The following is a 60,948-nucleotide window of genomic DNA, read 5'->3' as shown; positions in this document are numbered from 1 at the left end:
ATAAATAATGCAACCTCCCTCGGTATGACAAAAATCTAGGATGGTTGGTTGATATATCAAATAGAATCCGCTCTAAGCGTGATTAATCCATAATAATATTAAGTACATATAAAAGAAGTTGTTTGGATTTTAAATACCTTCCATCCATTATTTCCCTCGTTTTCTAATCTATTCCTTCTTTTTCATATTTTATTGAAAGATTTCAAAAATGAAATTACGTAGGATCCTTTATTCCCCGTCTTTGATACCATTTCAGTATAAATAATTATGTGTTTTTATATACATTTGTAATTTGTTAAAAGAAAAATAAGCCAGAATGAATTGGTGTCCTTCACATTGATTTAAAAAGCCAAAAGTGATCGTCATAATATTTTGTATACTTGAATGAATATAACTCTATGAAATCAGAAAGATAAATTATATATAACATTCTTGAGTATCTTAACTCAGACCACAGATTTGCTTACAAGCCTATAATTGAAATGAATCGAGAAAGTGGAGTGATTTTGACGAAAACGGACAAAAAATAATTTCGTGTGTTGATTAAATATTACTTCATTTAAGGCAAAACGCCTCAGGAGACTAAAAAGAAGCTTGATAAACATTATGGGACTCTGCACCTTTGATTAGAACAGTTTCTAAGTGGTTTCAAAGTTTTCGGAGTGGTCATATGGGCACAAGTGACGTTGAACGTTCTGGACGCCCCGTTGAGGTTTTTACTCCAGGAATCATTGATAAAATCCATGATATGGTGATGAATAAAAGAAGAGTGAAGGTGCTTGAGATTGCTAGTACCGTGGGTATCTCGAGTGGGAACCAAATTTCCATTAATTTTGCGACCACAACTACTGAAGTGTGGGCTGGTTCATTGTCGTGATGGAAAATGACTCCTTTGTTGGCCAATCGTGGGCGTTTTTCTTACAGCTCGGTTTTCTAACGGTACAATAACGATGAATAATATCCACCTGGAATATTTTGACCCTTTTCCAGATAGTCTATGAGGATTATTCCTTGCAAATCCAAAAGACAGTCTCCATAATCTTTTCGGCCGATTCCTCGATTCAAACGAATGCTGAACAAAAAGAAATAGTTCAATCTGGCTGAAAGTTGGTTTTTGTTCTTCCAAGAGATGCTACTATATGAATATAACCTCCATATATGCTAGAAATGCCAGATCTTAGACTTATCAAAGATTTTTCAAACGACTCTCGTACACTCATCCCAAATTTTTTTGAAAAAAATGCCCTTAAAGAAGCAAAAATTGATCTTCATAATGAAAAAATGAGAAATAGATTATTTTTCTTTAAAAAAAACCAAACATATCTTGGCCAATATTTGCATTTTAAATCAAATGAAGGTTCGAAATTAAAATAAAGTTTTGAAATTATAGATAAAACTATTGAATATCAATCCACAAATGTGAAAAATAAGCTTATAATTGACTTAAATATTTGGCTGAATGTATATTTTCTTGATTTTTGTTTAAGACTGTTTTTATGTTAACAAACAAATATATTTATTATATACAAAAAAAATAACCCCCAAAAAATGATTTCCCGACTTTTTAAATCGCAAAAAATTATCATAATAACAATTGTCGACTTTAAACTACTGTATATAATTTTATATCCTACTCATGTAATTACTGGATTTGAGCTCACACTTTAATCCTCTTAAAAGGAGTTCCACCTTCTCATTATTGCAGAATTAACAACAACTGAGTTACTAAACCAACCCATACAAAACATGGCTCATCATTCATAAAAACAAAAAAATAAATAGTATAATCACTTACATATTCTGTATGTTAGCATAAATACAATCTTGAATAAAAATCAAGAAAAGTAGAAAATCCCAATCTTTTTGTTCTTAATATTTATATGTATACGGCCCAATATTTCGTATTGGAGTCAATTATAGCCTATAGTTTTTGGGAGGAATTAAGATATTTAATAATTTAAAACCTTTATTTGATTTAAGAGACTTATATTGGGCCTGATCAATCAATTTTTTCTTCTTTTACTGTGACGATCCATTTTGCCTACGTTTAGTCCAACTTGTGGCACACACAAAGGGTTACTAAGAATATTTTATATATATAGATTGACAATAATTTGTGGTTCAAGATTACAAATGTAATCTATACTTAATTTTGAGAAAAATCGTTCTAGATTGCTCTTATGTTGACAGGCCACAAATATGAATAAAAAGAGCAGGAAAGGAAGAAACATCAAAATTCTAGAAATTGTTCAAGAAGTAAAGAAGAAAATAAGAAAGAAAACACAAGTTGATTCGTGATCATGAGGAGAAGGAAATTCATGCCCTAAATAAGCTATTGACGCGTGCCTCTAGGCTGAAACGGTGATTTTTTCCCTACTAAAATAATTATGTTAACTCTACCTCGACCGTTCCCACGAAAGTGGAGAGATAACGTCTTTTAAAAAACCAAAGAAAACGTGTGTATGTGTACTTTATGTCTTATAAATATTATAAAATTATTCTTAAAAATGCAAAAAAAAACAAGTCTTTTTGGACAGAGGGAAATTAAATTTGTGGTCTGACTCAAATTGTGGTTGTAGCAATGTGACATAGGGTGATGAGGTGCTGTCCCAGCTACAGATGTAATCTTCTTTTGATTCCATAATATATTATGAACAATAAAAAAGAGGAGAAAACCAAAGGAAGGGAACAATGGCAAAGAGCAAAAACTTCCAACGTTTTTATGTGTAAAAACTGTGAGAAAAAAAGAGAAATTATAATCCGCCAATAAGCAAAATGACCCCCGACTTTTATATATATGTATCTCCAAGATATTTACTTCCTTCCTTCCAAGAGTAACAGTGAAGCACTATGACTATTAATTCACAATATGAGAACGACGCTAGATTTCCTCCCACAGCCTTTTTTTTTTTTTTTTTTTTGTACATATTACATAGATACCTTTATAATGTGTATTTGGCTATTGCGAGAAAAAGAGACCAGCTCTACTTTTTTAATTCAAAATATATATTTATTAGTGTTGGGGTTCGGTTTAAAAATCCTAGACCGATCTGATACCTTTTTGATTTTTGGTGGTGCCAACTTATTTGGCCCTTTTAAGAAGTTCATTTTGGGCCGGTGTAAAAGAAATTTACGGTTTTACTTTAGTAACACAAAAAATTTGTGATTGTTTGGGCAGCTGTCAATGTTTCTGGTGATTTTCTCCTAATCATTGTTCTGAACGTACGAGGGTTGTTTGAAAAGCCCGTGCAAAGTCTGAAAAGGGCACTACTGGCGCGTTTAGAGGTTATGTTTGGTTAGTAGCATCTCTTGAAAGAACAAACACCAACTTTCAGGCAGATCGGTCTGTACCTTTCTGTTTGGCATTCGTTTGAATCGGAGAATCGGCCGGAAAAATTACAATGACTATCTTTTGGATTCACAAGGAATAATCCTTATCGACTATCTGGAAAAGGGTAAAAATTATTCATCGTTATTAGACCGTTTGAAAATTGACCTGTAAGAAAAACGTCCACGATTGGCCGAACGAAAATCATTTTCCATCACGACAATGCACCAGCTCACACCTTAGCAGCTGTGGTAGCAAAAATAGTAGAAATAGGGTTCCAACTCGAGATACCCACAGCACTAGAAATCTCACACCCCTTCACTCTTCTGTGATCCATCAACATATCATGGATTTTATCAATGCTGCTTTCTGGAGTTGTAACCTCAACGTATATTGGTTTAATTCGAATTAGCTCTTAGTTAGGCAGTTTATTTTCGGATAAAAAGTTGCAAGATACAACAATTAAAACGATCACTTGGACTTGATCGACCCCAAAAACCCAGAATTGATCTCATTTTAAATTTGCTCCAATCCGAATATAAATGTAGATGACGTAGCTGATGATGTGCTGCGTCAAGAAATTGTGAACATCAACCTACAATCACGTCCTATAAAGATAAATAAATGTTTATAAATCATATTATTTGTGCAAGTCATAAATTAGCTTGAGACCCAAAAAACCAGACTTGAATTATTTGCTTCAGACCGAACCGAAAAACAAAATCCGTCTCGGACCGAGTCTCAACAGTAGTATGTATATAGGGAAATCAATACAACTATTAATAGTGTATCTAAAAAATTTTTTATGTAGCAACTATGCTTAGACATGGTAGGTGGCATCCCTGATCGGAAGAGGGACCAGAGGGAGTGAGAACAGTTAATAAATGAAGATCTATAATAACTAAGTGTGCTAAGTCACGTAAAGGCCCGAGTACCACATAATTATTTGAAGATGAAATATATTTTTTTGCGAATTTCGTACTACCCCATATTTTAATTTTCCATCTGTTTATGAAAATGCCAGAGAAGAGTCTCTGGCTTGTTTGAAAGAGGCGGAGATGATGAAGTACACTTATATATACATCTATGTACGATAATCTCGTCATCATTGGTTGAAGATTTCTCTTCTAAAAAAAGTAGTCAGTCATAACTCCGTCTTGAGTTGTTTTTCTCTATATTAACGACTCACACTTGTTGTACTTTTATTAAATACTCCGTGTGGGATTATTGTGAACTGACTGCCTTCCATCAATAACAATATTAATGATGATTAATACTAATTATAATTAATTATATTTGAGACGATCCCTAATGATCCTCTCTATAAGTAGTTATCTGCACCTACTTCCAATGTTTTTTGATCATGTTCCGAATCAATGATTCTTCTTTCCTCACGACTCACTGGTCAGAGCCATCATTAGAGCCCGCAATTTTGATATATTTTATTTGTAAGGAATATGATTATTACTCCACACTAATTACTCTACTAGGCATTGACTTTGTTTCTACGCAATAGCTGCATGTATGTTAGACTGTTCCATTTTAAGGTTGATTTTTGGATCGAAATTGGCTATTTTTACACCTCATATACGACTGTGTCAAAGATTATTCAATGAGTAAGAACTTGTACTTTTTATGTCCGTGGCCGTCAACAGCAAGCTAGAATGATATTTCTCAAAATTGAGTCTGGATTCAAAGGAATGACAAACAGAAAGTTATCGATCGATCTCGCTGAAAGTTAGTGTGCATTTTATTTATCTTATTAAATAAACATAACCTCCATACGCACCAGTAGTGTCCTCTCTAGGACTTTTTACGGACTTTTCAAACGACCCTCGTATGTATTCTTCCATGAATATTCGTCAATTCCTATATACAAATATATCTTATTAAGCCCTTGGATGTATCGGAAATTGCACATAGAGTAGAATAAATTAACTGTGTTAAAAGGCCATATAAGGCTTAATTTAAGTCTCTTAAATCAAATAAAGGATCTAATATTTCAATAAACCTTCACTCATTACACAAATTTGAATATAGAATCTATATTTTACTTAAAAATGCCCTTAAAATATTGGGCTATATTTGTATATACTAAGTGAAAACATAGATTGGGATTTTTTTTTACATATCTTGATTTTTGTTGAAGATTGTTTAATGTTGACGCACTAACTCTTTTAATATTGATTGAAGAATACAAAATATGGAGCACCTTGGTTTTTAGTAATTTAAAGGGTGTAAGAAACTGCTCAATGATGAGCATTTCCCCCGGTTTTTATTGTGCCTACAAGAAAAGGTCTTTCTTGTAGGCAGAAGAAATATTAAACCGAAAACGGGACAGTCTAATTTATATACATAGGCTGCTAATCATATTTATGGCCTCAAAGAAACCATGCGTTGTAAGTATTAGTTGTATTCAGTTGATAGCTTGGTATTTACATGTATCAACTTTATAATAAAGTTTGGTTATTTAATGTGATTTGAAATATTGCAAAGGGGACCATTCATTTTGTACAAATGAATTCAAGCCGAAAAAATAAATTTATCTTTGAGCGCAGAATCCAAAACGGATTTCAGTTTTTCTCTCAGTCATCCAAATTCTGAAAAATCTAGGATTATAATAATTAGGGATTACTAACGTTTAGATTCATATTTTACCCTTAAACCCATCCCAAATCAAAAGTAGGATTAATAAAATTTATGTAAAAGTGTTTTTATTGATTCTGTATCTTGTTTTGAACTCGATATATTTCCATTTTTTGGCTGAAAAAGGATAAAAAACGACACACATCTTTACACCCTTATGACGTATTCATAATACATAGTGATGAGGAATATCATAGCTTATAACATAGAAAAATATTCAATGTATAATTTAAAAAAAAAAATCCATTTAAAAAATACACATTTCCAAGGATTTTGGTTCCTTTTGGTTTTTTTAAGTGATTCCATTTTTAAATATTAAAATTCTCTACTCATGGTGAATGAAGTGCTTCATTGTTTTGATCCTGGTATCTCATTCCCAAGGAAGGAGTCCTCTCTAGTCCCTAATAAGGTCTGGTAGTTTTCTCTCAGATTAATTCTCCTCCCATTGTCCCTCGTGGAATTTAGAATCCGAATTCGAATATCTCTTGAGATTTAAGCAAGTAAGAAGAAGAATTAGCATTGAAATCGGAAATTTAATTTTGGAGTTTTTTTGCAAAAAACTTCAAAAAAAAAAAAAAAATCGTGCATACGCCCCTGATATGTATGCAGTATACGCATCAAGTTGTAAATCGTGAAAAAACCCAACCCCTCCCCATAATAGAAGGATGGACTTTTATTGCTTCCTGCAACAAAAATTTCCAACGACTCAAAAATCAATTATCCTCAATGCAATTACCTTAATAAAATAAACATCATTAAAATCTTGTAAATTTCTACATTATTCACCTTAAATTAAATATTAGTTTAATTGAATTCTGTCTCCAACTCAATCTCCTGTGAAAAACAATATTTTTAAACACCATGTTCTAAAATAATATTCATAGCAATAATTAGGTTTGGATTTGTGTCTGAAACCCTGTCTGAGACCATACATATTTCTAATGAACTCAACTAATTCCTTCTCAATGAAAAATTCGACCTGATGAATTGTGGATGACGTAAATTGTTTTAAAAATTGTGAACATTAACCTACAATAACGTCATATTATAATTAATGTGTTGTTTAAATCGTTTATCTTTTGAACGTTGATTGGTGGAATTATAATAGGTATTTTTAAGATGTGAATAATTCCAAAGAATTATTGAATAATAATTCAATTATATCGGGAAAAAATGGCAAGCTACCAACTGATTTTTGGCTATTTTTATCTTTTCAGAAGAAAGATTGCGTGATACAATACAGGTAATTCTGTCTGAATAGGAGACCGACAGATCGCTCACTAGAAAAAATCTTTTAAGATTACCACTCCTGCCATTTTAGAATGATAAAAGAATCAAGCAATAAACAAAAGCCTTTAATTGCAACTGCAAGTTCTTGGCCGATGATGGCGCCTCTTATGGTTACATCATGCATTGCAAATACATAGTTATAATTGTATAAGTGTAAAATATCTACTTTTATATTTTATACAGGGACACCTTGATATGCGTATGTATATATAAATAGTCAACTCAAAATCTCAATTTACTAGATTGACGTAAACTTTTAAAATTAATGAGTTAAGGCGTAGTAGAGTGATCCATTTATATGTGATTTTTTTTTTCTTTGATCGAGTTCTTCCTTTGAGATCTTTGCAAAACCTTGCATTTCTTCCTTTTCCTCTAAAATTATTAGCAAAAAAACAAAACAAAATCAAAACGACCACACCCAGACGACATTTGAAAAGGAGAACAAGAAATGAAAAAAACAAAATTGCAACCTTAAAAAGAATCTCTTTGCATCACCAAAAATGGAAATGAAAAGGTAAAAAGGTAGAAGAATTCTTGATTCCCAATGAATCAGATTTTTGATTTATTTACTATATTTTTTCTCATATTTATATATAACAAATCTATTTGTAAGGATAGAAATACATAGGGATGTAAAAATGATCTAAATCTTCGTGAGTGTAAATCAAAAAGATAAGTATATGTTGGACACTTTGTTACAAATCCTTATAATATCAAAGTCTACTTTGCTTCCTCATACGTTATAATGGCCGAAGTAGGTTAAATCAGTAAATTGTCACATCACTAATAATAAATATTCTACATAAATGTAATTCGATAGAGTAATGGATGTTAGAGGGGGGCAAAGTCACGGAACCTCCATCTTCCCGCTTTCTTCATCTTTTTATTTTTTAAATATTTTTTTCCTCTTCTTCTTCTTCATCTGCTGCGAGACGTGAGCAACGTCGCAAACCAAAAAGTATTAGCCGCACTTCGTCAATTAAGTTACGGGTTTTTTCTCGTCGCGCTGGCCGGCCTGAAATCATCATAGATCACACAGGTAGCTATTAAAGGCCAGCTTCTTCTTCTAAGAAGAAGAAGGGAGAGAGAGAAAAAAAGAAACTAATTTTATGGAAGACTTTATCATCTTTAGTCTAATCAAGACGCTCAAGGTATCATAATATCCATCCATTGTCAACCATTCTCTCTCTTTTGTGAAAAATAACCGGAGAGTTAAAATTAGTTTGCAGTGCTGCCTGTGATCATTCATAAACAAACATCATCCGTTTGGAGGGCAATTCAATGAGTGATCTCCATTCATCTACCAGAGAAGGATCTGAGGATTAGGAGTCCCAATCATACAATATCTACACGTATATAGATTCAACAGGTAAGAAAAATAAACTTTTCGTAGGTGTACATCCCATGAAGAAATTAAAAATGAATTAATTTCCCCCACCCCCAACACTGAATCATTTTATGCAAAATGATCTTAATATATCAAAGACTTTTATAAGAGACGAAAACCAGTAACATACAATCCATACCACCAGTACACTGATCTCGCATCATGTGTGGCCAAGTCAAGTTGGCTTTTTTGTTGTTTTTGTTATCGTTCTTAATGCAATAATCATATTTGGGCAATACTTTTCTTAACAACTTCCGGTAGTAACTTGAACCACAAAGTTAAGACGTTTCTTATAATATAATCGTAATAATAACTTATCTAAAGAATTCTTTCGGATGCGATCCTCATGCAAAGAGCCCATTTTTAAGACTTCCGTTCTATGTCATTATCATTATTATTAAGAAAGGATGCGAACGTTAGACCTCAGATTCTCAAGGGTTGAAAAGGTCAGACGTTATTAAGTGAGACAGAGAGAAAAAGTATTACAACAAGTAGATACATTTTTGTTGCGGCTGTTGATTGTGAGATTTGCTTGCTCAATTTTCTGTCGACACTCACTCACTTACATCCTTTCAAAGGTTGACAGCCTTGCTCATGTTCCTCACTCTACCTCTCTCTTGCTTGATATTGTGTTAAATATTCCCTGAATTCGATTTATTTTTTATATTAATTTTTTTCAGTCAATAGATTATATTTTATTGAAATTAGATACTTTAAAAGGTTTATTATTTTCATTCTCTCTGTGTGTAATATTATTATTTTTTCTGTTAAATAAAAGACACGACAAGAAATGATTCAGTATTTACTTACATCTGTTTTATACAAAAATAATAATAATAAAAAGTACCTGCGTGTGACTTGTCAATTCCATGAATGTCTTTCTTTGAATAAATAAAAATTATATTTTCTCTGCTTGAATGTATGAAATGGGTAAAAGATACATTTCTCCTACAACATCCTAATGATTTCTTCAATCTTCTCCTTGTAGATATGCAAATTGTATCCTCTAACAACGGTATGGATGCAGCTTTAAGGCCGAATCTAATGAGTAAGTCTTTCATCTCTTTATCAATATCAATCTTCGGACTCAATCTTAAAATCTCTCTCTCATTTTAAAGGTTCCTATCTAGGCTTTTCTCTTCCCCACTCAACACATCGACTCCTCACCCCAAGTGAGGGCTCCAATTCCCCTCCACCTTCTCAAATTAGCTCCTCTTCTTCTACAAAGATTCTTACCAAAGATAGCCCACAAGACCTCAATTGTCCTCTCTGTTCCATTGTGCTTCACTCCCAAAAAGACTTTACGGCACATATCCGTGGGCACAATGAAGTGAAGCCCCTTCCTGACCCAAATGACCCAACTGGACAAGCAAAAGTCTACTACTGTTGCCTCTGCAAAAAGATGCTATCTTCCTTTAGTTCCCTGGATCGACATATGCTCGTTCATTCTGGAGAAAGGCCCTTTTCATGTCAAAAGTGTGGACAAACATTCACAACGAATGGAAACATGCATCGTCACAAAAGAACGCATGGGAATAGAGATTCTCACGATAGTGATGGAAGCACCGGTGCACGTTCTACTGTTGGAAGGCCTCCTAAAAATGGTCCTGGACGGAAAAAGAAAAATCCAACTCATCTGATTGACGAAACATTTCCAAAGACAAGAGCTCCTCTACTTCCAGGAGTCCCCGTACCTTCAGAAAATAATCCTGTTGCTCTACCCCTTCCAAGCAGCGAGGAACTCTTTAAAAACGAATTCCCATGTCTCCTTCCTCCATCCATTCAATCTCCATCCCCTATACAAAGCCAGCATCAACAACAACAGCCTCAACAACAGCATTTACCGTGTTCTCTTCCTGGGTTCTCTTGTCCCATTTGCAAGCTAACGCTCCTGACTGAGTTTACTCTGGAAACTCACATCAACTTAAGCCACCCCGGCATGGAAGTACCTTGTGATGAATGTACAGTTTCCTTCAGTACCTATTATTTATTAAAGCTTCATAAGGACCTCTCACATCACAAGTCCTACTTCTCCCTTGCAACTCAACTACAAAAAGCTGCTGTTGCCGCCGCCGCTGCTTCAGCCTCTCAACAAACAATTCATCATGCCCTATCTCTTTCCTCACCTCCTTCATCAGATAAGAAATCCGACTCTGACGTCTCTCCTATCAAGATGTCGTCCTCCTCATCCCCATTTGAAAAGTTCTCTTCTTCGAAGGACTCTGACTCTGCAAGTAATCAAGACTTCTCTGAACAAATGCTGGATGAAAATGATCCTCTGATACGTGATATGAAGATGAAAGGAGAGTTTCCTTGCCGACTCTGCACTGCTGTTTATCCAAATCTGAGAGCTCTGAAAGGACACAATAAGGAACATCTCCTTAAACCACCCTACGTTTGTAATGTTGGAAGATGCATTTATAGCTCCAATGATAAGAGTACACTTGCAAGGCACATGAGAGGCCACACGGGAGAAAAACCCTTTGAGTGCAAGATCTGTCACTTTGGATTCACCACGAAGGCTAATTGCGAAAGGCATGTGAAGAACAAACACTCAAAGTTGAATAGGGAACAAATTCGAGAGTCCATGATTCTGCATGAGTCCGATGATCCCAATTTTCAAAGTCATCTGGATCTCCTAAGCGATAAACAACAAGGAATGGAAGAGGACTCTGATGAAAATGAAAAGGTTTTGAAGGGTCTGAGCAAGCCACCCCCAGTATTCTTTGCGCCCTATCATTCCTCGCTCTTTAGATCTGCCAATGTAACAGATGAAGAAAAATCATCTCCTGAGAAGAACTCTGATGATGAGAGTGAGTCTCACATGGAAAAGAGGCCCTTCAAAACGGAAGGCATTCCCCTTGACTTGAGCAGACCAACTAAGAAAGTCAAACTAAATGATCATCATGGGTTCATTCCTTTCAAAAACAAGTCTGAGGATGACTTTCCTTTCTCTTCCTCAAATGGACCTTTATGTGAGACCATTCCATCCAATGTAACTAGTACACCCCTCCCTTCACTCAGCAACAACGAGAGCAATTCAAATGCGCCAACACTTCCTTTACCCCCTCCCCAATTCCCTCTCATCTTTCCTCATCTCATGAACTCCAGTTTTGACTTTCCAACGTTTTTCTTCGCACAACAAGAGATCCTTCGTCGACAGGCTGCATATGCTGCCTCAGCCAATACCACTACCCCTCTCGGACCAAATCCAGGACTTCTCTTCAAACATCTACTAAACCTTCAAAACAATTCAACTCCTCTTCTATCCCCTCCCTCGCAAACAGACAACAAGTCCGAAAACGACTACAAACTCGTTATCAAGGATGGTGTTCTCATGAAAAAACAAAAACAAAAGCGTTATCGTAAGGAGCGGCCCTATGCCTGTGATCGCTGTGATGCAAAGTTCACTCTTCGCTCCAATATGGAGCGCCACATCAAGAATCAGCATGTAAAGGGAAGTAATGGACTAGAGGAGAATAGCTCTGTCCTCTTTGATGAAGAAGACATGGATGAGGAGATGGAAGAAGAAGAAGAGCCCATCAACGTCATTGATGATGAGCTTGGAGATGAAGGATCTCCTTCTCCTGCAGTTCCCCTCAACACTGATAACAATAATAGTACAAATATTTTATCTTGTCCCTATTGCGGCGATAAATTCACTTGGATCTCAGCACTTAAGGAGCATTTGCTCACTACGTGCAATAAAGGAGGACCTTTCAAATGCGGAGACTGTCCCTCCTGGTTCAACAGTCGGACGAATCGAGACAAACATTTCCAAAACCGTCATGGCAGCAATAATAATAATAACAACAAAGGAGAATCCTCTATGGACCTTGGGGAAGAGGAGGGTCTTCTTATCTCGAACGACTCCGCGACTCCCTTCAAATGTCACCTCTGTGAAGATGGTTCCTTTCCAGACCGAGGAGAAGCCCTCATTCACCTCCAAATAGCTCACACCAAAGAATACAAAGACCTTCTCGAAAAAGGTGTCTTTGAGTCGGCCCTCAACGAGACATCAGAGAACAATATGGAGATCGGCAGCGGTGGCGGCGTAACAAGCGATGATAATGCCTCTGAGCTCTCACTCCGAGGAAAGTTCCCAGACTATGGAAATCGTAAAATAATATGTTTGTTCTGCATTAGAAAATTTTGGTCTGCAGAAGATCTACGACGTCATGTTCGAACTCATACAGGAGAGAGACCCTACTCTTGCGACATCTGTCAAAAAAGATTCAGTTTAAAACATTCAATGCTACGCCATCGCAAGAAACACGACTCTGGTGTATCCTCATCGTCATCCAGTGATTCTGACTCGGATCATGGAAACCGCTCCCCTTCCTCAGTTTCTCCAAAGTCTATTAATCCTTACAGCAGTAGTTAGAGAAAGACACTTTCAAGGCACTACTACGCGCCGTCTCTTCCTCCTTCCCTCTGTATATATATATATATACCTATTTATACATATGTATCTTTTTAACAAATTTTATTTAGTTTTAATAATGGATCCCTTTATAGTGTATATTCTACGGTGATGTATTATAACTTATTTATCTTTATTACTATTATTATCCTTTGTTTCTATCACTATTTTTTTTTTTTTTTTTACATGAATAATATCATTTAAGATGCACGTTCTATTTGTATACCACTATATTATTTTATTTTCAATTTGTCCTAGTCTTGTTTTTATTCGCGAATAAAGATAATTTTCAAACATTATATATTTGGGGTTTTATTTTTTGGTTGGACAAAAAGAGGTGATTGATTCTCAACTCCCTAGTTTCCATCTCTCCTTCGTTTAAAGGATAAAAAGTTTCATCTCCTACTGTGAGAAGTTAATCGGGTTTTCTTTTCTTTAGGTTGTTGAGGGCTAGCTGTTGTCTCGTCGTCATTAAAATTATTATTTATTATTGTGTCCAGAAGAATGTGTCGTCGTTCTTCACATCATCCAGCTCTCCTATAATTACCCTACCTCCATAACATAACATTCAACAATAAGAAAGAGAGAGAATCTATATTTAAAAATAAAAAATAACACATACATATAATTCCCCTTTTTATAATCTCCTTTGAGAGTCAAACGAATCTTTTTTTTTTTTATCTATATCTTTTCTACATCATCACCATTTTGTTTTTTGTGGTTCTTCTTTTTTTTCATCACTCACTCGCTCATTCAAGAAAATGATGATTAGATCTGTGACCCATCAACACAAAAACAAACTACAATGATTTCTCTCTAAATTGAGCCTGGATTACATATATTTCCATTCTTTGTTAAAAGAAAAGCGGATAATTCAACCAAAATTAATCATCAATTAGCAGAAATCCTTGCTTAATTGAAGGATTCAAATTGTATCTACCAACTGATACCAAAAATTTAAATATAAATTCTATAATTGACGGAAATATGTCTATTAAATATTGGGTTATAGGTATTGTTCATGTCATGTTAAAATATAAATTGGGTTATTCTTGTATTATTGAAGAGAGAACATTTAAATGTAAAGTAATAAGTAGCACTGTGGATTTCGTGAAGAATTATAGGAAATGATGGAAATCCATTGTAGAATGGACATGTTAAAAGAAAAAAAACTGAAAATCAACATCATAATTCAGACAATTTGAAGAATGTTTTGGTGTAGAAAAAGACTAATGACATATCAATATATCAGCTACAATCAGCTGTGACAAGGGAGGGGGGAGAAAAGGCTATAAACAAGGCCATTTGCTAGAATTACTACGATGTCAATCCTCAATTCTACTCTGAGTCCAACAAGGACTTACAATGATAACTGTGCAACAAATCCAGAGGGTTACGGAGCCTCCCGTCTTTATGAGCACATACGAATATTCAATCAGGTTTTGTATATAATTGAATCTATTTAGGAAAGGGTGTTCACTATTCAGGAATTAAATAATAATGACCACTCTCAAAGAAAAGAAAATTCATTCTTCAGACTACCAATTCCAGAAAAACGGGGCAGCTAAAAAATAAAAAAGCGGTGGAAGTCCTCATTCAACTCAGAGTAGAATTCAGGAACAAAAAGGAGTAACCCTTGCTTATAAATAATCCAATAGAACGTCATTAGAGCTCAGTTGCTCTCTTTTAAAACAATCTTCAAATTGTCAAGGTTACCATATGATTTTTCTGTTTCTTTTAAGTTTACATACCCATAGGTAACCTAGACGTATTGCATCCTTTTCTTTATATATTTTTTGTTCATTATTGTTTCTGCGTTAACCCACCACATCCCTTTGTTTCGTATTCCAGGTTGCAATAGTTTTTACTCTCAATCCTAGATGCACTCCCTACTCACAAATAAACAATTTTTGTGAGTCATGATGAGCAAACTATAATTTATATTTTTTGAATGATATTTTCCCTTAAACACAAATTTATTTATTAATTTTTTCTTCTGCCCTTCATTATCCTCGAAGGCACTCATTTTCATACCAGGATTGATTGAGAGTAAACACACTCTTAAAAATAATACAAAGAATGTGGAATAAACAACAAATAGATAGAGTCCCAACCCTTTAAAAAAAATACAAATCAACAAGGTTTGCATCCTAGAAAATAGCATTTCAAAAAAGAAATGGTTCTTTGTCTATGTTGCTCGTTGGTTCTCACTCCAGGATGGAATACTGTTTTTAAAAAAAGAATAAAATGGTTTATTCATTAACCCAAGTTTATCGATGAACCACCATTAAACCACTATTAAATACTTTATCGATGTATCAATATTAGGAGCAGAAAGGACGAAAAAAACAATAAAAAAAAACATTCTTTGTTTGAAAGAATTTTTCTCAATTTTTAATTAGAAATTTTTAATGTTTTCGTTTGGTTTTGTAAGGGAGAGATGAAAGGGGGTTGAATACCAATTAAGTTTTGGTTGATTATGAGTCAAATAACGACGATTTCTATTCAAGAAAAAGTAGAATTAACGTACCCATAATTAGAGTTGTAAATGGTATGCAATTTCGCTATGTTAAAAACACCCAAAAAAATTAAATGGTAACTCTGATAATGTGAATATTGTTTTGAAAGAGAGCATCTTAGCTGTCAAATTGTCTTATCCGATTTGTGGGGAGTAGTTGTGAGATGAAGCCTATAGATACCCTACAAAACAAGAACATAGCAGGGGTGTGCGCAAGGAGTGGGTTGTAAGAGCTGTAGCAGCCCCCGAGTTAAGGAATTTTTGCTTCTTACTTATAGTTTTTTTCGTCATTCGGGCAAATTATGCAGCAGAGCAAACAATTTAATATTTTGATTCTTTTTTAAATTTCTACTGATTTTTGAAATTTTTTTGAATAACTGTAGATTTTTGATTTGTTTTTTTTTCCAAAAAATTTAATATTTAATTTCTTTTCAAACATTTTGACTTTTTATGAATAACACTGGATTGTTGTAAATTTTTTCTGAATAATTTAACATTTGGAATTTTATTTTTGAAATTTTTCCAAAATTTTAATTTTTTTATGTGAATAACTGTAAACTTTTTTAATTTTTTGTGAATAGTTATGAATTTTTATTTTTTTTTCCAATAATTTAATATTTATAAATTTTTTCTAAAAAATTCTAACTTCATAAATTTTTCTAGAAAAAATTTAATTTTTTTGTAAATATAGTTTTTAACACTTTTTTTTCAAAAAATTTAAGTTTTTGTGAACAGCTATTAATTTTTGAATTTTTTTTGCCAAAAAAAAAAAAAAAATATTTGTAATTTCATTATTGAATAGCTTTGGATTTTTGAAATTTTTTGTGAATAGCTAGGCAAAAAACAATACTCTTCCCTCTCAATATAATCTTGCGCATGCCCTGCATTAGCAGGCTGTACTCCGTTTTCAATGCTCAATTCTGCTTTGAGTCTAACAGGTACTCATACTTATACCTTCACACTGTTGTTACACTGTATAATTAGATGTTATTTCCTCATAAATTAGAGAATAATGATAACAGCTTTAGAAAATAGAATAAAACTTCTTCAAGTTGTCAACAACAAAAACCTCGCACACTAAAAATGCTTAAGATTTACATCCATGTATAGAATCTATATTATATTATATATCTACAATATATACTTTGGTAGGTAGGCTTTAAACCATTATTATGAGGCTCTATCAGCACCTGCCAATACATGGATTCATTCCATGTACATATATATATACAAATATACAAAACCATAGCACTTGCTAAGAATTACTTACCAAACAACCAACCAATACAATTGAACTACCTGTTGATGGTTTCCCCCTTCATTGTTCTTACAACCCTTGGAGTTACACACAATCTAAAATTAACGAAGCTCTCAGGAAGTTTTTTGATTTTTTAAACTATATTCTATAGAAAACATCTTAGAGCAAAGGTCGGCCAACTTTTTTTACTAGTACCCCAAAAGAACTTGTAGTAAATTTAGTATACACCAAACTAGTGCAACAGCGTCCACTGGTTTTTATAATTTTTTTGAAAAAAACTTCAAAAATTACATTTAGTATATTACATTTTATGAAAAAAAATATCAAATGTTAAATATTTTGGAAAAAAAAAAACTTTTTAGAAAAAAAGTTCAAAAATCTACAGCTATTCATAAAAAATTAAATTTCATATTTTAAATGTTTTTGAAAAATAATTAAAAATTATATTCCATATTTTAATTTTAATCCTGAACAAGAAGAATTCTAGTAAAATCCTAAAATTCCTTATTTGGCGGGGGGGATGGGATGGGGGGGCCCCTGATGCATGTTGCTATTTTATTTAACATTGGTATATTTACCCCTGTTCTTCGACCACTGTTTTAAAAAGTATCCGATTCCAGATTTTATTTGAAGGAAGTGTTCGCATTGGAAGCAAAAGCCAACCTATGAAATATCTTAGATATTAGTCAATGACGTCATCATTCCCTTGTTTTTATAAAAATAATAACTAGGGTTTAATGATCGTTTTACTAACATTATACCATCAACTATAAGATAATTATTTTAGAATGCTGGTATATTCAGTGTAAACAGACCTGTCGTTGTAATAAGAATCCTTGATGATTGCTAGTGCCTAAAGTGGCTCTTATATAAGTTTATTTTATAGTAAAAAGTCATCATTCTATTATTATTATTATTTTTTTTTGCAAGGGGCTATCTTTTTTTCATAACTTACAAAAGTAATTAATAGTTCAATAAATAAGAATCGGAATCTCCAATTAACAACTATTTTCCTGATGCTAATTCCAGAAAAAAACCGATTCTCTGATTCGGATTAATCTAAAAAATTTTAGTTGACGGTGTTGTGAAGGTTAATTGTAATTGAGTATTCACCCCAATTTAATTAGGCTTGAATTAATAACTGTGGCAACTTATTTTCCTGCATAAAAGATACTTAAAGCTTACTCAACTAATTGAATTGAGTGACTTTTCTGTAATATTAAGGGAAAAGATCAACAATGGAACGGAACTAATTTTAAGCGCCATATCAAGGACCAAAACAATCCGAATACAATTTAATATTTCAAGATGAAACTCCCTAGAAAAGAAGACAAATTCCTTTAATCTACTTTAGTACAAATTGTTCAATAGATGATGAAGACTTAAAAAAAAACGAAGAAGAAAGGATTAAAAGTGAATTTTGAAAAGATTTTTTTCCCTATTTTTGTAGATCAGTCTGATATAGAATCAAAAGACATTGTCACTAAGAAAAATGTACATTTAAAAAATAAAAAACATTATTTTTTTGTTTAAATAAGAAATTGTATTGTTTCGTTAACGTTTTATACGGAGACATCTGCTTGAATGGTATGCATGTATGCTCAAAAGGGATTCATTTGTTTTTTTCCCCCATGACTTTTACTCATGTACGTACGTGTACCTATAAGAAATCCTAATGATTTTTATAAATTATATAACTAACAATTAGGGCCGGTGCTAGGATTATTTTTTGGGGGGGAGGCTCAATATTTTTTTCGATTGATATTTCATTTTATCCGACTCTAAAATGAGGTGACTTTTTTCCCCAAAAAATATTATGTTAATGATTAAATTTTTTTTTTTTTTGTAAATAGCTGTATATTTAAAAAAAAAATTTCCTAAGAATGAAAATTTTTGTAATTAGATTTGAATTTTTGAAATATTTTAAGTTAAATTTAATTTTTCAGAATTTTTTTTGAACAGCTTTGGATTTTGAAAATTCTTTTGAGAATAGTTTTGAATTTTGGAATTTTTTTTCCAATTTTTCCAGAAATTGTAATTTTTGGATTTTTTTTTTTCCAAAAAAATTCCACCACCCCCCCTCAAAAATATATTTGGATTTTCTTCTTTCTTTTTATTCTTGTTCAATAAGAGCAACAGGAAAAAAAAACATTAAGGTAATCCTTAAGGATTTACAATTTAATTAAAATTTTCAAATTTTTTCCCAAATAATTTAATAATCTGTGAACAGCTATGGATTTTTTAACTTTTTCTCCAAAAAATTTAATATTTGAAATATTTTTTTAAGAAAAAAAATATAATGGAAGAAAATTTTTTCCTTAAAGTTTATTTTTTGTAAATAGTTATAGATTTTTGAAATTTAGCTCGAAAATAACTTCGAAAAATCTAATATTTGAAATTTAATATTAAAAATGTTTCCCCTAGAAATTGAATTTTTGTTAAAAGTTTTGTATTTTTTGAATTTTTTGAAAATAAGTATGAAATTTTGGAATTTTTTTACGAAAAATTTCATTTTTCGTAAAAAGTTTTTCATATATTTTGAAAATTAGTATGTTAAATATAATTTTTGGAAATTTTTTTCAAACAGCTTTGGATTTTTAAGATTCTTTTGAGAATAGCTTTGAATTTTCGATATTTATTTCCAAAAAATTTAATTGTTCCAGAAATGGTAATTTTTGGATATTTTTTTCACAAAAAAATTCCAAAAACCTAACCCCCTTCAGCCCCCAATATAATATATATATTTGGATTTTCTACTTTCCCTGATTCTTGTTCACGATGATTATTTTGTGACGCATCACATATAAGAGCAACAGGCAAAAAAATAACAACAAAAAACATTAAGGGGATCCTTAAGGAAGGAAATTTGCATCCGGCTCTTCTTTATGTACTCGTATACTCCTCCCTCCTTCCACAACTGCATCCTTTTTTCCCTTCATAATTACGTGTTCTGTCTTAAGAAAATATTTATAGATGACGTATATTTTTTTCTGTTCAAAGAACCCTGTATTTAAAGTAATTAAGAGTCATCTCTCTCTGGCTCTGCTGGAGAAGGATTCAACCACCACTGGGCGTGGGGGGATCTATGTATTCTCTGTTTTCTTCAAATTTATGTGTATTCCTACATTTTTCTTTATTTTGCTTCTTACTGATAACAACATATGAAGGAAGACAAAAAAGAGGTGGAGAGTTTCTCGAAACCCTTTTTCCCTTCTTTTTCTCTTGCAACAGATGTGTGTAACGTCTCAAAAATGCAAATTAAAAAGAGAACATCTTTGCTTTTCATACTGTGGTCACATGGGCCAGGGGTTCTCAACTTTTTTGTAGTGATGTACCCCTTGTAGAATGTTTATTCAATCCAAGTCAAAACCAGCACAAAGCATTATTAGTTTTTGAATTTTTTTAAAATGAATTTGTTTCTAAAAAAATTCAATAAAAAATAAATTTTTTGGAAAAAAATTTCAAAAATCCCTATTTATTCTCAAAAAATGAAGTTTTTTTTCGAAAAAAAAGTCAAAACCCACAGCTGTTTACAAGCAATTCAATTTTTGTATATCATTGACGTAGTGACTTTTTAATAAAAACAAATGAGTACGTTTTGGGAAAAGGACTTTTCAGAAATAGAAAAAAGTATTACTCCATAAAAAAGTGTCATTCAAAAATAGAGTGTTTATTTTCTTCATCTATCAGCTGCTCGACTCTAACTTAATGAAACGTCAAGACAGCTAAACTTTGTCTCCTCTCACACAATTTCCAAATTGTCATGGTTACCATCTTATTTTTCGGTTTATATTATACGTGGATCCTTTGAAAAGTACGTGTAAAGTCCGGAAGATGTCAATATTGGCAAATATTGAGGTTATTTTTATTTAGTAGCATCTCTTGGATGTAGACACAGCAAATTTTCGCCAGATCGATCTTATCCTTTATCTTTGGGATTCGTTTGAATAGAGGGATTGGAATGATTTTCAAAAAAAAATGACGAAAAATAATTTCGTCTACTGATTAGACATTAGTTAATGTAAATCAACGCATCAGAAGACTAAAAAAGAGCTTGATAAACATTATGAGGACTCTGCACCTTCGATTAGAACAGTTTATAAGCGGTTTCAAAATTTTCAGAGTGACCATATGGGCGTAAGTGACACTGAACGTTCCCTGTTGAGGTTAATAATCCAGAAATCATTGATAGAAGGAGGTGTGAGCTGGTGCATTGTCGTGATGGAAAATCGTCGGTGTTTTTCTTGCGGCTTGGTTTTCAAATAGTAGAATTAGTTTGAATAATATGCATCTGTAATAGTTTTACCCTTTTCCAGGTAGACGATGAGGATTATTCCTTGCGAATTCAAAAGACAGTCTCCATAATCTATCCGGCCAATTCCTCTATTTAAACGAATGCCAAACAGAAATAAATGGACCGATCTGGCTGACAGTTGGAGAATGTTCTTTCAGAGATGCTACTAATTAAACATAACCTTGATTCACTTCTCTATCCCTATCTATATTATTAAAGATAGGTTCATCGACACCTAATAACTCCCGTTAGTAACTCAATATTATTCAAGAACAAATATGATACCATCCATAATATTAAGTATTCACAAAAAATGTTTATAAAAAAAGTTCTAAAATCTTGGTAAAGTTCAGGTAAAGTAGAAATTTTTGGAAAAGAAAAATTATAAAATTAAATTTCAGTATATATTTCAAAAATCCGTAGCTATTCACAGATCTAATTTAATTAAATTTAAATATTAAAAAAAATCAAATCAAATCAAATATTACATGTTCTAGTAAGAATTCAAAAAATCTTAATTTGTGTTGGGGACTACAGCCCCTCCATCCAACCCCTGCGGACGGGGCTTAGATTAAGAGTGAACATTAATTCCACTGCATTTTTATTTCTCTACTTATAAAACGATCCTACAATATAATAACGAAAACGAGGACCAAAGGATCATAATTAGGGCTCCATTATGTAATGAAGGCGGAGAAATAGAGGCTTTCTTATCCAATATATTGTACAAATTTATTGCTGGGACATACTCACATAAAACCATAAGAAAAAAAAAAAAACGGTTATTAGAAATATGTCAAGAGAGAAAAGAAAACTCGTGCCGTAACAAAGAATATATTATTTACATGAATTATTATTATTTATTTGTATAACAACTAACAAGATATATATATATATAAGTAGTTATAGAAGAATGAAGGAAAGTCAAGATGAAATAATCTCATGCCTCAGTGATTCGACTAATCTTCATTCAAAAAACGGTAGTGGTTATATTTAGGTATATGTATAGCAAAAGGGATTGAGGGATATTTTACTTTACTAGGTCACTAAAGACAAGTGACCAACCAAAAAAAAAATGACCAATTACTATGGTTGAGTAAGTTGTCAAGGAGGAGGAAGCAAGAAGATAAATAGAAGGAGGAAAAAAAACCAACCAACTTTTAAACTGTTAAAAAAAGAAACGAAGAAATTAAATTTCTTTCTGTCAACAATAATTATTTGTCCAAAAAAGAAAGAAAGAAAAAGTTTAACAAAAGCTTTCTTATACTTACTACCTATTTTATGTATTTATTTTCTTCAGTAGAATTTTCTTTGTAATTAAATTGTCCGATGCTTCAAAAACGTCTTGCTTAATACCATGTGCCCCGTCAATACAAAAACAAGCTAGAATGAGTGGATTACATTTGTATTCTTTGACAAGTTATTGCCAATTTCTATCAATAAATGATTCTTATTAACATTTTGGATGTGCCTTTTGGATCCTTAAAGTAGTCAAACTTGATCGTCAAAATACAAAATATGAGAGATTGAGTGACAATTTAAATCTCTTTAATCAAATAAAGGCTCTCAACTATAGAAACAATAGTAAAATATTGGGAAAATAATATTAATTAAGGATTTTCAAACTTTTTTGTTTTTAAAAGATTGTCGTTATGTTGACACACAACATGTGTGCTATAAACAAGGACAATTTATCTACTTACCCGACGGTCCTTTGACATCTTATCGTGGACTAATTCAATGATTAATGAAGTTTGAGGTATTGAAATTAATACATATTTGGATATATTAAAACATAATCAATTAGTTACAAAAGAAAACAAATTTGAGCTCTCTACCTTATGTATAAGTTCAGAAAATGACACTTGGACGTGATCGACGAATTTCTATTCCTGCTCTCCAAGCAGTTGGGCGTCTCCAGGACCAACATCTACGCCGCCAGCCAGTCCCAAACTTTTAAGGGGAAGAAGGGCTCTCTGAAAAGGAGCAAATTGGACCCGGAGGAGTTATAGAAAATAGCCGATGCCAATCCCCTCATTTCCATGAAGGCCATGCCAGAGAATTCGTGGTTACACACCTGACGGTCTAAGGAGCTAACAAAAAATTGGGTTAAAGATCCTTGTGAGGGTAAAAGGTACACTTTTGACACCAGCAATAAAAAAAAAAAAGCCATCTACTCCTTTGTAAGACTCTTTTGAACTCTTTTTTGACACTTTAAGTCCCTCTACAACCTTGATGCCAACCCCCTTGATTACATTTTTTGGGTTTTTTGGGTGGAAAAGCCTGCAGTGTCCGTCATTGAAACACCAGGGTCCATAAAACAACTTTCAGCCAATACTTGGACGCCATTACAGAGGACTATATCCACCGCCTGGAAGTCATCATTGCGTCTAATGGCGGCTACATTAATGATTAGGAGCGCTCAGACACACATCTATTTATAGTATTAATTTTGTTGAAATTTTATTGTTGAATAATAAAATATATCCTGTTGACGTTTAAAATTCAAACTGTTCAGATTTTGATGTACCACTCTGTATATATAGGACTTAAAGGCGATCTTATCACACATCCAGTTGCCTACCTGTTATCGGTCCTTAAAAACGTTCCAAATATGTTATACCCCTCTCTTGAAGGCTTTAATTTTCCTAATGTTATAGTTAAGCGCCAATCATAGGAGTAAATTATTTTAAAACAGGCCTTCTGAAAAAAGGGTATACAATCCAGCCATGGAAAAGTAACATAGTATATTTGGCTAGTGTTAATTTTTTATTTAAAAAAAACTGCATCAAGAAATGTGTTTTTGAAAGAAAAATATAGAAAATGTTAATAAAAGAAATATTAATGTCAAATATCGAGACAAAATTTGAATGTCCATTTAAAAAATTATACTCCTCATTGCAAATTTTATTAGTTTAGTAACCCTTTAATTATATATCATGCAAAAGCAATTTTTCTTTGAGACCAGTTCAGACCAAATAATTTGACCCATTAAAAAATACAACAGTTTCAGAGCGATCTAGGGTTTTCAGACCGGAACCAAAACACAGGTTGTTAATTATACAATAACGTCATTTCAAAATGGGTTTAAAATCAAACTCAATTTTAGCCCAACTTTTCGAATACAAAATGATCTTTTTAGCACTGTGGAAAAAAAAAATCCAGCCAACCCCCTCCCCCTCCTAAACTCCAAATTACTGTTTCACTAATGAATGAGTATTTTTTTAATCTATTTTCAAAGTAATAAACTCGCAAATGTTGAGATCATAAAATCCTTTTTATGCTTAAAGCAATAGTTATTGTTAATTTTAATTTAAAAAAGTATAGTTTGAAGGTCATATAAAATGTAAAAGGTCACAAAAAAGGTCAAAAACTTCCAATGGTTCTAAATTTTCAGTCTTCAAAAAGCGTTTTTTGTTCACTCTATAGCTATTTGAAAAATATATTTTTTAACGATATTCTCCATTTGTAAAGGGATTCAGAAGTTTCAATTTTAAAACTATATTTCTATACTTTAGAAGTTTGAATTTTAAAGTTATGTTGTTGAATTTGAAAAGATTAATTAAAGTTCATTTTTTCATTTTATTTATTACTTTGAAGATAGATTTAAAAGAAGTAGTTTGGTGTAGAGGGGGGTGTTTGGCCGGGAATTTTTTTGTTCTTCCCAGAGTACTAAAATATCTTTATGATCAGAAAATTTGGGCTAAAATTTAATTTGCTCATTCTCATTAATTAATAGTTCTATGTGACAGTTTGAATAGAGGAGCGATATATCTTTACTAAACTTATCTTTCTAATCACATACAAAAAATACATTCGAAAAATTCATTTTTTGGATCAACCGGTGCAAAGATTTATTTTTTTATTTTTTCCCCCTCTCTCTTTGTTCATCCAAATCTAGACAATGCAGATTTATAAAAAAACAAAACTAAAAGAATCTGAGATGAAATTTCAAATATATGTATATAAATATTTAAAAGCCTTTTTTGCAACAATAATTCCCTTAAATACCACGACAACTACTCTAATAATAGCAAGCCAAGATGATGAATAGGACATAATATACTGTAGAATCTAAGGGTCAAGCCATTTTCCCACGAATCCTTTAAGTGGGCCCCCCACCTATCATCGTTTGTTATTTTGAGAGTAAGTCCAGTAAGATAAAAATATGGACCTCACGGAGTGAATAATGTATTTTTTTATTTATTTTTACTTAATCTGTGTATAATGTACATTAGGGTGGTTTGTTTTTCAACTTTATTTGATTTTAAATATGCTATGCGAAATTCGATTGTGAGCTAATGATAAGGGTATTAAAATCAAATTCAATTTTAACCCTACTTTTGGATGCAAGAGCATCTTTTAAGCACTCTAGCAAAGTAATTTTAATTTCTGGGCGACAAACCCAACTGTGGTTCTCATTGTTTGAGTAGACAAAGTATTTCGTTGGCCAACAAATTGGTTTTCATCAAAATAAAAAATTAAGTGTAATTTGAAAAAAGGAACTTTAAAATTGAAACTTCTGAAATTCAGTCTCATCATTTAAAAATTTAATCTTCTGAATCCCTTTACAAATAGATAATGTCATTAAATAAAATTCCTTTTCATATGGCTATAGAGGTCAAAAAAGCCCTTTCGAAGACTGAGCCACTTTACAAACATAATTTTTTCATTAAATACAATATAAGATCGAATGAACTGCTCAACCAAAAATTGAATACCCTAGTAAACACATGGAGTATAAAAATTTCAAAGAATTAGAACTTTTTTGTGACCTTTGACGTTTTATATGACCTTCAAACTGCACTTTATTAATTTTTAAAATGATATATAACTATTGGCTTCAGCATAAAAAGCCTTTAATGATCAAGACATTCGCGAGTATCTTTTTATTACCTTGAAAAAGATTAAAAAAGTTCATGGGTATAAAAATAAATTTCTGGGGTTTTGACGGATTTTTTTTTTTTTTTGTAGAATGCTTAAAATATGCTTTTGTATCCAAAAAGTAAGGCTAAAATTTAATTTGCTCATTTTCAAAAATTAACGCCCCCTCACCACCCAGTAAAGAGATAATAAAGTAAAATAAATTTTGAACATATATGTCGCCCGTCAACACAAGATCAAGCTAGAATGGGGTTCCTTAAAATTGTGTGTGGATGGCATTTGTATTATCATCCATTTCTATCTACAAAGTATTCCTAATAACCCTTTGAGTATGTTGTAAGTTGTACTTAAAGTAGTATGAATTGATCCTTACAATTAAAGAACAATAAATTGACAGATTTTATTTCAAAAGGACAGTATGGGGCTCCAAATTAAGTATTTTAAATTAAATAAGCGTTTTAATTTATAGATAAAATTCTAAAGTATCATAAAATATGCAGTAAAAATATATATTATGATTTTATCCTTCTCTTGATTTTTGTTGAAATTCATTTTTATGTTGACGTACTGCACATTCTTAATCTTTCCTTCTTGAAATATAAATTAAAGATACAATCACAATAACAATTATATTGAATTTTTTATATATGTTCGAAGAATATATATATATATATTTTCAAAACTTTGACCGAAATGTGCGACCTAAAGCTATAAACCAAGTGGGAAAACGAAGACCACGTTATCAATATTTGTACAAGTTAGTGGTCGTGACGACACTATTTTTTGTCTGATAGGATAAATGAATATTACTAAGAACGCAGCCTCCAAGAATTCACCCTTTTAACTGAATGATCAAGGTAAATTTGGCAGAGGGAAGAAAAAGTTGGATACAGTGTAAGGAAACATGATATAAAATGATATAGTTACGTTATTTGGGGGATTATATATAGCGACATAGTTTACTTTGAAACTTCTAAAGTAAAAAAAAAATGTTTACGAGTGGTACAAACTCTTCCAATATGGCCAGAAAGATGCCAATGACGAGCTTCACTCTGTGTCCCTAGTACGTCAAGAACAGATAAAAACGTTGAAGCAGTGAAGAAAACTGTTTTTAAAAACCGTCAAATCACTATCAGAGAAGTGGCTGAGGATATTAACATATCAGTTGGCTCGTCCCATAAATTTTTTTCCAACGTTTTGGGCATGAAACGAGTGTCAGCGAAGTTTTTTCCGAAACTGCTTAATTTTTATCAAAAAAAAAAATCGTATTTTTTGGCTAAAAAACAACACCATAATCATGCCTCAGCCAACATATTATTAATTGGATTTGGCCCCATGTGACTTTTTCATGTTCCCAAAACTGAAGAGGCATATGAAAGGACGGAGATTTCCTACGATTGAGGAGATAAAGATTGCATTGCTGGAAGAGATCAAGGCTGTAGCGAAAAGTGCCTATGATAAGTGCTTTGATGATTGAAAAAATCATTCTCACAAGTGCATTGTATTTGAGGGGGATTACTTTGAATATTGATAAATAAAAGAATATATTTTTTACTAAAAAACACAAAGTTACCTTACTTTTTGAACACATCTCAAGCGAGTTTTGTTATTTTGTTTTTGAGATTTTGTGTGACCTAAATATGACATAAAATAATGAAATTTTACGCAAGTTATTTTCTTACGATATGAAAACATTTATGTACCAGCCTTTAGCGAAATTCAAAAAAATTATAATAGCAAACCATCCTAATATATGAACATACATAAATATAGTTACGTCTCATCTCATCGTTGTAACTATTTTATATATATATATAACCCAAAATGTTATTTCTTTTTTTTTTCTGCATTGATAATTATCAATCATATATATATATATATAGGTATATGTAGTTTTAGATGAAAATGCAAAAAAAAAAATCAGAAAGATATAAAAAAAATAATAATTATTATCATATTAAAAATATTATTCCTTCGTAAAATGGATACTATTACGAAACAAGAATTTTATATTTTACATCAATCGTACTTTATATACATACATACCTTTAAAGAAAAATACCACACAAGGAGTCCACCAATGATGATGATGATAGACCCAGTAATAAATATCTCAAGGAATTGATGTCCATTAATTACTAAATATATTGTTATTATTACAACTTCAAGACTCTTTTTATTTTGGAGATGAAGAGTCCCCCAAAACAGACTCACAAAAAATTACCTTCAACACAATGAAAAATGCATTTTTTTGTAGATATATTTCAAGTTCGAACTCTTTTTTGACCTCTCACCAAACCAGAAAAGATGTGGGCGGATATTACTTACTTACTTGATTTTCTACTTACCCACAAAAGATTTATAATCAAAAAAATATATTACCCATAGTCCCATAGTTTGAATCCGGTTTGTTTTTTGTTATTATTTGGTCAGGTTGTCCTCTCGCAAATATTTTTTTCATATTATTTATTTATAAGCTTATATGTATATATGGACAAATGCCACCCAATATAGGGGTTAAGCGGTTAATTGCTTTAATTGCCTTAAAAATTTACCTCACCCATCAAGTGCTTAAATATTTATATTGATAAATAACTAATAGCAATCATCTTTATGTTATTTATACAAATTACATATCTTAATTATGCTATTAATGGGTAGCCTTTCGACACTATTGAGTATTTGTGGATTTGAGTTGAGTAAAGATACCCAAAGAGACATAGGGAATATTATTTTATGAGGGGCATTCAATACACAAAAGTTTGCTAGAATTATTTCAAAATTGATTCTAGATTACATTTGTTTTCTTTGACAAAATTATCCTCAATTTCTATCGACAAATGATTGCTATTAACTCTTTGGGTATGTCGCGAATTGCACTTAAAGTAGCCATATAAGGATCGTCACAATAAAAGAATAAGAAAATTAGTTGATTTGATTTGAATTGGGCATATCGGGGAAAAAATATATTTTTCTTAAATCAAATACTGCTAACTATAGCTAAAATTCTTGGGTATCTTAACTCATCCACCAAATTCGAATACAATACCTTTTATTGACTCGGATATGTCCATGAAATATTTGTCTAAGAATGAAGTAAAAAAATAAATTGTGATTGTGTTGTTTTATTAGTCTAATATTGCATTACCTTTTTTTAGAGGAAAAAAATTTGGGGGCCCCTTTTTTCATAATAGTTATCGAAATAATGTTTTATTATATTTTTATTATTATTTTTTTAAAATTGGTCAACTTTACATCTTATAGATTTTTAAAAAAAATGTCTCCATACTTTATTTAATAGTGGTTTTTTTTTTTAGAAAATAATTTTGTTTTTTATATAGGGCTGTACACAAAATTATATTTTGGTGGATGTGGTTTTTGGAATTTCTTTGAAAAATAATATAAAGATTAATATTTTTCAAAAAAAAAAAATTCAATATATATAACAATTCACAAAAATTTCAAATTTTATTTTTTTAGTCTGCTGCATTATTTGTCTGAATATGACCTTGTTTTAAGAAAATACATTTTTCCAAAAAAAATAATTTTTTCTCTACAAATTTTTCCTTCTGACCCAAAAAATTTCTAGTAAAAAACAAACATTCCTTAATTTGGGGTGGGGGGAGCTACAGCCCCTCAAGCCCATCCCCTGCGGACTTCCCTGTTATAGAAATTTCTTCTTAATCTAGTTATTCAAAAATGAAAATTTACCATACTATCCAGCACGGGGTCTCGAGTCAAAATCTGTTTTGCTACGTGTCCAAATATACTATTCTACTTGCCTGAATTATGGAGCTCTAGATATCCAGAATATAGACGCCCTTTTTCCTTTTCCCATATGAGTAAATTTTTCATTTTTGATGTGTACAGTAATAAATAAGTGCTGAGCATATATTCAGTTAAACATTTCTGAAATGTCTATATACAAATTTTAGATATAATTCGTCTTCCCCACATTTATTGCAAATTTTAATCCTAAAAATTATTTTTCACAAAAAATTTAATTACAATTTTTCAATTTGGAACAAAACCTCATTATTTACCTCTTCCAGAGATGTAGTCTTTATATCCTCAACTATTGCAAATCCCAGGCCATTCAGAGGTCTTTTCATTTTTGGGAACAAGAAAAAGTCAAATGGGCCCAAATCCGGTGAATATCTTGGAATGATTGTGGTGTTGTTTTTGGGCAAAAATGTGACGAATTTTTTGACCAAAATTTAGCAGTTTTGGAAAAACTTTGTTGACACTCGTCTTATGCCAAAACGTTCCAAAAAAATTATAGCACGAGCCAATCGAAATGTAAAAATCCTCAGCAACTTCTCTAATATTGATTCGACAGTTTTCATCTGTCGTTGACGTGTTTGGGCGTCTAGAGCGAGGCTTGTCATTCGCATCTTCCTGGCCGCCATCTTGGAATAGTTTGTTGCATTTGTATACATTTTTTTACTCAGAACAGGCTCACCGTATACCATTGTCAACATTTCAAATGTTTGGAGCACTTAGTTGCATTTTTTTACACGTAATTTGATCCAAATTCTTAGATCACCGAACACGCAAAAATATTTCAAAACGTTCAGCCTCTCACAAACAAGCTAAACAAATTATATCGCTGAAACAGTAAATATATATTCGTGGCGAGTGTACTGGCATAAAAAAATCAGACATACTAAATCTACCTTGCCTGCGAAATTTGAAAAGTCACCTTACTTTTTGTATACACTTTCGGATATGTATAATGTATGTAGAGTTCCATGCCCAAATATACCATGAACATTTATGGTTTCCACTTTATGGAAATTGCCCCCTCGTCTCCCGTCAATGTATGTATACTCTACAATGTACCCACATATGTACATTGGTGGTTAGATATAATATGTAATAATACCTAATTCCTGGTGTTAAAAAATATGCATCTATTGAATCAGGCACCTTTAGTATGTACGTTGAAATAATCCACATCGGAATGCATTCATCTTTGAATCTTGGTATTCACGCCAACTATATCTACAAGTACAATGTTACTTGATTATTTTTTCCATACATACAAAAACACACTTTGTAGGAAATCTGAGACATTAAAAAGAGATTTATTTTAACAATTTATTTGCTAAGATATTTTAATGAATTTTGTTTTAAGACATGAATGAATCCGTCTTCATTTTATGTTTGTTTTTTAATCCTTGGCCATTAAACATGGTGATGTAAAGTGTAAGCACTTTATGTATGTATTAAAATACGGAAATCTATATGGTAAACCAGACCCATTTGAAGAACGTTTGAGAAGAAAAAGCTTAGTGTTCTTGATGTTTTAATTAATTATATGTGGGTCAAATTTGTTTGAAAAAAATATCAAAGACTCCAAAGTTATCAAAAAGAATAGGGTAAAATTCCTTTATATAAGCTAAAATATAAAATTCGTCCGGTTTAAAAGACAACTGCTCAATATATCTTGCCATTATTTTGTTTAGACCTGCAGGAAGAGGAGCCTTTTTTGTTCTACAATCGTTGTTAATCGTGAGTGTCTTCGCAACTATTGCTTCGACTTTAAAGAGAAATGAGCGAGTCTGACACATTTAGAGTTGTGTTAAACCAATCGGTAATTATACTCTCCACCATCAACAGTTAAGGTCTCACTCAATTCCAGAAATAAAATAGGTGGAACGATGAATCTTCTACTTCTTTACAGAAAAACATCCACGTACCATTTTATATGACTTGCTCGTTTATATTGGGGATATCGCCAGCCTGTACCGAAACCACTTCTGTAACATTGTTGTAAAGGGCTTTGAAGTGCTTCTTCTTCCATATTAAGTTTTTTTCAGAAGTTTTGTAAACAACAAGCTTGTTAGTTGCTTTAATTTTTATTTCAGTCATGATTTTTTTTTTTGCTTTTTTCCTTTCCACTGAACCAATTCCTATAAAGAAGGGGATTGGTGGGCCTTGTCGTAGGAAATTAGCAGTACCAGTCATGGAAGTGACCCCTGCGTGAAGACTTTTCAATCTTCAATCCTACTCTGAGGCCAGTAACCAGAGTACCTGGTAATGCTCGGAGTTATGAGGCGTCCAAAGAATTTGCTTGAATATTATTCACAGGGTTTTAAATTGTAAGTATTTGGGGTTTGAATAAATAAAGAAGCCGAAAATGAAGAAGGTAGCCTTGACAATTTGAAGAATATTTGAGAGTAGAGAAGCTTAGCTGTCATGAAGCTTTATTATATTAGCTACACGCAGTGTACATAAACCTTATGCTGTATCAAGTAAGCACATAGCAAGAATTATTCTGTTTTCGATCCTCAATTCTATTTTGAGTGCAATTTGACTTACGCTTATAATTTCTTTTTATGTACTGCACGTTACTCTAAGTCATTCATGACTACACCCACTCGTGGCTACACTTTATACTTATAAGTTATCTCCTGAATAATGATAACAACTCTAAGCAATAAAAAAATTAATTTTTTATATTGGCAACCACAACAAAAATCGCACGCTAAAAACTACATAGGATTTACAACCCTACATATTACTCCCCAACAGCTTCTCAGTATTCATCTCCTTCATTTATGAGCACAGGCACCTGCGATTATAAGCTTTTTGATAACAATGATAGGAGCATAAGAAAACAATGTTGAGGGTCCTAGCGTCAACACAAATCGCACGCTAAAAAATGCTTAGGATTTCCAATCCTAATTATAGATACATAATCCGTATGGAGGGTCGAATAATAATGTAAACTATTTTGCATTAAAAAAAATATAATAAAATTGATTCCATCTTTTGTACATGTACTTTGAAGATAAATGGAATTTTCTATTAACCGAATATTTCTTCTTTTCCTTTATCCTTAAGACGAACGAACATAAGAAGAGAGAATAAGTGTAGGTATGTACATTTATTCTACAATACCCACGTGTGTTTTCTTTTCATCATCTTATTATATTATGTATATATATTTTTGCATTTGTATGACGTCCAGGGGATTTAAAAAGTTAGACGAAGAAAAAAAATAAAAAAATAACAATATATACATAATTCAATAGTAAGAAATAAATCCTTAGATTGTGACTTATGTCCTACTGGATTACTCTCTGGGTGTTCCAATGCTCTATCATGCACAGGGGAAAAATATAAATAAATGATTATTAATATAATATATGTATGTGTATGAATCCACGCAACTATTCATATCAAAAGTAAATAATCTTGAATGTTGTAATGAGAGGCGTTTGCATCACCTTATGAGCATTCAACTAAGTGACAAATTCTGACAATAACATTATATGTACAAGGAATAGGTTGTACCTTTGTTTCTCTTCCTGTTTTTGCCCTTAGTTGGTCATTGCATTTAGGGAAGCAGGAAAGTTAGGATAGTTTGATTGGCCTTGTATTCTTGCAGCTAGGCCTTTCTATGACTGCTCGTTGAATTATTTATTTAAAATATGGAGAGAATATATTATAGAATGACTAAATATTTATTTTCAACCTTAAACTGGGATTGTATGGGGCAGTCCCCATCTCCTTACATTCGTATCTCAGTATTAGATCAGTACTGTAAAATAAATTGTTTATGTGGAAACATTTTTAGATATAAATTAAATATTTAATGATAAAAGGCATTTTTTTTTAGAGAAGAATAGTTTTGAAGTGAGAGATGGAATAGAATTAAAATATTAGGTAATGAGTTTCTTATAAAATAAAAAGATAAATCCAAGGAAAAAATCTTTTATTTCCTTAGCATTTGAATCATAATTAATAAATAAAGTTATTTTATTCCTTTGGACATTTATTACACGATTACTTAAATACAATTCGATTTTTCATTTCATAACTTTTTACTAATAGAAAAATAAAAAAAATCCATCGTAGTTGGTCAAAAAAAAAAAAGAATAAAAATTTATAGAATATTCTTTGCATCATAATTAGAATACTAAACTGTGGGACCAGAAAGGCCGGATAAGATTAGCTAACATTTTAAAAATCGAATTTTATTTTTGAAAAAACAAAAAACAAAAACAAGAATTGAATTTCTTTTACAAAAATAAAGATTTAAAAAATCTAACAAAGTAGTCAAATATATTCTGAGGGCAATTTATTAAAAGAAGATTTGAAATTTATTTTCTAAAAAAAAAAAAATGAGAGATCTAAAAAAGAAAAAAAAAACCGCTTATGTAAATCTGTAGCATAGACACGCTAAAATTAACACGTGGCCCTGTGACGGTCGTGCCACACTGCTACTGGGATCAATTGTCCTTCTTTATTGGGAAGTGTCTTCTTTTTACATGTTGTCCGAAGCCTTTTATGTATTATTTATATTCATGAAATGTTCGGTTTGATGTAGAGTAAACAGTTGAAAGTCGGCTAAAAACAAAAACAAAAAAAAGATTAAAATGAAAAAATATTTAAAAAAAAATCAAAATTTATTAAAATTATATTTTATTCTAAAATTAATTCATTTTAAAATATTAATTCTTAAAACCGGGCTATAGTTCCTCTTTTTGGAGATCAAAATGTGGTCACAATCTACGTACAATTGGAATGATAAAGTTTTAGGCTTATAGCAGGCCGTTGCTTGGATTTTTGTTAAATTTTCTTAATTTTTGATATTTTTTTCAACTTTTCCGACTGACAACTCATTTATTAATTTAAAGTCATTATTATTACTTAAACAACCTTTTTCGGGTCCCTTTTTGCAAGAGTGATTCAATATTAAGTTTAATGGCGTTTAATATATCTATTTCTAAAAAAATCCTTTTTATGGAAAAAGTATATTTTATTATTTCGAAAGGCCATCATCAGAATTTATTATTAATCATTACGTAAATAACACAAAACACCAAGAAAAAAAAATATTCGATATTAAATTTTAGTAGTATTTGACGAGCTAATCACGAATTGGTAAATAGTTTTCATTATATAATTTGAAGATGTAAACTCCTTTCTATATTTAATGTAAATATTATATACATTAAATAAAAGAAGGCGATTCTTCTGCCCGGCTAGTTATCCCTGTGTAAGTAATCCATGGCAAACTTTCTAAAGGCAAATTTTGAAGAGGCAAGCTTTCTTAGATCCCTTTACAAAACTTATTCCCCTAAAATAACAATATCTGCACCTACCACATGTGTTTAGATTTGTTTCTCCTTAGTTTTTCGATCATTTCTTATCATAAATGATTTTATTACAACAATTTATACAATTATAAGACTCAAGTAACAAATTAACATGGTCCCTTTTTTATATCTTGACGGATTTATTTATTAATTTTTTTTTTCATATCATTGAAAAATAATAAATAGTTAAATACCAGTGATAAAAAATTAATACATAAGAATTGGAATTGCAAATTAAACATTATTTTTCGGATGCCTATTCCAAAAAAACAACAACAACTATCCGATTCCGATTAATCGTCCCATCACTCCGTTTAACTTCATTGGCGAATATAGTAATTAGATTTTTGAAATTAACAAACAATTTTGCAAAATTATGTAACTTTTATTCAATTATTAATATTATTATTTCGTACAAAAAAATGGCACAAACATATGAAGAGGTTAAGAATACTAAAAAAAATCAAATTAAAAATTTTAAGATTTTGTTGACTTGTGTGAGGCAAAATGTACGCCGGCCATCCCATTTTTCCCGACTCCTAATACTTTATGGGGGGGGGAGGGGGGAGTGACAACGGCCCTCAATGTATACAAAACTTCATTTTCATTGAGAGAAGAAAATAACTAACTTTTATTGGGTCATTGTGAAAAAGACGAATCCGAAGATTTGTATATTGACATTTCAGAAATGTTCAACCCATTATATGAGGCCTTATTTATGTTAAACATCAAAAATGAAAGATTGACTCATATGGGAAATATGTCAAGTTCATTCTGGATAGTTTTTAGCTCTATGATTCAGTCAAGTCGTATAGTGTATTAGGACAAGTGCCAAAGGCAGACACAGGTCCTCAATGTATACAAAACTTCATTTTCTAGTAAAAAAAAGACAAAAAAAAAAGAATTTTTTTTTATCGGGTCATTACATGAAATTTCATGTGTTTTGAAGCACACTCAAAAAACAAAAATAAAATGAAACACATGTCTCCAAGTCAATTTTATATGCTAATAAAATAACGAGTGTGTGGACAAAAAGGGGCATTAGCTCAATATGACAGTTGTGGAGCAGCGTTAGATGCACATTAATGCAGAGTTTATGGATATCTCTTTATATATACATATACCTCCATTGTCCCATGTCCATGTTACAGTCTAATGTACGTATACTTTTATATAAAATGTAATATTTACATGCATATAAATGAACTAAATATCCAAAAATGATGAAACGAAAAGAAAATTAATTAATTACAAAAATTTAAATCTCACATGAATGACGTTTTTCCTTACGTTGGTTACCAAGGTACCAGGTTATGAACCAACACTAAATATAACTTTATATATTGTAGACTGTCCCTTTTTAGGATAATACTGTTATTCCCCTAAAAAAGAAAGTTTTTCTGCGCGTCACAATCAAAGAAATGACTGTGGTAAAGTTTGAATTCTCTCTGACCATTTTAATTTGAAAATATTCGGGCGGAAATTAGCAATTTTTAGGCCTCTTGTATCATCTCCAATATGATACTATGAATTAAAAGTTTTATTTCCGCTGGAGACAATCTAAAAAGTTCATGGAACGACGTAGCGCAATGGACAACGCGCTCGGAAGAAATTATTCTCTTGATGTCGATGTGCCTAGGTTCGCGCCTCTGGCGTTCCTACAGAAGGAAATATACTATATGTATATGGACTTCAAAGAAGATTCCTAGGTCCGATAGAGTAAATAATCAGCGCAACTCTATATGAGTAACATCAATTTTAAGTAATTTTGCATCTTGGAGATTTTGCCGCATGGCATTTTCGCCTTTAGTAATTTTGTTTCGAGTAGATTTTACTGCATTATATATATATCTGTTGTCTTTTTATGTCCTTATATTATTGGTTCGAACTTTAATTTTAGTCTTTATTGTATAACTATGATTATGATTCGGGGGGGGGCCTGTAGCTAAATTTTTTGTATGAACTAGAATATTTTGTCATGTCATTATGGCAAATTAAGCAGATAGCAAACCATTTAATATTTTAAATTTTAATTTTCTGTGAATAGTTATGGGTTTTTGAAAATAAAAAAATATTTTTGTGAATGGCTGTAAGTTAAATTTTTTAAATAATTATATATATATATATAATATATTTGGACGCTCCTGGTTCTGGATCTGTTACTTCTCAGTCCTTCTTCCATACAATCACTGCTTAAATACAACAGTAAAGACTTCAGGTAAAGTTCGAACCTATCATAAGAAAACATAAAAAGGTCAAATTAGCATAGACGAATATGTTCGTGGCAAAATGACCAATCCCACTGCAAATCATTAGGCACACATCTTAGACCGCTTAAATGATTAAAAACAAGGTTCACAATATTTTACATATAAATCAAATTATAAAAAGTTTGATTTTTGACCCATAGCTTCATATTTGTGACGGTGCAATTGTGGATAAATTCGCCAATTTCGACCCAAAAATCAATTTTATCATATTAAAATGCCCTGTACTACACCAAAAATAGCTTGTAAGGCCTCAAACTTTAACAGAGTCAGTTGGTTGATTGTTTCCAGCAGAAAAGATCTTTGCATAGAGAAAAAAAATATTTAGCCGAAAACGGGACAGTCCATTATGTATGAATACAAGTATATTTTAAGTAGTTCTGATTATAAATTATAGCATTATTTAAAAAAAAAAATTACATAGTAGTACATTAATGCTTAATTCGCCATAGAGACCTACATAAATACATTAGGATTCGCTCCGCTTGAATTGAAAGTACTTATGTGAGTGTATTAAATGATGTAATCAGTGGTTAAGTGACAATCATGGGCCTTCTGGAATCGTTTAAACCACAATACAAATATATTATTTTAAGAAAGGAAATTGCTTCATTAAATATGATTGGATATACCTATCCAATACTCATAAAGTAATTTAGGTACAAAGTTACCACAGTTACTTGGAAAAAGTAGTCCTACTACTGATTACTCACTACTCCTTCAAAAAGTAACTTAGTTACTTTACTGACTATTTGACTTTCGAAGTAACTACGTTAGACTACAAGTTACTTTATTCGTTACATTAACCAGCTGATCCACTCCCTGCAGGAGGCAGAACTCCTGCCCTCGCAGAACTGATCTTCGGACTGGGTGGGACTTTCTCTATTAGTTCGACTGTGCTATACTGCGACTCCAAATGTTTCTTCAAATTTGACTGTGTGTTTCTAAAGGTAGATCTCACTTTGTCACCAACAAAGAGTGTACAACTAGCCTTAATATTGCCATGTTTAGCTGACATAAATTTAAGTATTTTCAACAGGAAAACACGGATCTCTCTCTTTCTTCCATTATTGTATTTTTGTCCGGTAAGGCAGACATGAGTTGACCTCAGACGGAAGCAATTTGTCGTATATCACCCTGAGACACAAGAAAAAGCAAGTGTACAATCAATGTACTCTCCAAGCTGTGCTCTTGCACAATTGCGTACAGCTCGAACGTGCCAGATAATGCCCACAAGAAAATCTATGCAAAACATAAAATAATTATTTTTCTCGTGTGGCAGCAATGCACTCAAATCCATTAGAACATTGTAACGTGCTGCAGCTACGTATCCATCATCAACAGCGTGCCAGATAATGCTGAGTGCCGTAGAGTGGTGTATGCGCCGTATGCCAAAGAAACATTTGCGTTATCCTGACCTTTAGACTATCTAAACAGGAGTTGATACTTTCGAATGAAAATGACAAAAATTACTTCAGTTACTTACCATGAACTGGTAAGTAACTTTTATCTTACTAATACTTTGGAAAAAGCAGCGTGTTAGATTACTTTTTTATTTAAAAAAAATCATTTTATTTTAATTAAAATAAAATTTCTAATTTAATATTTAGTAAAAAAATCAACTACTAAATTTTTAGAAGAAAAATTTCAAAAATAACAGTTATTCAGAAGAATATTAAATTTTTTGGGAAAAAAGTTGATAATTTATATATAATTATCTAGTAAAAAGCAAAAATTCCTTAATTTGGGAGGGATATTTTAGTGCATAATTTAGAAAAGTATTAATTGGTTGAATACCAATAATAAGTAAGAATTGGAATGGCAAATTAAAATTAAACATTATTTTTCCGATGCCGATCCTGATTCCAGAAAAGAAAGCAATTCTCCGATTCTGATTAATTGTCCCATCACTATTTAAGGTTCTTGGATATCTTATATCATCCCAAAAATTTGTATAATAAGCCTACAAGTGACTTTAATATGTCTATGAAATGTTTTACTATATAAAGTAAAATATATATATAAAATTTTCCCCTTTTCTTGATTTTTGTTCAAGAACACTTTTGTGTTGACGCACCACATATATGTATATCAAAAAGTTTCCCCTCCAATTATGGGATAACAGAACCCTCAAGCAATCTATATTTATCTACGGTTGTCATTGCCTTCTTTGAAATTGATATAATATAGCTTTAATGCAATCGAATATTGATGGCAGGCTGTTTGATAGCAATTTTATTAACGAAAAAAGAGTCAAAGACTGGCCATATATGTAGATGGACTAATGTGAGGCTCATATTTATGATTCCTAATCTTCTCACGAATAAAAAACCTCGTTTTGAGCATTTTGTTTTACCCTTCGATTAGTTATTCAAAGTAAAAAGAAAACATTAATTTTTTCTTTAATTTTAATGTTTTATTTTGCATACAACGACTTATTACACGATTTAGGTGAAATGTACAACGTTTTGTTCTATAACTTATTCCTATTTTTTGAAAGTAATTTCATACTGCCTTTTTTCATAAAAACCCTCGTTCCTATTGGCAAAAAACGGGGAGAGTTGATTTTCACAAGCTATTTTTGAGACGAAATTTTTGACCAACAAAATAATTTGCCATAGGAGGAACAGGCGGTAATCGATTTGTGCCAGGTCCGGGCAATTATGTTTATCAAACTTATTTTTAGTCTCCTGAGGCGTTTTGGTTTTCATAAAGTAATGTTTAATTAACACACAAAATTATTTTTCGTCCATTTTTTGAAAATCCTCCACTTCCTCAATTCAAACGATTGCCGGACAGAAAGAAATAGACTGATCGGTCTAAAAGTTGTTATGTGTTCTTCCAAAAGATGCTACTAACTAAACATAACCTCGATACGCGCCAGTAGTGCCATTTCTCAGACTATGCAACGACTTTTCAAACGGCCCTCGTAGATATAATTTTTACTCACATAAAAATAATATAAGGCGTATGATTTTCTATCTACTCAATTGCCTATTATAATAAGTCCATTATTCTCAACAGTTCTTCTTATCCTTAGGTATGTGTAAATTAAAGTATCTTTTGTGAAGTGATATGTGTGTATCTATTACATGGTGGTGTTCTTTCACATCCTTCAAATCTCTTCTAGTGTAACTGTCGTAAGTATGAAGTGAACAAGCAGCATAATTCATTTCGACTTGAATGGAGTACATAAATACATATATTGGTAGGTACATAACAATGCAGATAGAACACAAAAAACACTCAATGACCTTGAAGTCCACCCTCTCCATTGGAATATAAAAAAAGGATAACGTTCATGCAAAAAAAATAATATATATCTATGTAACAATGATCACAGAACGTTTTTTCTTATTATTACATATTACTACTTCTTAAGCTTCCCTCAAGTCGAAGAAGGCACGTGTGGAGTAAGCACGATCATTCTTCTTCTTCTTCTACACATACATAATGCAATATATGTATATATCCCCTCAAAACATCTACCAAGATCCTCTGTAAAGAAGAAAAAAACCAGTAGCTCCATATTTTTTCTCTCTCTTCCTCATGTGAAAAAAATGAGTCCAACGGAATTTTTTTTTTTTTTTTTTTTACACATAACAAAAAACGTATTTTCTACAAAAATAAGAACCATTCTTAATATTTTGAATAAATCCATAGGCATATCTATGAACAATATATATGTAAGTATAAATATACATAAATAAAGTTTCACTCAAAGGTCGGAAGTTTGGGTGGATGGATATATGTACGTTTTATGGCACCTTCCATCTTCAAAGAGAACAGGATAATATTTAAATCTCTATATATAATCACACTCTAATAATGATGATGTTCATATTTTATGACACATCTTTCAAAATCTTAAAAAAAAAACAACAACGCATCGACGGAAGAGGTATTACCCATGAGAAATTTTATGGTACCTTAATCATAAGTGTAGGAAATTAGGATATTTTAGGGGGTACAACTTCAATTTTAATCAAGTAATTTAGTACATTTTTAAGTTCTTTTTAAATTTTGATAACCTTCTTTTTTAATAGAATACATCAATTTGTTAACTTTTTTTATAGAAAATGTATATTTTTATCACCTTGTAACCTTTTTTATAAAATACATGTTTATGGCCTTTTTTTTATGGAAGACCTTTCTTTGTTAACCTTTTTTTATATAATATATTTTTAACTACTTATTTAAAAAAAGAAGACATTTCTTTAATGATTTTTTTATTAATGACAATTTTTATAGAATTTTTATATTTGATAAACTTTTTTTGTAAAATAAATATTTTGGTGATCTTATTTTTAATAAAATAAAAACATTTCTAACAGTATATTTTTGAAAATCTTGTTTCAAAATAATAAATTCTTGGATTTTGTAAATATAAAAAAAAGTAAATTTTGGCCAAATATAGCAATTTTCGCGAATTTACCTAGATTATACCCCCCTTATATCCTACACCAGTAATATTAATATATGAATGGACATAAAATATACAAAAGTTGTACTTATTCATAGGGTTGTAAATCTAAAGCACTTTTAGCGTGTTAGTTTTGTTGTTTTTGACTTCTTGAAACTTTTTATTTTGTAAAGCTGCGATTCTATTATTTTTAAGGAAAGTTCATCAAAGTATAGAACATAAGGAGGTGTGTGTTGGATGAATGACGGAGAGGCACACTGAGGATTTGGGGAGGTTGTTATAAGTAGGGATGTGAAAATTGTCGTGAGCGTACATTTATGTACAAAGTATAAATTAGTAAACTGGAAGATATTAGTCTACTTATCAATTATTTCTTACAATTTTGAAAATTCAATTGTATTAGCAAACAAAGGGAACTATAGTTTTTATAATGGTATATTCTCTTTTCAGATATGTCGCTAATCAAAATTGCCAAATTATACTTTTCTTTTTGATTTACACTCTCAAGGTTTTAGATAATTTCCATGTGTTGGACTCAGAGTATAATTGAGGATCGGAAATACAGATACGGAGTGGGATTTGAGTTTATTTCCTTTTTTTAATAGCTGCGCACAGCTAATTTAATAAACGTCATCACAGCTAAGCTGCTCTCCTCATAAACATTCTACAAATGATCTGGATCACAGTGTTCATTTTTACATAGTGAAAATACACCTTAACTCTTAATATATGTACTTTAAATAACATGTATGCATACTTTTTTGTATAAATACCCTCAACCCAAGTACATATTCGTTCTTACTCTCTTTCCGTGGATATATAGGTTCAATATATAATGTATCCATATTGTACTTTAATGTCCTTTCATCAATAAGCAAAAATAATACAAAAGCCAAAGTGGAGTAGTAAAAGAAATGTACTTGCATAGAAGAACTTTTTTTTCTTTTTCTAATAGAAACTTCTCACTATTCATTGACGTCATATAATGGAAATATTATATATAGTGTAGTTTAAAGATCCCGACCTCATGATGACCTTTTGATGAGGGTGAGAAATGGTAGATTTATTCGGCCTTTTTTTTTTTACTTTATGGTACACAAAACTCGGCTTCAATCTACAAAATAATTTTTTTTAAATCTCAATATATATATATATTTTTAAAGTTTGCCATTTGTATATTACAATTAGTGGCTTATGTATACAATTGGCCAAGTATCGAAAAAAATCATGTACCCTTGTGTGTGGCTTTTCAAAGAGATTTCAAGGAATGTTGTTCTCTATAAATTAACTGGACAGTAGTAGTCTGTCCATTCGATCATAAAGTTTCTGTCCTCGAAATTTATGATTACTCGTGGATGTACATATTTGCGAGGTACAAACCTACTTGCCTTAGACTAACCTACGAGAAACAAAACCAATAATTAAAATCGTTATATTATAGGAAAAATATAATTGCCTTTTTATTTTGCAAATACAACTAAGTCAATCAAATGCACTTATTTTGCCTTCTTTTTTTTGCAATTAATGATACTGCTGCATTCTATATCAGAATGTACATGAATAAGAAAAAATGCATGAGGCTCTTCCAATGATCTCGCAAAGTTATTGAGAGTATAAATGGGTATAAGATATTGCTTGAGTCATTCTTCATAGAGGTAGAGTTGAATGAGGCAAAGAACTCCAAAAATAATGTAAATTTGGAATTAATTTTGTGTAGAAAAGACTACCAATTGATTGCACCGCCATCTATCGACGTAAAATCCAATTAATTGCTGAAAGAACTTCATGTGGATCAAATTTTGTGTTTTTATAATTTGTAATTTTTCTTTCTTTTTTAAATGACATAGACTCAATTTTTTTTTGGTTTTATACAAACGCTGATGGGAGAAAGTTTCAAAAAAAAAAAAAAAATATTTTTCTTAATGTTTATGACTTTATCAATATTTTTTACTTTAACCCCATGATAACTATTTTGAAAAAAAAAAAAAAATAGATCCATAAAATAGTTTTTAATTACATATTTGTCTGTAAAGATCCAATTGTTTTGGGAAGGCTTACTTTCATATTTTGAAATTAAATTATTTATTTTTTATTTTTAGGGGAAAAAAAATCAAAAACCAAACTTCCTCCCCCCAAACATAATCCTGGGGACGCCCCTACTATATGGCAGAAACATATCTATGAGAACGAGAGCTATGAAAAAGTCCGTTTAGTGCTCGTCATCGTCGAGTTTCAAGTCTTTCCTCACGGCCCCAAGTCCTTAAATATTTAAATTGACTTCAGTTCAAGTCCTTTAATAATTGTATCAACTCTTTGTATATCTTTTGAGAGTTCACTTCTAATCTATAATTTTTATTTAGAGTTGTGTATGGTACTCAGTTATATGTATGTGTATTTTTTATTTAAGAAAGCAATTTTAATCATTACGTGTTTGTTTTAGCTTCCTTAATGTTTTCTTTTGTGTGTTTTATGTTTGAAAGAAATACAAATGGGAGGATGGGCTTTAATTGAGGACGATAATTTTAAACAAGTATGTTTATTATTTTCCTTTTTGCATTCCCTTTTAATTTATTTTTTCATGATATGTTTGATTTATATTTTTGAGAAATAATATCAATAAAATGTAAATAAATTGTTAATGCTTTTCTTGAGTTGTGTAATAAATATCATTTTGAGTCAAGCCGAGGGACAAGTCTTTAAAATATGAACTCACTATCCAAGACCCCCACATTAAAGAGGTACTACCCAATCCCAAGTCCATTTCAACAACGAGATGACATAACGGATTTCCAGGACATAAATTTTAAGTGCCCTTCTATGAAACACGTCATCATATGTTCCACAGGCACATGATTGTGTTATTACTTATATTTTACAATAATAATCACCATACAAACATCGTAATTGGAAATAGTCGAATAAATCAGAGTCCATGCTTATTATTACATAAGTCGTGTAATAACAAAAATCATAATTTGTAAGAAGAGAAATAATAGATAGTCAAAGAAGAAGAAAAAAAGGCAGAGGAAATTATGCATGCATGAAGGAGTTCAATTTGGCATCCGCTTCTTAATCATCCATCCGAGTAGAGCCAAATAGAAGGAAATAAAAATGACTGAAGACGATTCAATACAAAGGGGTTTATTTCTACGTACTACATACATTAATATTAGATTTGAGGCTCGGTGTAAGACCTAATTTTTACACCAGTTCTGTCTTTAATTATTTCTTCTCAAGGGCATACGCAGGATTATAATTGGGAGAGGGGGGGGGGGGGCCTTGTTTTAAAACTTTTGGAAAAAAAATTGAGAAATTAAAATTTTTTGGAATTTTTTTTGAAAAATTAACATTTTTTGTATAAAAATTGACAACATAATTTTTTGAATAAAAATTTAGAACAAAACTTTTGTAATAAAAATTTAAAACAAAATTTAAAAAAAAAAATTTTATTGAAAAAATCTACAGATATTCACAAAAAATAAAATTAAAAAAAAAAAATTACTAAAATTAAATTTCAAATACTAAATTTTTGGACACAATTTCAAAAATTCACAAATATTTCAAAAAAATTATTTTTTTGACAAATCAAAAATCTATAGCTAAAATAGGTAAAAAATTTCAAAAACTAAATTTCAAATATCAAATTTTCAAAAAAGAAATTTCAAAAATTAAATATCAAATATATAGTTTTTGGAAAAAAAAATTCAAAAATCCACAGCTTTTCAGAAAAAATAAAAATTTGGAAAAAAAGACTCCAAAAATCTACAAGTATTCACAAAAAATTTCAAAAATCTACAGCTATTTCCAGAAAAAAAAATTTCCCGAAATAAAATTCAAAAATAAAATTTCAAATACCAAATTATCTATTAGAAAGCAAAAATTCTATAATTTCGTGAGGGCTACAGCCCCTCCAGCATACCTGCCGACGCCCCTGCTTCTATACCGATTTTGACCGATATTTGTACCGTACACGCAAATTTAATCGTTTTCAAATCGTGGACTGACTGTCAAAATCTAAATCAATTTTCTCCCAATTCCAGATGAATCTGTTGTAGTAATAACATTTACACAAGTCATTTAACTTCATAAGACGTTATTTTAGGTCGATATGACCAATTTTGAAACACACATGACGTCATCAACCATTCATTTAGGAAATCGGTATAGACAGAATTTCAAAAGAGACCTATTTTTTGTAAGACCAATCCAGGCCAAACTTTTCTTCGGGACTGAACTTCTATAATGGATCGAATTAGTTCGGACCGCTAAATAACAGTCTAGGATTTCCGGATATACACACATCACTAATTTATATACATAAAATAAAAGATTATTTCATTCATTTTTTGATATTATTTAGTGTCTTCAGCTGAAAAAAAAAATATATATAACAGCAACATCAACTCCCTCTGTAATTATTGGTTGACTTTAATTTTTGCAAACTATGATTCTTTTTTTTTGCAGCCGTATGGATTCGTGATTATTAATGATCCTTTGTTACTCTCTTTTCAAAGAATACATATATAAGTATAAATTATAATGATACTAATAAGTGTCACAGGTAAGTGGCTCCGCTTAAAGAAGGAAACTTATTTTTGTGTGCGTATACTCGCTGTAGTTAATATTATTATTTACTTAATGATTACCTTGATAACGAATGTGCTCCTCGACTCTGATGGTCGGAGAAGCTCATGGTGGAGGAACTATCATAATCATCATTTCTTCTTCTTCTGTCATCCTTAAGGCAGGCTTAACTCTTTCATCATCCTCTCCACATAAACAGACATCACAGATATACATATATAAATATGATGGATTGATTGTTGTACCATGTGTTGACAAAAAAATGAGTGGTTTTTGTTTTGTTCTTAATAACTTTAATATGCGGGCACGTTTTCAAATAGTTTTTTATTATGCATATTCTGGGGAATTCGTAGGGGTTGTAGCACCACCTCACTCCACACTATTGTGAAATTATTATTGTTATCGTTATACAAAATTATGGCAATTAAAAAACGCAACAAAGATTTAAAATTCAAAAAAAAATTCAAAATTAGTCAAAAAAGTACCTTACCAAATTTATCATTTATAAGAAATAACCAAAAAATTATGTCAAAAATGTCCTAAAAGCCCAACATTCTTCTCCCCTCCAAAGAAAAATTCTGGTCAGGGCCCTGCCCCCCTCAAAATATAATCCTGGGGATGCCCTTCATATTCTATACACATAATGTAAGGTGAATACCGTACCACTATATCCTCTGGATGTGTCCTGATGTTGCATCCTGTCCGGAGTATCCAGATGCTTGTTTTATAAATTCATTATGTTGCTTGTTTTATAAATTCATGATGTGTCCCGGGTTTTTTGGGGAGGTAAAGTGTATTTTCATTGGACTTAAAATAATATTAAAAATACGGAAATGTGCAAAACATTTAGAACTTGAGACAACTTCGTAAAAGAAAACATTAGTTTGTGTTGGCAATGGTTTGTTTCTAGTCTACTTCAAAAGCAGATACTAATTTTGGCCTATTTAAGATTTTCTTTTGCTAAAAGTTGTTGGGTGATATTCCAAAAAATCCAAAAATTGGTTTGAAAACAGTTGAACTATATAAATGTTCAAATATTAAACCCCAGCTCGTAAAGCCATGTCTAGCATTTTTCTTTTGGGAGGGGTGTCAGACTTTTTGAGAATATTAACAGAATGTTTTTTTTATAAATGTCAAATTTGAGAAATAGTCTTTTTGAATCATTTTAAAGTGATTTTTTTTAATAGACTAAATTTGAAAAAATAAGGTATTTGTTGTAGAAAAGAAAAAAAGTGAAAAATCTTTAAAGAAAATTTTAACATTTTTTTTTGTTGGGCGATAATTTTACATAACGATAAAAATTTCAAAACAAACCCTACAGTAGTGTCTCCAGAAACATAAGGCCAAGGCAGTGGCACCGGAAAGTAGCGGTCTAAGTCATGGTGCTGGAGGCACAGGGGCCAAGGGAAGATTCGCCGCTCACTTTTGCAGAATTGTTATAGTTATTACAATAAAAAATATTCTCTTGTCTAAAAAAATTTCAATGTCATAATTTTTGAGAATAAAAATCATTTTCCCTTTTATTTAAAAAGAATTTTATTCGTTAAAATGTAGTGTCTTCTGAATTTTTTTTATCTAAAATTTACATTTTGTTCCCTCTTCCAAAAAATGTATAAGTCAAATTCGGCAATTATAAAAAACATTAGACCTTCGGGTCAAAATTGTCAACAAAGCCCAACAGCCTAGCCACCTTCCAAAAAATCCTGCAGAAGTCCCTGAGGACGTGGCCATTATATAATTTGAAACCTTCAACTTGAAAATACATTTCGGTGCTGGTGGGCCAAGGGGACATTGTCCTCATCCCAACACTTGTGAGGATTTCTTATAGTAATAGAAACACAAAAAATCGTCTTACTAAAGAAAATTTCATCGTCAAAATTTTCATTTATTATCATTTGTGTTTTTACAAGCAAAAAAAAGGTTATTTACTGAACCCAACACCTCCAATAAAAAATCCTAGTCACGGCCATCCCTCACAAAATCCAAGAGACGCTCTTATGACGTCACAATGATATAATTTGGTCTTCACTTGCAAATACATTCCAGTGCTGGTGCCCTTCAACCCCTTTTTCCTGTGGGAGCCTCTGTTTATGTGCAGGTGAATGGTTTTATTTTCAGTGTAAAAACTCAAATCCTTGCGGATGAATAATTCCATTACTTAAAGATCCAGTCATTCATTATTATATGTACTTTCAAATGAAAACAGAAGTATTAATGATACCCTCTTCAATATATTTATGTTTGTTTCGCCTACCTACGTCCTCTATACAACATAAAAGCACACAAGGAAAGGAAGACGCAATAATATTCGGGGATCGCTTCTGCACACATTAATTATTTTAAATTACATGGAGGGGTTTATTTATCATTTTTATTCTTGTTATTATTTTATAGCTCCGTAAGTATCTTGTATATAAGCTCAAATCCATGTAACTTACTATCCACCTGAGGTACTTAGATGGCAAAAGGAGGAGGGATAGGTACTATGAACAGGGAGCAGGAACCGTTATTTGTTCGGGCGCCATGATTTCATTGTTTAGCATCATAATTTTAAAGATAGAGAAAATATTCAGTCTCTAACCATGAACATCAGCTAGGGGAAAGGATAGAAAATATATATATATAATAATAGGGACGTCCAGTACGTCTTATCAGCTGAAGCAAAGCCGCATATGATTCTAAACGATAATTAGGACTGAACATTTTATGAAATGTGAAAAATCAAAGCTCAAGGCAAATTTTATATCATAAGAAAATGATTCCACAGACTAATCTGAATTTTTCGAACGAAATTCGACTTCTTTTTAGTGTTTACAGTTTGAGAGGATGTCAGGTTTCGATTGGATTGAAGGTGCTCTATTGGCCATGCTTGAGGTGTGTCTGACGAGGTCATATACAGAAACTGTAGAAGAAGGATCGATCCGTAAGGAGGAAGAAGATCCACTGGATCAAGAGTAATTATATACATAAAAGCTTGTACATCAAATAGTCTCGACACCCTGAAATTTAAATACCACATCATATGAATTTTTATTAAGATACGAGCTGTTCCAGAGCGCGAGAGCCACGTCAATATTAATTTTTTAATAGTTATTTCTTATGTGATAAATTGCTTTGAAATACGATCTCCGGTCCAGGAACGAATATTAATCGTATGTCAAGGAATGAATCTATATTATTTTAGCTCTATTTCAACGTCAGCTAAAGGAAATAAGTTAATTAGTTTACTTTTTATTACAAAATCAGAGGCAATCAGATTTGAATTCTCTAGGTATTAATATATATATAATTCAATCATACGTGCATCTTGTCGCCTGTAAGTCTTTCTTTCTCTATGGTTTTGAAGAAAAAAATTGTATATGAAAGCGCAACGATAATATATACATATATATATTAATAAATTGTCAATTGAAAAAGTTTTTTTCTTCCTGTGTCATTTCTATGTATTTAATCAATAAACCTTTTTAAATTGTCTTTTATATTAATAAAACCACTAGCTACCAACAAACCAACCAACAGTTGTAGCACCATAAATACATATTAAATGAAAGAGGAACATACATGAGAAATTCTATCTTGACACCCTCTCATACCGAGTACACACATTCTCAAGAAGAGAAGAAGAAGGCTAGGAACGTCGATGAAGAATAACGAAACAAGAAGGAAGAATTGAAAGATGAAAAGATCAACCGTTTCTTCATTTTATATAAATTTTATTTAAATGTACTTTATTGTATGTTTTCATATACTTACAAGTCTGACACGCCCATTTCATCATCCTTATTATTCTCTATACACAATTCCCTTCTTTTCTTCATCTGTCCCTCCTCTGTCGTCTGAAAAATGGGTTCCCATCTTATTGAATGTATTTCAAAAGAGTCTTGGCTCCCCCCCCTCTTTTTTTTTTGCATAGTCCTTGTGCTTCATAGATATCTTTTGGATGCTTCATTGTGTGTTGTTAATAGCTAGCTGAGTAGATAAGAAAATCCCAATTTATTTTCTTACTTCATAAACATGAAGCCCAATATTTCATAAACATCACTACTACATATTTTTATTTTGTACTAATTTGATGGCAAACTTTTGAAGCAATAGTTGGTAATTCAACAATTTCCTACACTTTTTATTCAATGTGTTCCCCTCTCATCCGATTGATGGCCTTTATACAGGGACGAACAGAAGCAAAGACTATCCTTGATGAAGTCCGAGGACAAGTTCTCCCACTCCTCTTTGGTCACGGCCTTTAAGGCATCCACATTTGTGTGATGAGTCTTGTTCGTCTTGCCCTCCAAGACGTACCAAACAGCAAAACCTGAGGAAGAAGGCAAGAAGTCTGCTGGCCAGAAGGCAGCCATGTTCTCCTTGCCGAAATGCTGCACCTTCTTGGGCATGTGTACAAGTACGCCGTCTTGGGTAAACACATAGTTGACCCTGGGAAACGTACTATCTAACAAAAGCAAGACATGCTACCTAAGGACCTTGTAGTAGACTTCATTGTTGACTTTCTCGTTGGCCTTGAAGAAGTAGGAGGCATCTTGCTGCCGACGGATGCCACAATAACGAGGACCATGACCTGAGCTGGACATTTGGTCCTGAAGGTTCCCTCGACCTGAGCTACTTGTGCACGGAGGCGATGGCACACCGTCTAACGTTTTGCGAGTTCCTTGGACATTTTTGATTGTACACACACAAAGCAAACATCAAATTGTACCTTATTGTCAGTTCTTTCCAATGGGCCAAGTAAAAAAATTGTCAGACTTTTAGAACTGAGGCTAAACGTTCTTGAAGATTATTTTATTTTTTTGTGTTCTCACCCTATATTTGATAGGATTAATATACCAAAAAAATTTAGCTATAGCTTAAAACTTTTATTTAAATTCAGAGACTTAAATTGGCCCCGATATGATCTCTTTCGAAAGCATGAAATATATCAATTTCTCATTATTACATGGTGACAATCAATTTTGGTTACTGTAAGTAGTGGATTTTGTAGCAAATCCAAAGGTTGAATAAAAATAATTTGTTAAAAGATTGACGAATATTTGTCCAAGAATACACATGTAATCCACATTCAATTTGTGAAACGATCATTATAGTTTGTTTTTGTCTTGACGGCCCACATATGTACATAGGTACTCCTAGCTACTTGTGTAACTTTAAGTGGAAGGAAAATAAAGGTAGGGCCTATATATTTTATGTGTGTTTATCTAAGACTCTCTTCTCCTTTTTTCCATTATCACATTAGAGGTAAGATGTTTATCAGAGCCACTCTCTCAGCCAATGTACATTGCACATACATACTGTATTATCTTGAAATATGAGTGTCCCAACATACGAGCTGGATGCTGAGTAAAAAAAGTAAATAAACTTCTGCTTTTTGAAGTATTTTATTATTCCATAAGTTACTTTGACTTACAATCTCCAGGCTAGGAACGAATTAAACCGGTACTCAAGTATGTCTATGCATTACACCTGTGAACAATCATTTTGTACAAATGAATTCAAGCCACAATCTGATCTCATCTTTTCCTTCAGTCATCTGAATTCTAAAATATCTGGGATTATGATACACGTATCGTTCAAAAACATTTTTTACCCTTAAAACAATCCCCAAATAAAAAGTAGGATTTTTATTGATTCTATATATTGTTCTGAATTCGATATATTTCCATTTTATAGGCTGAGCAATGATGAAAAACGACATTCTTTTTTTATACCTTTATTCCTTATTCATAATACACAGTGATGAAGAATATCATTGAAAAATATTCAATGTATAATTTGAAAAAATATTCATTTTTAAAATTTGCATCTTTAAGAATTTTTGTTCCGTGTTGTATTTTTTAGGTGATCCTATTATGAAATTATGAAAATGATCTACTCATCATAAATGGATCATTTTATTGTTTCAATCCTGGTATCTGATTCCCAGGGAAGGAGTTCACTCTACTCCTTTATGAGGTCTGGTAGTTTTCCTTGGATGAATTTTCCTCCCGCCATCCCTCGTTGAATTCGGAATCTGAATTCGAACATCTCTTGAGATGAATGATCAAATTAGAAGTATCTTCCTTTTATTGCCTCAATCTTCCTTTTACAAGGTTGGACGTCATGTAATTGACATTGAAATCGAAAAAAATAGCATCATGATTTGCAAGTACACATCCCATAAAAAATGGGATCACTTGAAAAATACAAAATGTAACAAAAATCCTACTTTTGATTTGGTGAATCTTCTAAGGATAAAAATGACTCTGAATCATATTATTCCGAATTAGTATAATCCCAGATATTTCAGAATTCAGATACCTAAGAGAAAAAATGAGATCAGTTTTGGATTTGGCGCTCATAGATAAATTCCAATATTATCTTAATTCATTTATATAAAAATTTCCCTACCCTCTCGTAATTGATTCCATCTGTTATATCTGTTTTATGACTTTCGTCTCATTCCCCTTGTACCGATCCCATAATATTCGTCCTTCTAAAAAAAACCATAGTGCATACTGCTATTCCTAGTATCTACATATACAAATTACATGCCTACCATGGATAAACATACAATAAGCATTGCACTAATTAAAATGTTTGTTGTCTCTAAGACACGTTGGAATTTCATTCACATCATCTTTTAAAGTAGATTACGTGAGAGATGTAAGTTGTACCAACATGTATGTATATCAACGCAGTTCTTTTTATATCTATAGTAGTCAACACAGAAGCAAGTTAGAATCATTTTCATCAAAATTAAGATTGAATTACATTTATACCCGTATATTTTAACAAATCATTCTCAATTTTTATCAACAGATATTATTATTAACCATTTGAGTGAGCCGCAAATTGTCCCTAAAATAGCCCCAAATTATTGTCACAATAAAATGATGCGAAAGGAAGATATACTATTTGATAGGCCTTATTGGAGTCAAATGAATGTTTTATGCATATTGGAAGTATCAAGTTAACGAAGAAATTTGACTACGTAACCAACAATTGATCGAAATACGTCCATGAAATATTGGGGTGTATATATAATAATCAATTGGCCATTTGTGGTCCGTCAACACAAAAGCATTCTGAATTTTTATTTTTCATCATAGTCTCCTTCTAATTCTTTTTACGTCTGTAAATTCAGAATTTTCTTCACTTTCACAAAAACTCACATCAACTCCCTAAAAACGACTGTTATATAACAACTGCTCGTCCAAAATGGCTCAAACTTTAATAAATAACTGTCAACAAATGCTAGATAAATGTGATTAGATTTTATTTACGTTTGCTGCCATATTCACGTTGAGGTTGGAAACTTTTCAAACCACTCTTCTACATATACAATATCAAGTAAAAAAAAATAATTTGGATTTTCTCTCCTTTTCTTGATGTTTTTTTCAAAATTCTTTTTATGCTGACGTACCATATATTATGTACTTGATGGAACCTGATTGCATTTTGAAAATCCCCCCCTTTTGTTATTGATCCTTTGTAGGATATAGGAATCAATGAGATAATATGATTTCATCACGTTTGACTTGTAGATAGAGCAGTCTGGTATGTACGTATATTGTAGTAAAACCTGACTACATACATATGTTATGTTTTGTAAAAAATCCATAGTCTCTGAGAGAGAAATCATGTGCCGTCTGTATTCATATGATTTGTTCTCCATGTATTGTTTACCTCAGCCTCTCTCTCTTAATAGACTCAATTTCCCTCTGACTCCCTGGGGGAAAAATCAAATTAATAATAATAATAATAGCATTAAAAGAGAAGAAGCCCTTCTACGAGTATATATATATATACCTATCTACGAGTACGTCACATAAGTAGTACGATAAAGCACAACTGTCTATCCATGTATTTGAAGTCAATATATAATCAAGTTGCAATCCGAAGAGTAAGTATAATATACAAAGTGCGTATGGAAAAATGTACCATTAAATTATTTCATATTTCCTTACAAGATTCGTATACAGTCTGGTAATCCTCCAATTTATAATATTCTTTCTATGCATAAATCTTTGGTGCAGAATGTTTGATCAAAATATTACGCTTGGAATTGAGAAAGCAATAAGGAATAAGAATTCATAATTTTCTTGACGTTCATTTCGGTCAAAATGTCATTCGAAGCAGATTGTTTGTGGGAAAGTCTGCCAACATGTTCGGGGATTAAACATGTTGAATATATCCATCGCATATTAAATGATGGATAAGTAGGAACTCATAGGGTACAAGAGAAGACAGCTATTAAAACAGAACTGCCGCTACATCACAACCAACGTTCAGAACACGTCTTTGCTTCAGTGAGACATGTCTTCAGAACAGAAAATCCTACTCAATCAAAAAAATCAGACATTTAATAAGGATCTTTAGTAGATATTAATTTGATTATAGTCAAATATCACAGATTATCATTAGTATCCAATAGTATTAAGCCTTATTTTTTATACTTTAAGCCATTTGATACAGTTTTCTCAAGATTTATTGTAAATTTGTTCATTGTATGTACAGTAAAAATATCAACTTTGAGTCCCTAGATTGGCGTCTCCTTTAATTATGATGCAATTAATGACTTCAAAGAAAACGCTCAATATATATATAAAAAAAGGATCTATGACTCAAGTGGGAACGAAAAGGGTGAAAAATTGACGTCGATGGACTTCCATGGATTATCAAATAGTATATTTTATCATACGCACTCTCTCTCTATATATATACAAAGTGGAATCGATCGGGGTGTATATTTATTGTGATGTGTACAACTTACACACAACCAAGCAACCACATGTGTATATATTATAAATACATTCATACATAGCTGAAACCTTCACAAGATGCCATAACGAATCGCTAATGAAAAGTTAGTAGGTACATGTTTAATTATTATTACATATGAAAAGTCACCAAGATGACTCTTCATTTTTATTTTTTTTTATTTTTAGTTTTTATACTCTTAGTAATAATAATAAATATTACAAATAATAATATGTGTTTTTTTCCTCTTTTTCGTCTTTGACTTCTCTGTTCTTTCAATACCTACCTTTAAATCCCCGACTTTTTTATTTATTATTAGTAATTCATCTTCACGCTTCATTTTTTTTTTGTTAGCCTACTGAGTTGTTAATAAAATATGTATTCAATACCTATGTAATAGGTATATGTATATGTACTTCGTGATTGGATGTGAATTCAATTCAATGAGACTAAAAAGACAATATTTTCATTTTATGTAATACTGTACGTATAGAAAAATAAATACAAAGCAGCGACAAGATGTGCGAATGATTGAGCAACGATACGAGGGGGGTCCCTGGAGTACCTTGGCGGTGAGTGTTTAAATACAAATCACGGTATTAGAAAGTACACAATCTATAAAACATCTTGAAGCAAGAATTTATTTAGCTGCCATCAATAGTGAACGTTGTCTGAGAATTTGTGGAAATGAAGACTATGGGTTAGCGCTATGTGATACAATACTTTGATATGAAAGGCCTATGTCCAACCAATATACACACAGAACTGTATTCTACAGATGATGAACCTTTTTCTTCGTTTACAAGAGTACAATTTTGATAAACTTAGTTTAAATAAGGCTGTAAGCTGTCGACTTTTGAATTTTTTCCCCCCCAAATTTTTTTTTTTTGTATATCACTGTCGATTTTTGAATTTTTTTTTTTTTTTTTTTTTCCGAAAAATTTTTTTCTTTTGTTTATCACTGTTTTTAATTTTTTTTTCCAAAAAATTTTTTTTTTTTCCACAAAAAAATTTTTTTTTTTCGAGAAAAGCTATGAATTTTTCAATTTTTTTGTTAATAGTTTTGGATTTTTTTCAAAAAAATTTAATGTTTTGAAATTGTTTATCAAAATCTAAATTTGTGAAATTTTTGAACCTAAAAAACTCCAAAAACAAAGCCCCCACCCTCAAAAAAAAAAAAGTATATATATGTATAGTCTTGTAGATGCCCCTGCCTACCCACAAATAGCTCAAAAGAAAAATACCTCTGAAATGTGTTGTCCACTGACCTACGATTAGCTGATTGTTTCATTATCTGTTTTTTCTTTCTTTCCAAAAGGGTCCACCAAAAATCATTGTCGGTTGGTTTTAATAAGTAACTACATATTTATATAGCTTTTCCTTGACAAAAAACAACAATAACTATTTCAAGAATTAATTTGGAATTGGATGCTGTTGCTCCCATAGAAACAACAGCAGATGGTTTTTTCCACATAATATATCTACAAATTGTCCCTTTTCAAGATCCTGTCAAAATGATTTGTAAGTGAAAAATGCCAGGAATCTCTGAGAGAAGAAGGGATTGTGAATAGAACACACAAAAGAAAAAGGCTTAATTTTTTGTTTGAAAGGAGAACACATTTTTTTTATTATAAACTATTAAATAGTTTATAATTATTATTACTATTTGTATACACAACGTTCACGTTAGTCAAAGATAATTGAGAGAGTCCAACACTCCTTTAGGAATGTACGGATCTAGGTACGTTCAATGTCCAGTCAAAGAAATAAAAGAATAAAGACAATAATTGGTAATATAACTTCCAAACAGTTTGAAAGGCATCTCTTTTTTCCTTCTATTATTATCTGTAATTAACATCAGAAGAAAATCTTTTTTATTTTATGTGTGTCTTATGTTAGGTACATATTTATCTCTATACTTTTTTTGTATCTACAAGCCTCTCTTTTCCGTCTCAGAGGAGGTATCTCCTGGTGTGAAGTGACTAATCATTCTTGGCAATATCCTGGATCTTTATGGACACTTGTTCTTCAAGAATAAAGAAGGTAAAAAAGACGAATCTTTATGTCCATTACTTTACTTTTGCAGAAAAATAGTATACTTTTTATCTTAAGGCCAAGTCCTGCATCTTTTCTTTAAAAAGATGTGTGAAGGAGATAGAGGGACAAACACATTTAGAATACTCGTATGATATGTTAGTAGGTGGCTATATGGCCCTATATACATTCCACATAAATGTTTAACATCATTCTTCTTTTCTGTAGGGTTAGACCTTGTAATGAAGAAGGATTCCATTTTTTTTTTGTGGTCTTTTCACCCCTCAAAAATAACAGATTGAATTCGAAGTTTCAAATTGGCTTTAATTAGAGAATCATTATTATTATTATTATTGAAATATATTCTTTTTTCAATGCATTATACATGGATAGGAGTACATTCCAAAGATGTCTTTGTCTGAGTGATTTAACTATACAACATATCTTTATATATGTAGAGTCGTTATACATTATCTGGGGCGTCCCCAGGGGGTGGCTTGGAGGGTTGTAGCCCCCCCGCAAAAAAGCAGAAATCTATGCTATTTACTAGAAAATTTAATATTTGAAATATAATTTAAGAAATTTTTGTAACAAAAAATTTCATTTTCTGTGAATAGTTATGAATTTGTGAAATTTTTCGCCAAGGAAAATAATTTTTTTGTGAACAGATGCTTTTTACTGAAAAATTTAATATTTGAAATGTAATTTAAGAAATTTTTGTCCGAAAAATTTAATTTTCTGTGAATAGTTATTAACTTTTGAAATAAATTTTTTCGCCAAGAAAAAATAATTTTTTTGTAGGCAGATTTTTTTCCCAAACATTTTAATATTTGAAAGGTTTTTCCAAATTTTTTTATTTATTTTGAACAGTTGTGTATTTTTGAAACTTTTTTCGGAAAAATTTAATTTTTTTTTTTGGATAACAGTAGATTTTTGAAATTTTTTTCGAAAAAAATTAATTTTTTATACACAAAATTTTAGTACTTGGATTTTTTTACAAAAAAAATCAAAAACTAAGCCTCTCTCTAAGTATAATCCTACGGACTCCCTAATTATACTATCGATTCCAAGGGATTTTTGAGGTCTCGTTTTCAAATTTGTTCCTCTGTTCCCATTCAAAATAATAAACACACATTGAAAATAGGCTTCCATTATGGTCGTCCTCTTTCTTATCCGGATTGTAACCCTCTAAATATACCTTATAGTGTATGGTGTTGAAGAAGGCCAATACTATCCCAAGAGACAGCAATTTAGCTCATGGTCGCCGCTGTACTGACAGGCGGGGGAAATATATTACAATAAAATTTGCTGTCAAAAGACTGATACTTTTTGTCAAAAAAGTTAAGTATGTCTTCAAAATTTGGACCGATTAAAATTAATAATTGTTGTCAATTATTTGATTAAATGTGTCTCATTTAAAAGAAAAATACATTGAAAAAAAATATTTTTTTCGTAAAACTAAGATCATTAAAAAATACTGCATTAAATATAACATTCTGTCTATATTGTCAAGTGGATTGTTAAATGTTCTCACCCACAAAAAATGAATAATCCTAGTAACGGCCCTGCCGCTGAAAAGGCTGCTTGAAATAAGTAAGCAATTCAACTCATGTATTGACTAAAAATATTGTTGTCCAATGTTTCGAAAAGACAGCCTTTTTTGTCAAAAAAATTATATAGGTGATATCAAAACTTGAATGTTTTTTTGTCACAATTAAAAATTAAGGGTATTTATTCATTTTTGTTATTTTTTTAAGAATGTGTTGTTTTTTTTTTCAAAAAAGGTAATTTAAAAGTTGTCTCCTATATAAAAAAAGCTAATTATGTAAAAAACAAACAAAAAAACCTCTATCCCCCCCCCCAAAAAAAAAAGATTTAATGGAATAGTAATTTATAATGCCCCTATATATTTATAGCAATCTTCTGAGTCATGGTTCATAAAATAAGTTATTTTTTAATCAATGAGTAAATTCTTAATCATGCCATTTGAAGAAGTTCCTAAAGATAAAAAGATCATTTTTTCTTTGTAATTGTATATATTTATAGATATAATAGGTATGACAAATTCCTTCAAACTACAATTTGTAAGTGTTAAGAGAGATAAGATGACGACTTAACAAAAAAAATTTTTTTGCTTCTATGTACATACAAATGAAAAGAAATTCCTTATAATCCTATCACATGCTCAAGAAAAAAAGTCCTTAAGAAATTCTTTTACTTCCTTTAAGGAAACTAAATCGTTTTGATCAAATATTTTTTTTATATTTTTCATTTGGAAAAATTGTCAAAAAAACTTTCTTCTTTATGGGAGAAAAAACTTCCTTAAAATCAAAGGCATGACATGACTGTGGGGTTGTAAATCTGAAGTATTTTTAGCGTACAATTGTAATTCTTGTTGTGTTTGCGAGACTAAACAGTGTTTCTTTCAAAATATGTTACAATTATTCTGTCATTTTTGAGGAGGTAACACCTAAGTATAAATTGCAACCATGAGTTCATGAATACGGAGAGTAACGCAGCGGATGTATTGGGGGAGTTAGGAACTTGTAAGTCCCTATTAGACTCAGAATAGTATTGAGGATCAAAAATGAAGTAATTCCTACCAGGTACAGAGTGGAACTTTTGTTAATTCATGTAATCTCACAGCTGATTGCAGTTACCTTATTGAAAAGTCATGACAGCTGATTTGCTTCTATCTCAAACATTCTTCAAAGTGTCATGATTACCATGTTCATTTTCAGGTTAAAAGAAATATTGTTTTTGTGAACAGCTGTGGTTTTTGAAATTTTTCTTTCAGAACAGCAATGGGAGTTTGATATTTACTTACAAAATGTTTAATTTTATGTGAATAGTTCTAAAGTTTTGAAAAAAAGTTATATTTGAAATTTTTAATGTTTGAATTTTTCCCAAAAGATTTCAATTTTTGGGATTTTTTTACAAAAATTTAATACTTGAAATTTAATTTTTGGAATTTTTTTCCAAAAAATTCCAAAAACGAATCGTGTAAAACCAAAGTGTATTTTTTAACTATTATTTAAAATTTTAAAGAATAAGAATCGGTATTCGGAATTTTTACTAGAATCGCATCGGGATCTGATTTTTTTTTTTTTTTTTTTTTGAATCGTCCCATCACTAATTAGTACTCCCAGTCTTTCATGGGCCAAATCATTCGTGTTAACAATTTATACGGAGATGATATCTCCTCAAGAATGAAAGAATTAGGATAATCATATTAGAAAATGAATCCATTATCCAGATTGCCTACATCATCAAAACTCACACCCTATAAAGTGCTTAGGATTTACAACAAAATGCGTTAGACGTTCATTTATAAACAACAGATACGAAAAATCAAATTGGAATCTAAAAGAATATAAAAGGTCGGAAATAGGAACTTACAAGTTCCATCAACTATCTCTCATGATTTTCTTTTAACTTATATGTATATACATAAATATATAGATTCTATCAATTTCCACTCATACACAAGCCGATTTCAGTTGTTACTTCCTTCATCTTTGTTTTATTCACGCTCTTTCCTTTCTTAATTGCCATCAGTCCTAGCCCTTAAAAAGAAGAACAACGAAACATTTTTAATAATATTGTTTTATGATTGTCTCACTGATCATCAATTCAAAAGTAAAATAGGAAGACTTTGATTAAATTAAATCTAAACTTATATATAATACATGTCTATGATGAAAAGCTTGTTGGATCATATCGCCATCATCATCATAAATATGTACAAAAGACA

The 60,948-nt window shown here is 31.3% G+C and overlaps 1 protein-coding gene across 1 annotated transcript; it reads left to right on the top strand.

Moving 5' to 3' along the window:
- Positions 1-8,373: 8,373 nt before the first annotated feature.
- On the top strand, positions 8,374-13,373 carry peb (zinc finger protein pebbled). The gene is made up of 3 exons (XM_040712348.2): positions 8,374-8,633; positions 9,640-9,699; positions 9,770-13,373. The coding sequence occupies exons 2-3, from the start codon at positions 9,642-9,644 to the stop codon at positions 13,033-13,035; spliced, it is 3,324 nt and encodes a 1,107-aa protein (XP_040568282.1). The 5' UTR covers positions 8,374-8,633; positions 9,640-9,641; the 3' UTR covers positions 13,036-13,373.
- Positions 13,374-60,948: the final 47,575 nt, after the last annotated feature.

Source organism: Lepeophtheirus salmonis, chromosome 5 (assembly GCF_016086655.4).
Source record: "Lepeophtheirus salmonis chromosome 5, UVic_Lsal_1.4, whole genome shotgun sequence".
Classification (NCBI taxonomy): domain Eukaryota; kingdom Metazoa; phylum Arthropoda; class Copepoda; order Siphonostomatoida; family Caligidae; genus Lepeophtheirus; species Lepeophtheirus salmonis.
Note: the sequence above shows the minus strand (reverse complement) of the source record. Positions and strands in the feature narration are given on the sequence as shown.

What these genes read in the sequence shown, in the direction of transcription:
- peb (XM_040712348.2), top strand. Translation starts at nt 9,642, where the DNA reads ATGCAAATTGTATCCTCTAACAACGGTATGGATGCAGCTTTAAGGCCG. An exon ending in TTTAAGGCCGAATCTAATGA is followed by an intron (nt 9,700 to 9,769) that starts GTAAGTCTTTCA and finishes CTCATTTTAAAG; the next exon opens with GTTCCTATCTAGGCTTTTCT.